Below are 72,089 nucleotides of genomic sequence, written 5' to 3'. Positions count from 1 at the left end.
TTTCGATCAGAAAGGATTTCGTGTCGACTCAAAAGAATAAAGTACAGTCTCTCAACAAGGGTTCTAGAGATGGAATAGTTTTTTTCAAGCTTGCCCTGTAATAGTGGATTATATCTTGCCATTGAAGCAAAAATATTACCAGCACAGGTGGGCTAAACCTGACCTATCTCCCAGCAAATGGACGTCTTGACTATGTGGAGGAGTTCGCGAACAGCACAAAGCTCATCGGAAATAGTCATGAAATCTACACTACTGTACCCTATCAGCACATGAATGATATTCCACGTCCCACCGTATCCTTCTATTCAAGCATGGGTCAAGAATATGGACACTTAAACCTAGAGAAACTTAAAATGGTTCATTTGATTAAAAGAAAAAATTGAACCTGCCCCCCAATTCATTTATTCAAAGAAATCTTTCATGACTTTAGCTCAAAATCTGAAATAGCTATAGCACAGTACTATCAGCCCCACAACTTACAATTTCACAAGTGTCACTAGTTCAGTTCTATCAGGCAAGAAACCTCTTAGCTGATTGCAACTTGGTTGCATTCTTTCCTTATCAGAATCACTTCGTTCCTCAAATTGTGACGGCGTTGCCAACAGAACTCAACAACAAGGATTGAAACAGCAGTATCAAAGTAGGATTGGATCGACATGTCTATCAATTCTAATTATATAATATACTAAAAGGAGTATCCCTCTTACTATTTACTTAGACTCAAAACATTGTGAATTGAAGCAGTGTAATGGCAGCTCAGCCCTTGCCACAAAGAGTTGCAAGGGCAGCAGGGGAGGGGTGGAGTTGTCTTTTCACTAGGATGCATTTGGCATTGAAGGGATGATTGATGAGAAAATGGTCACTTCGAGTTTTGGTTGGGCTGCCCTGGGCGTGAGCCAGGCCCACGCCCCCACGTGGGGACACCTGACGCTTGGGCTGACCTGCCCTTGCGCTATGTCAGGCCCGAGCGCCACATGGCGCTAGGGTTGGCTTGCCTTGCCCTGGGCGTGAGCCAGGCCAGCGCCCCCATACGGGGACACCTGGCGCTTGGGCTGCCTTGCCTAGGGCGCACAGTGGGACCCGCGCGCCACGTGGCGACACCTAGACGCGTATTAATGCTTTGAATTATAATAAAAATAAAAATATTTGTATCTCAAATAATAATATTTTTTATATTAATGCTTTGAACTATAATAAAAATAATAATATTTATAACACAAATAATAATATTTTTAATATTAATACCTTCAATTATAATAAAAATGATAATATTTATGGCATAAATAATAATAATAGTAATAATAATTTTAAATTTTATCCTTCAAGTCAACTATATGGTTTTTCTTCGGTGGTAATAACATGTTGGACCTGGACGCGTCCACACCCAACCTCACGTTGGGTCTGGACATGATAACGTCTAACTCCATGTTGGACCTGGACGCGTCCACACCCAACCCCACTTTGGGCCTAGACGCGACTGCGGCCAACTCCAGGTTGGGTCTGAACATGTCCATGCCTAATGATGCAACTATATTATTCGATAGTTTCACCCTAGTGTTTTACCTATGTTTTAAATATAAAATGCATTGATATTTTTTATTTTATGTTTTGAAGGCACTTTTGGATGAAAGATGCAAAAAAGAGTAAATTGAAGGTAATTAACAAATTTGACCTTCAGTCGATGTTTTGTGCAGAGCGTAAGCTCTAGAGGTCGAAATGAAGTGATTCCAGCGGCATTAAAACGCTAACATTCATACATTTCTGAACATCTAAGGCAAGAAAATAAAATAAGAAAGAGCATGGAAATCACAGCCTTCAAAGTCAAATCTCGCAATCTATCAATGTTGACCTTCAGCCATTCTGACTTGAATATCTGGAGTTTCCAATTGATGCAAACTCAATTTTATTGGATTCCTGACTCAAAGACATATCAACGCTCCAAATTTCAGTAAAAAACGATGTCATATGAGGGAGATATGAGTTTTCAAAGATGACAAATGAATTCTGCCAGCAAACAGGTTTCGTGAAGAAACGAGTCTAAATTACGTTCCGAAGCATCTAAATCGACATCCAAATTTTTATTTCAGCAATTTAGCTCCTCTAAGTCAAAGCTTGAAGATTTCATGTAAGGCTATTTCTCATTTTTTAGAAAAATAGTTATTGAAGTAATTAAATGTAAACTATCTATTTAAAGGAGGATTATTTTGTAAAATAGAGACTAGGATTTCCTAGGATATAAAAAGAATAAGAGAAAAGAAGAGGGAAGCCAGCCAAGAAGAGAAAAACACCCGTTTCCTCTAAGAAACCCGAAATCATGCATTCCTCCTTCTGTTTGATTAATTGCTGAACAAACATGCAAGGCTAAACTCTTTTTCTTGGTTGGAAAGACACAGAAACCTTCAGATTTCAAGAACTGTGAGAATTATTTTACCTTTTCTTTCCAGTTTATATGATGAATATGTTTGTTCTCCTATGCTTATTTTTTCTATGATTGTTTATTTTAATTGCTAGAGCGGACTTTAAATTATTATTGTAGACAATCTATTGCTAAATTTGATATCAAAACTGGAGTTGTGGTATATGAACTTGTGAAGCAACTGAGTTTAATAATTGTGGCGGATCTACGTTATTAATCTTAGGGAGAACATTCAATCAAATCAAACATAGACTGCGTACAGTTATGTTTTCTTGATTAATCAACTTATCTAGTTCTTAAGGCTGCCATTGAATTAAATTACTAGTGCGGACACTGTGGTTGTTTGATGGTTAGGGTTAGTTATACGGCGGATCCGTTAACTAACCAATGTTAAGAAGAGATAAATATTCAGAATATAAATTGATGTTTCGTTTCCATGATCAGTTCTGATTTCTGTAAGTAGACGTTTACTTGTGACCAAGGTTTGTTCTCTTGATAATTTTCTGATTTTATTTAATTTCGCTTGATAGTTTTTTGTTTTCTTTTACTTTAGCTTAGATAATGTCCAAACCCTCCCAAGTTGCATATCATCTAGCATAAAAATATGACTTGAACCTTCCTCGTGGGATCGACCTCTTATTTGCTCTATACTATCTTGTGTGTTTTGTTTTAAGCTAGGATAATTAATTTGTACAATCGCGACATCGCAACACCCAACCACATATTGGCCTGGACAAGTCCCCGCCCAACCCCACGTTGGGTCTGGACGCGATCGCGACCACCTCCATGTTGGACCTGGACGCGATCGCGACCACCTCCATGTTGGACCTGGACACGTCCCCGCCCAACCCCAACCCCACATTGGGAATGGTCGTGACCGCGGCCAACTCCATGTTGGTCCTGGACACGTCCCCGCCCAACCCCACGTTGGGTCTGACCACGACCGCGACCAACTCCAGGTTGGCCCGGGACGCGTCCATGCCCAATCCCATGATGGGCTAGACGCGACGACGCCCAACCCCATGTTGGGTCTGGACGCATCCCCGCCCAACCCCACGTTGGGCCTGGACGCTACCGCGCCCAACTCCACGTTGGGAATGGCCGCGACCGCACCCAACTTCATGTTGGTCCTAGACGCGTCCCCCGCGCCCAACCCCATGTTGGGCCTGAACGCGACCGCGCCCGACCCCACGTTGGGCTAACCCCTTGTTAGGCCTGGACGCGTCCACGCCCAACCCCACGTCGGTTTTCTTAATATATTAATGTGTTATAAATATTATTATTTTTATTATAATTAATAGTATGAATATTAAAAATAGTATCATTTGTGTTATAAATATTATTATTTTTATTATAATTAATAGTATTAATAAAATAATTAATAATTTTTTAAAAAAATATATTTTTTAATATTAAATAAATATTATTTTTTGTATTATAAATCTTTACAGTATTTTTTATGAAAATAAAAAATAAACCCCCCACGTAGCGCGGGCATCCAACTAGTAAAAACTAAAAGACATGCAGATACCATTGGAATTCAATTATCCTCTGTATACATTTCCATTATTTCTGCTAATAGAACCTATGTTCTCAAAATACCTTTTGAGCTGAAGGACACATACTTCCAACAACATATTCCATTTACAGACCAAGTGAGATTCAAGTGGAAAGGCGAAATCTTATTTTCAACAAGAAAATTTTCTAAAAGAAGGTTAGAAAAACAGGTAACAAAGGCACTTAACAAATGAAAGAAAACACACAACACTTTTAATGCATAATTTCATATTAAGAATGTTGAAACACCATGAAGCTATGTGAAAGAGAAATTCATTTGCATTCGATGATTCAACTAAAAGTTTTATACAAAAAAGTGTATAATACTGCAAGGATGGAATACAGATTTTTAGATTACATAACAGCTCATAATCCATAATGCATAGACAAAAACAAAAAACACAAGCAATAGTAGACAACTGACAAAAGCATGTGCATATACACTGAAGATATGATACTGTACAAAGGATTTGATAACTTATGTGATGCCATGGTATAATTTCCAGCACATACCTCCACTATTTAAAAATAGCTGACAATATCTGATGTGTTGCTTTCATCCACTTGAACCCCTCTAAAGAAACTGGTCCATGTACTTCTAACATAAAGTGATTTTCTTTTTCAAATTTAAGTTCAATGAGTACATCCGAAACCACCACAAATTGATAGCCAAGTTAAAAATAGAATCAAACATATAGCCACATCAATAGCTAGAACAATCCTTACTTGGCGCCACCACTTCTTTCGAATGCTTTGAGAGCTTGATCTAATCCTCATTGAACCCAAATCCTTTTGTAGCGATATTGAAGAACCTACTCCACCTTGATTATTGGAATCCAAAGTAGCTGAATCAAGCTTAGCCCCTCTATCAGTAGAATTTCTATGCTCTTCTAACTCAATATCTCTTATTGTAATAACATGATCCTTTGACTTCCTTTTATCTTGCTTATTTGATTTACCTAACAAAGGAGCTTTGGTAGAATTGACAACTTCAATTTGTTCATTTGCATTAAGAGGTGATGGAGAGAGGCCTACATTATCAGATGAGGAACTCTCACCGGCCCCATCATTGCAAACAACATGCTCCAATGAAGTTATCAAGCTACAAATAACAGGCACTAATTGTTCTTGTACATTGATCGAGTTCATACCAGAAAAACCTCCTCTAGAACCTTTTCTAGCAACCTTTTTGAATTCATCTCTTACATGCTCTAGAAATTGAAGTACACTCGGGTGTCCAAGACCCTCATCAACAATTGTAAAATAAACAGAACCATCTTCTATCAAAAACCCAAAGGTTTTTTCAGCAATCGTCTCAAAATACCACTTGTGGTAAGAGGGAGTGCTTTCCAAGCACAATGCTGCCGAATTCTCAATCTCATGGTCTCCCCTACTATACACATACAAGGTGCGATTACCCCTTGCAACACAGCAGTAATGGACAGTACTGTGCATTGAACTCATTTAAATGATACCAAAAACTAATCTACAAAAATCCTTCTCTTGAATAAAACCTTATGAGCTTCCCACCAAAATAAGAAACAAACTATCTATTTCTCTCTCCAACTTGTTTCGACTTAAACAAGTAGTTGGTTTTAGCAGCACACAATGGAGTCCAAAATCAGTTCTCAAACATCTAAAGAAATGCAATTTGGACAAACATAATCTGCGTAAATTTCTCAGTCAAGGAGGCAAGCAATAACAAAATCAGCTAAGTATTTCAAAGTAAATAAAGATGTCCCTCATTCCTATCTTCAAACCATCAAAATCAGCTAACAAAGCTTCCCCCAGTTCGAGGTACCCTGCAATTAAGTCAACTATCATATTATCATCTGATCAAGATTTAGCGAAAACCCAATAACATAAATGAACTCAAATTTCATTTAAGCCAACACCACAAAAGATTGGCAAACCCAGATTACACACACAAACAATTTGACCAAAATCCAACCAAAAATTTCAAGTCCAAAGATCCAGTCCAGAAAAGTTGAATACTTATATCCAACCATAATTCACTAAAATCAAGCTCTTCTTCTATTTTTCCAGTAAATCAAAGGATTAAAAAAATAAAATCAACCCCATGTAAATCATGTCAACTAGAACTACAATTCTGAAAAAAATTATTGTTAGAAACTAAACAGACCATACAATCTAAGACTTTGTGGATAAACATCGTTTACCTATGAAATAAAGCTGAAGGAATGGCAATGGCAACCCTTCGCACAGACGAAAGAGGTTTTAGTTTGGAAAGATGAACTGAAGAAAACAGACAATTTTATAAAGAAAGGATTTGTTTTTTAAAGCAGTGGAGTTGCTTGACAGTTTGACCCAATCACTTTGCAATCTACTCTGCTGCTGTTTTTCTATTGCTTTTATCAAACATTAATTTATTGTATCTTATCTTAGAAATACTTCAAAACTTATTAAAACATAAAAAATACATTGACTCAGTTAAAATTATGATGTTTCAATAATATTATATATTTCAATAATATTAGTCTATATATATATATCAAAAAGATTGTATTTTTTTTAAAAAAAATCTAAGATTTTGATCATTGACTCAAGATAAAAAAAATTAAAAAACAATAAAAATAAAAAGTCGAGTCAAACCTGATAAATCTACTAATTACCCGAGATATAATATCAAGATAACTCTATAAAAAGAAAAGGTAAAAAAACAAAGAATACTAATTTTAAAAAAAAATTAATTAAAAAAAATTCTTTTAGGTATTGCCTCAAATTAAATATTAGGGGATAAAATCAATAAATTTAATTTATAAAAAATAAAATTCCTTTTACAGAAGAGAAATTTAACAAAACTCAAAGCAACTCTTGTTATTTTAAAAAGAAAGATAAATTCTATATAAAAAAAGTAAAAAAAATATTAGAGGATGAAATATGAAAAGAAAATCAAAAGCTTAAAAAAAACAACCAAGCTTGAGTAAACCTTATAAATCCGAGTTAAACTCTCACATACGCAATCCATTAAATTTTTGACCCGGGCTTAACCCAGGAGCTGAACACCTAAAAAAATAAATGTTGGAGGATGAAATCAATCAATTTAATTCAATTTAAAAACAAAATTCCTTTAAAAAAGCTAAATTCAACAAAGACCAAAAAAAAAAAAACCAAGAATGATTAAATTGCTAAAAAATAAAAAATGCCAAAACCATCTAAAATTAAAAAAAATATAATTAAAAGAATAGAAACCAAATCTGATAGATGAAAATATTAATTATGGATGAAATTGAAAACAATTCTAAATTAAAAACAATTAATAAAAATTGCAACAAAGAGAACACAGATGAAATTGAAAAAACCTCTTAATTTCATAAAGTATTCTAAATTTTAAAAATTATAATAAAGAGAATATGGATGAAATCTTAAGTACAACAAACTTTAGGAGTTGATTTGATTTTTCTAATTCCAGCACGAAATAAATAGGAGAGAGGGAAACAAAATAAAAAAGGTCATGCATGCCACATCGGCCACTATAGTGCTACACATGCCGCTGATCCACAGAGGGGACACTGAAATGCTTCGGAAGCCACCCTAGAATCACGGATTCGGCTACCAGACGACCCCATATATGTCGTCAAACGGTGGATGACACTATTTATTATGATGTTGCAGTCACACAAATTAATTATCCTAGTTTAAATAAACAAGATAGTAAAGAGCAAACAAGTGGTTGATCCCATGAGGAAGGTTTAATTAAGATTTTTATGCTAGATGATATGTAATTGGGGGGAGTTTTGAGGTTATCTAGGCTATAGCTGAACAAAACAATCAAGCTAAATTAAATAAATTAGAAAATTATCAAGAGAACAAACCTTTATTTCAAGTAGACGTTCACTTACAGAAATCAGAATCGATTATTGAAACGATACATCAATTTATATTCTGAATATTTATATTTTCTTAATTTTAGTTAGTTAACCGATTCGCTGTATAACTAACCCTAACCATCAAACAACCACAATGTCCGCACTAGTAATTTAATTCAATGACAGCCTTAAGAACTAGATAACTTGATTAATCTAGTCAACATAACTACCTGCAATCTATGTTTGATTTGATCGAATGTTTTTTCTAAGATTATTAACATAGATCCGCCACAATTATTAAACTCAGTTGCTTCACAAGTTTATATACCACAACTCCGGTTTTGATAGTAAACTTAGCAATAAATTGGTTAGAACAATAATTTAAAGTTCGCTCTAGCAATAAAACTAAACAATCATAGAAAATAAGCATAGAAAAATAAACATACTCATCATATAAATTGAAAAGAAAAGGTAAAATAGATCTCACGGTTGTTGAAATCTGAAGGTTTTCGTGTTCTTGCAACCAAGAAAAAGAACTTAGCCTTGCATGTCTATTAAGAGACTAATAAAATGAAAAGATGAATACATGATTTCAGGTGTAGGAGAAAAGGATGAGTTTTTCTTCTCTTTCTGGCTGCCCCCTCTTCCTTTCTCTTTTTCTTTTTATTTGATAGGAAACCCTAATCCCTCTTTCCTACAAAATATTCATTTTCTAAGTAGACAATTTGCATTTAAGTAGTGTAATAACTATTTTCTAAAAAAAAAAGAAATAGCCTTGCATAAAATCTTTAAGTTTTGACTTTGAACTTTGAGGAGTTAAATTGCCGAAATAAAGACTTGGATGTCGGTTTGGATGTTTTGGAAAGTAAATTGGACTTGTTTCTTCGCAAAACCTGTATGCTGGCAAAATTCATGTGTAATCTTAGAAATATCATATCTCTCCCATATGAGCTCGTTTTCTGCTTCAATTTGTTAGGTTGTTATTTCTTCGATTCAGGAATTCAAACAAATTGAGTTTGCATCAAATGAACTTCTCTAACTCAAGATATTCAAGTCAGAACGACTGAAGGTTAACACTGGCAGAATGTGAAATTTGTCTTTGAAGGCTGTGATTTCTATGCTCTTTCTCTTTTTATTTTTCTTGACATAAATCTATAAAAATTTATAGATGTTAGCTTTCTAATGCCACTAGAATTTTTTCATTTTGAGCTCTAGACAAAACATCGATTGGAGGTCAAATCTGCCAATTATCTTCAATTTACTTCTTTTTGAGTCTTATATCCAAAAGTACATTCAAAACATAAGACAAAGAATATCAAGACATTTTATATATAAAACATAGACAAAATACTAGGTAAATATAAGTAAAATTATCAAATAATATGTTGCATCACTATTTAACTGATTGTTTTTCTTCTTTTTTTAATTTCTTTATTTACCAAATTACCCTATTGCCTCCAAGGACACCCAATAATACCAAATGACCAGATTTAAATGACAAAAGTGCCCCTAAATCAGACAATTGTTTTTAATTTTCAAGAGTAATAAAGTAACTTACTTGTTTAAAAATAAAGTCAAATACTTAAAAGCCCCTCGAACCAAGTGATTTTTTTTTAATCTTTCGAGGGCAATTAAGTGATCACACTGTCAAAGAAAACACATAATTATTGTCTAGCCCCTTCTCTTTAAGTAATGATCAATGTGTCCCATGAAAAATACTACCATATCCCTAGATCCAAGGCATCCTACTTTGTCTATCAAAGAGTAAAATCAGCCTTTCACTATTGATTTGCATAATAAAAGACTGATGACTTTTAGTATAGAGTGTATTTATTTATTTATTAAGTATTTATACTTTTATACTTTAGATTTTACAAACCAATCCATGCATCATAGTTTTAATGACATTATTATTATTTTTATTATTATTATTATTATATGAGCTATGAATTAATTCATGCTTCAATCTTCTTCTTCTTCTGCCTTTTTTCTCTCTCTTTAATTTAATGCCCTTTGAACATTACACACACACACATACAAGACACTAAATTAAAATTCAAGATTATTTTTTTATTTAATATCCATAACAAGAGATAATTTGAAAATATTTGTATTGCTTAACCTGTAAGAATAATGTTTAAAATTTAATGTAGAAAAATATGTTTTCTAATGAGGAAAATTAAATGTGCAATAAAAATTAACTTATTGTCCATGTAATTTCAAAATAACCTTGAATATTAAATACAACAACAAAAATTTTGAAATAATTATTGAGATTTTTTGTTATTAATAAATTAGAGATTGAAATAAAAAAAATTAAAATTAGATAAATTCATGATAAATTTTGTTTAAGCATTATCAAATTTCAGAATTTGGTTTTCGATAAAATTAAATCTAGTTTAAGCATTATCAAATTTCAAAATTCTGTTTCCATTGAACAAGAAATAATGGACATTTATAGTTAAGTTATTATTAAGAAATGTATAAACTTTTCTAGAGACAATAAGGTAGTGTTTGATATTGTGTTAGTGATTATTTTTTAAAATACTTTTGGCTTAGAAATATATTAAAATAATATATATATTTTTTAAAAAATTATTTTTAACATTAGTACATCAAAACGATTCAAAAATATAAAAAATATTTTTTAAAAAAAAAATCATATTTTCAGCAAATGTGTAGCTAGCCGTGTTGCCAAACAAGTTTTAAATAGTGAACATATGTAGTTAATTGATTATTAAGAAATTTCCTATCTGAATGTTGCACTATATTTTCTTAGAAAAAATATTTTCGGCAGTAGTTGTTCAAGATAAAAAAATGAACAATTTTAAATTCCAATCAAATGATACCAATTAGATACAAGTTTCTTATTAAAAAAAAATCAAAACGACATCAATTAAAAAAAATTAATCAAGTTTTGATTAGATAATGAGTTAACTCATTAGGTTGATTGGGTCAAACTAGGTTAATTCAAGATTGACTCTTTTTTTTACACCAAGCCTAAAAAGCTAGTTGGTCGATCTGTAGATTAACCGAGTTTTTTTTCCACATTAGCACAACGACAAAACTTATTTTCCAAACTAGTACAGTTGGGAAAATAATTCCCACAATAACACATAAACAATGGTAGCACATAAGTATATGCACCACCTATAGATCACACATATACTACATGCACGACCTATTAAAACCCCATTCTCTTTTAGTCTCAACCATAGTTATTAAACCCGGTCCGGGGGTTGACCCGGCTAAGGGGCCGGGTCCCAGGTTTCATGGGTCAACCCGGATCAACCCGGAAAAATTAAAAAAAAATTAAAGTTTTAATATTTCATATGAAAAAATCTATGTAAATATAGGTTATACATGTTGTAAACAATGAAGTTTAAAAGAATATTTTAAAAAGTTCTTTATCCCATATTAAAAAGATATTATGTTAATCTTTTAAGTTAAAGTATTTAAACCAAAAAAGTTTTTTATCCCACATCGAAAAAACATAACTTCTTTCTTGGGAACATAAAGTATATATACTAATAGGTTTCAAATCTCATATTGAAAAAACATAACTTTTTTCATGGGAACATAAAGTATATATACGAAAAAGCTTCAAATCCCACATTGAGAAGATATTATATTATTCTTTTAAGTTGAAGTATTTAAACCAAAAGGTTTTTTATCCCACATTGAAAAAATATGATTTTTTTCTTGGGAACATAGAGTATATATACTAATGGGTTTCAAATCCCACATTGAAAAAATATAACTTTTTTCATTGGAACATAGAGTATATATATGAAAGGGCTTCAAATCCCACATTGAAAAGATACTTGTTATCCTTTTAAGTTGAAATATTTAAACCAAAAGATTTTTTATCCCATATTGAAAAAACATGATTTTTTCCAAAGGAACATAGAGTATATATACTAATGAGTTTCAAATCCCACATTGAAAAAATATAATTTTTTTCATGGAAACATAGAGTATATATACGAAAGGGCTTCAAATCCCACATTGAAAAGATACTATGTTATCCATTTAAGTTGAAATATTTAAACCAAAAGATTTTTCATCCCACATTGAAAAAACATGATTTTTTTCTTGGGAACATAGAGTATATATACTAAAGGGCTTCAAATCCCACATTGAAAAGATACTATGTTATCCTTTTAAGTTGAAGTATTTAAACCAAAAGGTTTTTTATCCCACATTCAAAAAACATGACTTTTTTCTTGGGAACACAGAGTATATATAGTTATATACTAATGGGTTTCAAATCTCACATTTGAAGGGGAAAAAAAAACCGGGTCTCGTTCGGGTTCGCCTGGGTTGCCCGGGTTTGACCGGGCTGTTGCCCCAGCCGGTATTTTAGTAAACCCAGAGCGGTCCAGCCACCAGGTCGACCAGGTTCCGATTCGACCCGTCGGGCCGGGTTTAATAACACTGGTCTCAGCCATTTTAGGTCACTGCCCAACAACATAGTCACAAAAACAGCAACAATACGTCAAGCAAACATTTTACAGAATCACATTAACAATAACCAACAACTAACAAAACCAACTAATTTCAATAGTAGGTAAATTTATAATTATAAAAATGAATTACAATACCAAAATAATTAATTAATTTCAATTCAATTACAAATTAATTAAATTACATAGTTAAACATCTGACAAATTAACCCATTGATGGACCTCCACCATCAGAACAATGGGCATGTCATCATCATGTATGATAAACACGATCATCATCCTCTATTGCACTATCCAAACATTGAGCCTCCCCTACCTCCTCAAGTAAAGAAAGGCACGATGAGAACCAAGTATTGAAAGCACCACACACAGCATCGTCGGTAGCATTACGAGCTGCAACCACCTAATAGGATTGTGAAAATATTATATTATCATTTTTAACATATAAATAAGAATTTTATTACATGTTAAAAAAATATATTCCATACATACCAATCTATTATATCTTGGTGCATGAGGCTAATAATTATCTGAATTACATAGCAGTTGACGCAGAGTATCACGTGGATATATCGTAACACGCTCTCATGGTAGTGTTATGAATTGCCTTGTTATGTTCATGTAAAACCTGACAAAAATTATCAAGAAGAATTGAGGGATATAGACCGACCAACTTTAGAGAAAAATTTGGAGGAGGAGGACCGACTTATTCCAGAGGAGAATTGGAGTAGTAATTATTGCGATGTCGTGGTCGCACAAATTAATTACCCTATCTTCAAACACAACACACAAGATAGTATAGAGCAAGCAAGGGGTCGATCCCACGAGAAAGATTCAAGTCAGATTTTTATTTTAGATGATATGCAATTTGGGGGTGGGGGGTTTGGACGTTATCTAGGTTAAAGCAAAAAAAAAAATAGAAAACTATCAAACAAAATTTAATAAAATTAGAAAATTATCAAGAAAACAAACCTTGGTTGCAAGCACACATCCACCTACGGAAATCAGAACTGATCATGAAAAAGAAACATCAATTTATATTCTGAATATTTATCTCTTCTTAACATTTGTTAGTTAACAGATCGGCCGTATAACTAACTCTAACCATCAAACAACCATAGTGTCCGCACTAATAATTTAATTCAATGGCAACCTTAAGAACTAGACAAGTTGATTAATCAAGAAAACATAACTGTCCGCATTCTATATTTGATTTGATTGAATGTTCTCCCTAAGATTAATAGTGTAGATCCGTCATAATTATTAAACTCAGTTGCTTCACAAGTTCATATACCACAACTCCAGTTTTGATATCAAACTTAGCAATAGATTGTTTACAATAATAACTTAGAGTCCGCTCTAGCAATTAAAATAAACAATCATAGAAAAAATAAACATAGGAGAACAAACATATTCATCATATAAACTGAAAAGAAAAGGTAAAATAAATCTCACAGTTCTTGAAATTTGAAGGTTTTCGTGTCCTTGCAACCAAGAAAACGAGTTTTAGCCTTGCATGTTTGTTGAACAACTAATAAAAAAAGAAGGAATGCATGATTTTGGGTTTCTTAGAGGAAGGGGGTGTTTTTCTCTTCTTGGTTGGCTGCCCCCCTTCTCTTCTCTCATTCTTTTTATATCCTAGGAAACCCTGGTCTCTATTTTACAAAATAGTCATCCCTTAAGTAAACAGTTTATAATTAAGTACTTCAATAACTATTTTCCTAAAAAATGAGAAATAGCCTTGCATGAAATCTTCAAGCTTTGACTTAGAGGAGCTAAATTTCTGAAATAAAAACTTGGATATCGGTTTAGATGCTTCAGAACGTAATTTGGACTCGTTTCTTCACGAAACCTGTTTGTTGGCAGAATTCAATTGTCATCTTTGAAAAATCATATCTCCCTCATATGACATCGTTTTTTGCTGAAATGTGGATCGTTGATAGGCCTTTGAGTCATGAATCCAAAAAAATTGAGTTTGCATCAATTGGACTTCTGTAGCTCCATATATTCAAGTTGAAATGGACAAAGGTCAACACTGGCAGATTGCGAGATTTGACTTTGAAGGCTGCGATTTCCATGCTCTTTCTTATTTTATTTTCTTGCCTTAGATGTATAGAAAGGTATGGATGCTAGTGACACGACCAAAAGATTGATGTCTTCTCCCAAGTGTAGGAGTGTCGAAGTAATAAATAATCCGGCAAGACCGGGGTCGAACCACAGGGAGGTTAACTATATAAATTATAAATAATAATAATAATAATAATAATAATAATAATAATAAATTGAAGAGAGCTTTGAGATGTGATATTGATATAAGGATTAAACAATGATAAAAACAATTGTCAAGGTTAAAGGATTCACTAATGGTATTTCAAACAAGTATAGTATAAACTCTTATTACTCAACTGGAAACCACACACAAAGGAGGTTCCAATCGGATTATAAATTGTTAACATGATTACATTAGTTATCTTATTCGAGTAATGCTAATACTTGTAAATGTTGTCAGGCATTCATGATTATAACTTATATTAACAACAAGTCAAGTTCCTTTCATAGCACAGGTGTCGGTTATACCATACGGTTTGGGCTATGAAAGTGCCAAGTATTTGTTGTACCAAGGTTATACAACATAAATATAGATTAACTATTTAACAAGCAAAGTATTAAGAGTGAATAAGATAACAAATACAAAACATGTTAGTATCAAACATTAAAGTCCATGTTGAGTTTATACTATACTTATTCTTACACCATTAGTGTAACCTTTTCACCTTGACATAATAAACTTAACTAAACATAATGAAAGAAAAAAACATAAATAAACAAGATAAGAACATAAATAAGATATAAGTTAACCAAGTAAAGGGAAGGAAATGAAAAGCATAAGCAAGAGATTAATATAAGCAAAACTTAAGCATTACAAAATATAAAGAGAGAGCAAGAACATGATCTTGATCTGCAAACCAAGATGCCTAAATACATGGCAAATGCCTTCTTTTATAGGCCAAAATTCAGAACTATTGATTTGTTGATTAATTGTTGAGTGGGTGGCCACATCTTGACTTAGTGACAATCCTTATCTTTTTGTCTGCCAAAAACGTCATTGATAACATCATAATTTGAATAGAATTAAATCATGAACGTTCTAAGAAATTGTTTCATCTTTCCAGGAAAAAAAAGTTAAGGTCATTTGGACTTCTAGAACTCGAGATACAGGTTAAACACTAAACAATGTCTAGGCTGCAGGACAGATTCAGACTTCTCCATTGTTGCTATAATTTGGACTTGAAAACGGCCTTTTTAAATCTTGGACTCCACATGAAAGTTTTAGGAATATGTCTTAGCTTTCCATCCATATAAGGCAGAACTAAATCCAAGATCTACAGCTCCAGATATGACCCAATGACCAAACAGTGTTCCAGTTTGGACTGAACCAGCATCTCTTTTCTAAGTTTGGCCCTCTCTTTGTCCTTTCAATTTTCGTACTTAAACTCATCAATCAATCCTTTCATTTATGTGATAGGCCTGCATTTAAGATGAACATTTACCATAAATTAAAGGTATCTTATGGTATCAGACTTGTTATTATAAAACATGCTTTAGTTAAGGAGTTATTGATACTTCAAGTGCAAAATGATGATATAAAACCTTGATAAAAATGCACTTTTAAGTACTAATCAGCTAGCTTTTTAATGCCACTGGAATCACTTCATTTCGACCTCTAGAGCTCACTCTCTGCACAAAACATCGACTGAAAGTCAAATATATCAATTACCTCCAATTTACTCCTTTTTGCATCTTTCATCCAAAAGTGCCTTCAAAACATAAAACAAAGAATATCAAGGCATTTTATATATAAAACATAGGCAAAACACTAGTTAAATGTGGGTGAAACTATCGAATAATATGGTTGAATCAGTAATTAGCCCCAAAATAACCAAAAAGAGGGATAAGAATAGCCTTAACCAGCACCCAAACACCTCCATCTCATTTAAGAGGGGGTATAAATGCAAGGGAGAGAGAGAAGGTGACCCTTCCTCTCCCCAAAGTCTAGCTGTAACTCTGCTGAAACCGCTCCTCTCTTAAAGAGAAAACTGAAACCGACCAGCTGCATGCCAATCTTCTTGGTTGCTAAGTGAGAAAAGAGTTAGAGGGAAAGAGAAGTGATCAAAAACATGGAGGAAGAAGGAGCCTAATTCTCCTTCTAAAACCAGCAGCAGCTATTGTTGCAGCACACACTCCTTCTCAAGGAGAAAACTGAACCTAACTAGCCTGCATGCCATTCTTCTTGAGTGTTGAGTGAGAAGTGAGTTAGGAGAAGGAGAGAAAACCAAAAACATGAAAGAAAGAAGAGCCTAGAGGGTCGGCTAGACAACAGGAGAGGGAAATCGAACAAAAAAAGAAGAACAAACCACTGAACCTTACACTAGGACTGCCTAAAATCTTGAGGTAAGGCAAGAACATTACCTCCTTATTTATTCCTTGAAACTTTGGGATAGAAAAAGGGAAGAAAACCTCAAGAGAATGGTTAGCGTTCTTACACTTATGACTTATGAGAACTAGAGGGAAAGATTAAGGTGAATGGGGGGCTGAATGAGAGACATAATTCCAGAAATATTAACAAAAAAATGAATGAATTTGAATACATAAACATTGAGGAAAAGCTGACCAATTTGAGGGGTTGGACAATATGAAATTGTGTGATGAAATGTGTCATAACCTAAAAATTGATTTTTTGCTTTTTTATTTATTTTGCTTTTTTATTATTTCTATTTCTATTTTTATTTTTTATAAATAAAAAGAAAATGAATTGAAAGCAATTAAATGAATAAAAAATATTTTTGAAATTTGGGTCAAGACAACACAAATTAAAAGTTTTGAGGGTTTAATCTTGTTGGATTTATGACCTTGAAAGTTAATTTTAGAAGAAATTGAAAGAATTAACAAGTCTGAGGATTCAATTAAACTTTGATTCGGTTTAATTAATGATATCGGGAGTTTAATTGAAGAATTGATAAGTTTGGGGACTTAATTAAGCTTAGTATTAGTTTAATTAATGAAATTAGGAGCATAATTGAAGAAAATATTAAATTTATGAGCTAATTAAGGTCAAAATTACAAGTTATTAAGGTCCAGGGACCATCTTATATAAGGCGCAGCAATTCTGCCCAAGGACCCGATTAAGAATTGTTGAAACTTGGAGGACCAGATTGAAACACGGCCACGGCCGCCCAGTCTAGAAACGACGTCGTTTTTCATTTCTGGCCATCGTCTTCTTCCTCTGAAAACAGAGGAAACTCCCTGCAAAAAAAGTAAAAAAAGAAAAACACCTATCAGACCACCCATGCGTGCAATGATTGATCTCCACGACCGCCATCACCACCTTCCCAGACTGTTCCCACCATTGGTAGGTCATAGAGACGGGGAAGGCACCACCACCCAGACCCCTGCAATGGCAGGACTCCGGGAGTCCGAGTTCTTGTCAAACACCAATGCCCAACAAAGCTTTATCCTCCTCCTAGGAAGGAAGAGGCGGGCTAAAAGACTACCACGCACAGTCTCCTATAAATACCCAACAAAGCAGCCATCGCGGGTAGGGATTAAAAAAAAAAGGGGAAGAAAACAGGGGAACAAATAATACCAGGGGAGAGAAAAAAGAGTAAATTCATTTAACTAAAAAAGAGGCACAAACCAAAAGAACAAAAAAAGGAAAGAGGAGGAAAAGGCAGAAGAAGAATAATGGAAACTCCAGAACCACAAGCCAAGAATCAGCAACACCTCTCGCCAGCACCGAATGTTGATAAGCCTCCGTTTTTCCCCCTTCTGGTAATTTAATTGCATAAACACTGTAGTAAGCGTGAGAACCCACGTACGCTTGCAGACCAGCCAACCTGTTACTGGTCTAAACCCGTAACCGGGCCGGGTTGGTTGGGTGTAGCCTAGCCCAACTTAAACAAAGAAAGAGGTTGGGTCAAGTCTAGGTCTCAAGCCTAGCCTATGTTTGCTAAGGGTGTGTTTGACAAAACACACGTTTATGCCCTGACCATAATTTTTATGTCACTTCTATTTTGATATTTAGCCAAACAAGCCCCTTTCAATAATAGAAAATTCTCAAAATATTTGTGGACCTTCGTAGGGTTATTTGTAGACCCATCACACATTGTTTTATTTTTTTTAATTTTATTTGCATTTTGTTTTTTTCTTTCCTCGCTGTATGCTTTATCTGTGGACCGTACTATTAAGTGCAAATCTGTCGTGCAATACTTCTTTTAGGTTTGTCTAAAAAGAGTAAATATAATAATAATAAAAAGGCATAAAAAATTGTTTCTTCTTCATTAAAAATTCAAAAACTTTGCGAACTTATTCACTGACGTTAGAGTCAGGAATATCATTTTTTTTTTACAATATTTACCAACGCTAGAGTAAAAATATTTGTAGGTATTGTTCACTGATGCTAGAGTTAGGAACATGACAGGAAGAACAAAAAAAAAGAGAACAAATTCTTAGCAATTTTAGACAAAACAAGCAATGCAGTCTGCCTTAGGTAGGATGCTTAAGGGGTGATAGCATCTTCCCTTTCGCGTAACCAGTCTCGTACCATAAAATCTCTGTTGATTTGTTAGGGTTTTCAGTGACCTTATTAGGTGATAACTCCTTGAACTAGACATTTTCCTCCTTAAAAACAAGATGCTAGATATCTGTTCTTTTTTTTAAGATTATTTTTAATCGGGCGGCGCGATGTCTTAGGGTGTGACAAAATGCATAATTATGACCTTGTTTGACTCTTAAGAGCATGCTTAAACAAAAAACAGAATGTATGTTAATGATTAGTGTCTTGATTTTCACTTATGATTAATGAACTTACATGAAATGTGAAATGAAGTGATGAAGTGCATGGATTGCGATATATTTGGATTTCTAGAACATGTGCTGGAATGAAATTCATAATGATGTTAATGCCTTGATTTCGTTATGAGTTTGATGAATTTATACGAATATGAATCAAGTGAATGGAAATATGGTTGTGACATGCTGTTATGATTATTCTTGTGATAAAAATGATAAATTGCATGTGTAAACTTGGGAGAAACTTCGGTAAAGGTACATACGGAGATGTTGTCTTTGTGTTACTTGGTAATGTATGATGAATGGAGTGTGATTGGTGACATTCTATATTCAGCTGGTTTGGGATATGTGTAAGGGGAAAAGCGTAGCGTAAACTTTACGTTTAGCCAAGGGAGAAATTAAAACAAAAAATGACTTGATTGTCGTTGGCGATTTCTGAATCAGCAGCGACAAGGATTGCGTCTATGATGATTTTGGATCGGCAATGACTCAATTTTCATTAACGATTTTTAAGTCAGCAATAGCTTATGTGCGCTGATGACTTCAGCATCAATCGTATAACTTGATCGCGTTGATGATTTTTGGGTCGGTAACGACTCAGTTTTCGTTAACGATTTTTAAGTTAACAACAAACTAAGTACGTTGACGATTCCTTGCATCAGCCATAGGACTGGAATGATTAAACTCAATTGCTTCACAAGTTCATATATTACAACTCCAGTTTTGATAACAAACTTAGCAATAGATTGATTAGAATAATAACTTAGAATCCGCTCTAGCAATCAAACTAAAAAATCATAGGAAATAAGCATAGGAAAATAAACATACTCATACTCATCATATAAACAGAAAAGAAAAGGCAAAATAGATCTCACAGTTCTTGAAATTCGAAGGTTTCTGTGTCCTTTCAACCAAGAAAAAAAAACTTAGCCTTTCATGTCTATTGCAAAACTTATCAAGAGAAAAGATGAATACATGATTTCGGGTATAGGATGAAAGAGTGGAGATTTTTCTTCTCTATGGCCACCCCTCTCTTCCTCTCTCTCTCTCTTTCTTTTTTATTTGATAGCAAACCCCAATCCCTACTTCCCTAAAAATATAGTCCTTTTCTAAGTAGACAATTTACATTTAAGTAATGCAATAACTATTTTCCTAAGAAAAGAAGAAATAGTCTTGCATAAAATCTTCAAGCTTTAACTTTGGACTTATAGGAGTTAAATTGCCCAAATATAGACTTGGATATCGGTTTGGATGCTTGGAAAGTAAATTGGACTTATTTCTTCACAAAACCTGTATGCTGGCAGAATTTATGAGTAGTCTTAGAAAAATCATATTTGTCTTATGTGAGCTCTTTTTCTGCTAAAATTTGATAGGTTGATAGGTCTTCGAGTCCGGAATCCAACAAATTTGAGTTTGCATCAAATGGATCTCTCTAACTCAAGTTAGAATGGTTGAAGGTCAACACTGACAGAATGCGAGATCTGTCTTTGAAGGTTACAATTTCCATGCTCTTTCTCCTTTTATTTTTCTTGCCATATATGTATAAAAAGGTATGGATGATAGCTTTGTAATGCCACTGTAGTCACTTCATTTCAACTTCTAGAGCTCAAGCTCTGCACAAAACATTGATCGGAGGTCAAATTTGCTTTAAAAATATAAAACAAAGAATATCAAGGCATTTTATATATAAAACATATGCAAAATACTAGGCAAATATGGGTAAAGCTATCGAATAATATGGTTGTATCACCTTTCAATATGGTCGGCCCTCATTTAGGGTTCATACACCCAAAATCCTTCATATTCATTCATATTTCTTTTGTAAGGTCTGCACTTAGGCCCTTTCATCCATTATTCTACTTAAATCTTCTCGTTTAATTGTTAAGTCTTGGGTTAAAGGTGTAAGAATCCTAAATCTTCTATTTTGTGTTTTTCACCCTCTCCTTTGTATGAAATTATGAAGTGACAACCAACCAAGGAAGTGATACTACTCTTACCTACATCTTTAAACAATTCTAGGGAATGTTTTAGTGACTTTCCTCTTCTGTTCCTCTTAGTTTCTTCTCCCCTTCCCTACTATTCTAGCCGACCCTTTATGCTTCTTCTTCTTCCATGTTTTCGGTCATGACTCTTTTCTCCAACTCTCCCTTCACTCAAACACTTAAGGAAGACAACATGTAGCTGGGTTTGGGTAGGTTTTTCTTTGGGAGAGAGAAGTTGTTACTAGTTTTGGTGGAATGGAAAAGTCATCTCTTTAACTTCCCTTTGTATTTATACCTCTCCTAAATGAGATGAGGGTGTTTGGGGGCTGATTATCCATATTATTTTTCCCTCTTTGGTTAACTAAAGGTTGGTTCCTTCCCTCACTATTCATGCCTAGAATAGGCTAGTTCCCCCCCCACAATCTCCACCTAGAACAGGTTGGCCTATACTACTTAAATATTTTGGTTTTTACAATAATGGTGTGAAAAATGCCACGTATTCGTTCATCGATGGGTTCTCAAGTTAAATCATATTAGAATGGCAGAAGAAAACAAAGAGAAAAATATTTTTGTCACGCCGTGGGGAACCTTTTGTTATAAAGTGATGTCATTTAGATTAAGGAATGCCGATGCAATGTATCAAAGAGCAATGATCACTTTGTTCCATGATATGATGCACTAAGAAGTGGAAGTCTATGTAGATGATATATTTACCAAAACAAAGAAAGATGAAGATCATGTATAAGTATTGAGGAAATTGTTTGAGAGGCTGTAAAAATACCAATTAAGATTGAATCTTGCAAAATGCTCATTCGAGGTGAGATCTAGAAAGCTATTGGGTTTTGTAGTAAGCAATCGAGGAATAGAAGTTAATTTGGATAAAGCAAAGGCTATCCAGGATATGCTGACACCTAAAATAGAGAAAGAAGTAAGAAGTTTGCTTGGGCATTTGAACTACACAGCTCGGTTCATATCTCAGCTGGCGGTAACGTGTGAGCTAATTTTACATTTACTCGGAAAGAAAAATTTGGGTGTATGAAACAATGATTGCCAAGAAGCCTTTGATAAGATAAAAAGGTATTTGCAGAACTTGCCATTGATGGTGCCTCCTACATTAGGAAGACTCGTGATCCTGTATTTGACAATGACATAAATGGTTATGGGATGTGTGTTGGGTTAACACGATGAGTTGAGGAAGAAAGAACAAGTTATCTACTACTTAAGTAAAAAGTTCAATGACTGTGAATCCCAATATCAACAATCAAAATGCTATGTTATGCTTTGGTGTGGAGTGCAAAAAGGATCAGGTAGTATATGTTATACTACATGATCTGGTTGATCTCAAAATTAGATCAACTTAAGTACATTTGTGCAAAGCCTTACTTGTCAAGTAGGATAGCAAGGTGGAAAGTGTTATTGGTAGAATATGACATTATTTTTATGACAATAAAGGCTATAAAAAATAGTACAATTGCTAACCATCTAGAAGATCACGCTGTGGAAGACTATGAGCGATTGAATTTTGACCTTCCTGATGAGGATGTACTAATAGTTGAGGATAACAATGAGATGATGATTGGCGGACCTTGTACTTTGATGGGGTAGTGAATGTATTAGGAAATGAGGTTGTAGCAGTGATAATTTCCCTAGAAAAGAAGCAATACCATGTTTCAGTAAGGTTGCAATTTGAATGCACTAATAATATGGCCGAGTATAAAGCCTACATCATCGGTCTAGAAGTTGCTTTATAACTTAAAGTTGGGAAGCTTGAGGTCTATGAGGATTCCCTACTAATCATCTGTCAATAAAAAGGGAGTGGCAAACCAAGGATGAGGAGTTGAAGCCATATCAGAATTATCTCTTGAGATTAGCTAACGAATTCAAAGAAATAAAATTCACCCATATGAGCATAGATAAAAATCAATTTATTAATGCCTTGGTAACCCTAGCTTCGATGACATAAATCGTTGTTAGAGGCAGGATCTAACCAATAAACATCGAAGTCAGAAATCTCTAAACTCATTGTTGTACAATTGAAGAATCACCAGATGGGAAACTATAGTACAACGACATCAAGAGGTTTATCTAGCACCGAGAATACCCTTCAAGGGCTTCCAAGATGGATGAAAAGACTTTGAGAAGAATAGCCATGGTTTTTTACTTGGATGGCAAAATCCTATAAAAAAAAAGGTCATTTGACAAGACTCTTCTCAAGTGTCCAAATAAGAAGAGGTTGAACAAACATTAAAAGAAACCCATGGGGGAATTTATACCACTCATGCCAATGGACATATAATGGCAAGGCAAATGCAATGATCTAGATACTTCTAGTTGACCATTGGAAAGGACTGTATATACTATGTTAGAAAATCCCATAAGTGTTAGATATATGGTGATAAGATAAATGCACCTTCGATAATGATGTTCAATATGACCTTGCCTTGACCTTTTGATATGTGGGGGTTGGATGTCATAAGACCAATCAATCTGAAAGCTAGCAATGGGCATAAGCTTATTTTGGTGGCCATCAATTACTTCACTAAATAGGTAGAGGCCAACTCTTATGCATATATGACACAAAAAATAGCCAAGAGGTTCATTGAAAAAGATCTGATTTGTTGTTATGACATACCATTAAGACTGATAACTGATAACGCTTAAAATTTCAATGCGAAGCTGATTGTTGAGCTTTACACTAAATGAAAGATTAAACACCTCAATTCTTCTCTTTATAGACTGAAAATGAATGGAGTTGTTGAGGTAGCTAACAAGAATCTCAAAAAGATCATCACGAAAATGGTGGTCACCTATAAGGATTGGAATGAAATGCTTTTGTATGCACTTCACGCATACCACACCATAGTTAGAGCTTTTACTAGTGCAACCCTTTATTCTTTTCTCTTTCTTTTTTTTTATCAAATGTAAGAAATATTATAGATCAAAAGTAACAAAACTGGAGAACCAGCGAATCAGAATATACAAATATGTACAAAACAGGGAAATAACCCAAAGGGAATAGACTCCCTTGAACAAATTATAGCCTAACCAGCTAGAAAGGCCAAAAATAGAAGGGGGGAACTATATACAAAACCAAGCAGACGCACAGCAGTTGCCCTGCTAGTGAACAACCAACAACAAGCAAAGCAGCACATGGCAAGGCAAAAATCACAAGGAAGCAGCAGCTTAGCAGCTCCAGCTAGTAGGCATTCAGCTAGCAACAGTGGAAAACCGAAGCCGCTACCCATCAAACCACGTATACTTTACTAAAATGTAGGGGTCAAAGCAGCCAACCTACATGCATCCCCAAACCGTATAGAGAGGGAAGCCATCAGAACCCCATCAACTCTAACAGACCAACACTGCAAACAGCAGTAAATAGTTCTAGCAGTCAGCTTGAAAAAGTTTAGCAAACCAAACTGCTCAACAACAATTATATGGAGAAACAAACCCAACCATAACTTCAAGAAACAAAGTGGCTCGCCTTCGTGCACCCACCTGCAATAACAAGAACAACCAACAACAACAAAATACAACTACAACAAAATAACAACAATAAAACAAGGAATCAACATGCACTCCATATACCTAGAGTAGCCAGCAAGACAAGCCAACATGAGCTACAGACAAAAGCAAAATATACTATAGACAAGAGCCAACAACTCTCAGCATCCGCAAACCATAAAACCATGAGGCCAACAGCCGCATGGTACATCAGAGACCAATAAGACCCCCGGACAGACCAGAAAGAACACCATTAGCATTTGCAACCCTTTATTCTTTGATATATGGGATATAAGTGGTTATGCCTTTAAAAGTAGAGATTCGATCATTAAGGGTCTTAAAGGATGCAGAACTGGATAAATTAGAATGGGCAAAACTGAGATTTGAGTAGTTAAATTTGATCAATAAAAAGAGATTGACAACCATTTATCACTACCAGTTATACCAAAGCAAAATGGCTAAGGTATACAACAAGAAGGTTAGGCTGAGAGTGTTTAAAAAAGGAGACTTAGTATTAAAAAAGATCTCACTAGTATTAGAAGAATATTAGAGTAAATAGGCACCAAACTATAAAGAACCATATGTGATAAAGAAGATTTTTTCTAGAGGAGCTTTAATTTTAACCAATATGGACAAGGATGACCGGATGACCTGCCTAGACCTGTACACTCTAATATTGTAAAGAAATATTATGCTTGATGTACGTTTTTTTATCAATCAATAAAAATTGAAGTTGGCAAAAAATGTTTTTGATGTGTCTTCCTGTTCTTCAAAAACTTTGCATGATCTCAAGTTTTCACAAAGGTTTTTGAGAAAATCAAAGTTTTAATACAAAAGCTGAAGTCAAGTTGGTGTCTGTTTTAATAAACGAGTTTTGAGAATTCAAGTGATCTCTTAGAAAGGTGACTAGATACTTAAGAACTTGACAAGCAAATCAAACACCATTAGACAACTTTGAAGCTGAGTTTTAGCTGAATGAATAATGATAATGAGAAACCATTTTGCATGTTCAAATAAAAAACAGAAAAGCTTATTGATCCTAAACATACGTGTTTGAAATGAGGAAATGTCATCTTTAATAATCTTTTCACAACACTTAAAAGTATCTTTTGGGATCCCTATTGAGCCTAGTAAGTTTTTTCTGAGAATTAGCCCTAATTATTATAACACCCCACGTTAGGAGCAAGTGCAAGAATTGTAAAAGTAATCTAAATATACAAAATGATCCTCAATGACTAAAGGTGCCTAAACAAAGTTAAGGACATGAAGAAATTCAAAGAATTCAAAAGGTTTGAGCATACTATACTAAATAGTGAATATGATGATGGTGCTTAAAACAAAATGAAGAAAACAAAGATGAGAAGCCTAAGCCTGACACCGGGGGGCACGACAGACCATCTTGCAAATCAATCTTAAGTTCTAGGAATCCATAGACAAAAAAAAAGTCTAGAAACAAGCACTAGTGATCCTTAGTCTTGAAATCCCTTAAACACGTTTTGATCCAACAAATATCATTTTCCTTCTTAACCAAAAGCCAAAGTCTACATTATGTGTTTAATCAAGCTCTTTCTAATCAAAGTCAGGCAATCTGGATTGGCAGACAACGCTTTCCTATGTGAAATGAGCTTTTCAATAAACTTCGGTTATGTTTTATTATTCATACAAGCAAAATGAAAGTTTTAAAGACTTGTTCTTTCCTTTAAAACCTCAAGTCAAAACTAGAACCCTTCTGACCAACAAAAATGTGAAACAAAAGTCACTTCACATTTTCACCAAAAAAACAAAACAAAAAATTTCAACTCTCGTGAAAATCTATCTATAGGAATCGCTTGAATTCTTTTTAGAACAAGTTTGCTTTAAACTATCTTCAAAATAGTTTTTATGTTTGGAAATGGCTTTGAAATTCCAAAACTTTTTCCATGAAAGCAATCCCTTGTAAATAACCAAACTCTCTTCCGCATTGCATCATCCCTAAAGAAAACTCAAAATAAACAAAATTGGATAAAATACGTATAGGCATAATCATGTTGGGGGCAATCCAAGAAACATAATAAGGCTGGCTCCACGATTACCTTTCTAGGAAAGCAAAGAATGTAAAGCAAAACTGATGGTCTTTGAGGAAATGAGGTATGTAGCTATCATTTGAGGTCATCCCTTCCTAGAGGTCAAGATCACAAGCTATGACTTAGGTAAGCGGAAAAAAAAAGCCATAGAAGCTTGTTACGTTGATCGAAACTTTCAAAAGGGAAGTCTATGAAAAAAAAAGGACCTATATTTCTCAAGTAAGCATACATGCATATTAATCACAATGCATTACACTTTGATCTTTACAGGGAGTCTAAGGAAAGAACCCTTAAGGAATTGTATTTTACCAGTAATGTTTTTTTCTTTTGAGTGCGCCTTTGAGCCCTCATCACTCAAATAGTGTGCTTTTGAGCCCTATCCTATTTTATTTTATTTTGTGTCTTTGAGCCCTGATCACCCAGATAGTGTGCCTTTAAGCCCTATCTATTTTCTTTTGAGTGCGTCCTTAAGCCTTCATCTCCTGGATAGTGAAACTTTGAGCCATATCTTGTTTCTTTTGAGTGCGTCTTTGAGCCCTCATCTCCTAGATAGTGCACTTTCTAGACTTTCTATTTTCCTTTTCTAGTGCGCTTTTAAGCCCTCGTCTTCCAGATAGTGCATTTTTTATCCCTATCTTTTTTCTGAGCGTGCCTTTAATCCCTCATCTCCTAGATAATGCATTTTCAAGCCTTCACTTCTAACACTTTTGGAAGGATTAACCATTCCTCGATCTAGTAAATCCATAATCTCTCATTTCTTTTTCTTCTTTACAAGCTTGCTATCTAAAGTCCCTTATGAGACTTTCTTCCATAAGCATTGTAAAGAGATGGCAACTATAACCCATTTTAGGTTTGCCCCTAAATTTACCTTTTTCCTTTTAAAAAAATAGAAGTAACAAAAGACTGGCAACTTGGTAAAAGTAGGCTGAGAAGGGTTTCAAATGTATAGAGGAATCAAGTTGAAATTTTGGATAAATTTAGAAGCTCAATCGTACCCCATTGTACCCAAGATTGAAAGATAATAGAAATTCAAGGTTAAACCAAATGATTATCAGATGAATTTGCATAAACATTAAGTTTAAGAACTTAATTAGGCTTTTGATAGACCAATTTGATTTAATCATTGGCTCAATTAAGGGTTTAATTAAATTTTAGAATTAATTTGGATCAAATTAAAAGAATTAATTAAGTGCAAGGACTTAATTAGGTTTTTAATGGGTCAAATTAATTTTATTAGGGACTTAAGCTTAATTTGGATTTAATTAAGAAGACTAATATTTTAAATGATGAAATTTAAATTTTCCAAACTCAATTAAGTAAAATCATAGTTGAAATTGCAAGAAAATCAAAGTTTAGGGGTCAATTAAGATCCAAATTAAAGAAAGTCAAAACCCATGACCTTTTTGCAAAAGAACCAAGAAATATTAATTCTTCAAGAATTTCATTTTATATTGGGTTATAGACTTATACTATAAGATACGGACCCGGTGATGTAACCATATTATTCGATAGTTTCACCCATATTTAACTAGTGTTTTGCCTATGTTATTTATATAAAATGCCTTGATATTCTTTGTTTTATGTTTTGAAGGCACTTTTGGATGAAAGATGCAAAAAGGAGTAAATTGGAGGTAATTGGCAGATTTGACGTTCAGTCGATATTCTGTGCAAAGCGTGAGTTCTAGAAGTCAAAATGAAGTGATTCCAGTGGCATTAGAAAGCTAACATCCATATTTTTCTGGAAATCTAAGTCAAGAAAAATAAAATAAGGAAGAGCATGGAAATCACATCCTTCAAAGTCAAATCTCGCATTCTGCCAATATTGACCATTGGTCATTCACAATTCAATATCTGGAACTTCAGAAGTCCAATTGATGCAAACTCAATTGTTTTAGATTCTTGACTCAAAGGCCTATAAACACTCCAAATTTTAGCCTAAAACGATGTCATATGAGGGAGATATGAGTTTTCAAAGATAACAACTGAATTCTGCCAGCAAACAGGTTTCGTAAAGCGAATCAAAATTACATCCCGAAGCATCCAAACCAAAATCCAAGTTTTTATTTCAGAAATTTAGCTCCTCTAATAAATCAATCTAGAAGGTCAAGGAAGGCAACCACCAACCACAAACCAGCTGCCAGCCACCAACCGTCAGCCGCCTTCACACTACCACCATCTATTGATGTTCACACTTGAACTTTGATTTTTCTTACTTACAATTTGTGTATAAATAGGCAGCTAAGTTTATGCTATTAATAGGGAGCCAAGAGAGAGCCAAGAGAGAGGGAAAGAGAGTGCAATAGAATAAAAGAAAGAGGGGTGGCAGCCATAAAAGAAGAAACACAAACTCTCCCCTCTACAACCCATAAATCATGTATTCTTCCATCTTTAGGAGTAGTTGTTCAATAGATATGCAAGGCTAAGCTCATTTTCTTGGTTGCAAGGACGCAAAAACCTTCAGATTTCAAGAACTATGAGATTTATTCTTCCATTTATTTTTAGTTTGTATTATAAATGAGTATGTTTGTTTTCCTATGCATATTTTCTATGATTGTTTATCTTAATTGCTAGAGCGGACTCTAAGTTATTATTGTGAACAATCTATTGCTAAGTTTGATATCAAAATCAGAGTTGTGGTATATAAACTTGTGAAGCAACTAAGCTTGATAATTGTAGCGGAACTACGTTATTAAACTTAGGGAGAACATTCAATCAAAGCAACTCAAGCAGACAACTTGGTTGTTAAGATTAATGAATTTATCTAGATCTTAAGGCTGCCATTGGATTAAATCATTAGTGTGAACACTGTGATTGTGTGTTGGTTAGGGCTAGTTACACGGCGAATCTGTTAATTAACCAACGTTAAGAAAAGATAAAAATTCAGAATATAAACTGGAGTTTCGTTTCAAGGATCAGTTCTAATTTCTGTAGGTGGATGTGTGCTTACGACCAAGGTTTGTTTTCTTGATAAATTTCAATTTTAATTGATTTTGTTTGCTAGTTTAATTTCTCCCATAGGTTAAATCATTACAAATCAAACTCCCCCCCCCCCCCAATTGCATAACGTATAGCATAAAAATCTGAACTAAACCTTCCTCGTGGGATCGACCCCTTACTTGCTCTATACTATCTTGTGTGTTGTGTTTTAAGCTAGGGTAATTAATTTGTGCAACCGCGACATCGCAACACCCGTATGAAAAATAACTAATTTTTCTCTGAAATTTCAATACAAAAAATATGTTTTGTTTTCATGCATATAGCTAAATCCTAAAGTTTTTTTATGCATATTTCCTAAAAAGGACAAAATCACATTTTTATAATGTTTTAAAAATACAAAATGGATATCGTAACCAGTATATGATTATCCATTAGAGTTTGACCAAAATACCAAAAATATCATAACAATTAGTTTGTTATTCGGAGTATTAGGATTTAAATGTAGACTTTAATATTTGGGGGTATAAAATTACATTGTAAAGTATACCCTCATGTATTAAATATATAAAATAGGAAATAAATGTGATGCTAAATCTGGACCTTAAAACGGTTACGATTTAACCTAATAAGATAGAGACTTCCTCACAAAAGTTATTAGAATTAAATCTCCTTTCCAAATCTTGAAGGATGGAATGATAGTGATAGGAAGATGAGTGTATTTGCTTAAAGACAAAGCATTGAAAAAGGAAGTACTACAAGGTGCACATGAGTCGAGACTCGCGACACACCCTCGGAGCACTAAGATGAACTAGGATTTAAAAGAACTTTACTGGTGGCCAAATATGATGAGAGAAGTGGTTGAGTATGTGGCCAAGTATGAAGTGTGTCAACAAGTGAAAGTGGAACACCAGAAACCAGCGAGGCCTTCGCAGCCACTGATGATGGTATGTGGCTGAGTATGAGAGAAATGGTTGAGTATAAGCACCAAACACCAGAAACCAGCGGGGCCTTCGCAGCCACTAGTTGAGTATGAGAGAAGTGGTTGAGTATGTGGCCTGCTGATACCTGAATGGAAGTGAGAAAATATCACCATGGACTTTGTGTCGGGGTTACCTAGAGGAAAAGGAGGCAATGATGATGTTTGGTTCATTGTAGATCGATTGACTAAGTATATGCTTTTCTTATCAATAAAAATGACAGATTCAGTCGATAAATTGGCAAAGTTGTATGTGAATAAAGTGGTAAGGTTACATGGAGTACCAGTGTCAATAGTTTCAAATCGAGACCCTAGGTTTACCTCTCATTTATAGCCAAGTGTTCAACATGCTTTAGGAATAAAGTTGAGTTTGAGCACGGACAATTTGAGAGAATAATTCATATCTTGAAAGATTTATGAAGACCTTGTATATTGGAGTTCGGTGGTAATTGGAAGAATCACCTACCTCCAAAAGAATTCACCTACAACAACAACTACTAGGCTACAATAAGAATGACTCTCTATGAAGGTTTATATGGTAAAAGATGTCGAACACCAAGTTGGGAAGAAGTAGGAGATAAAAAACTAATTGGGCTAAAATTGGTATAGGTTACCTCAGAAAAGATAAAGATAATAAAAGATAGAATAAAAGCGGCCCAAGATAGGCAAAAGAGCTATACAAATAACAAGAGCAGACTTCTTGAGTTCGGTATTGGAGATAAAATATTTTTGAAGTTTGCCCCTTTGAAGCATATGCTAAGATTTAGTATGAAAGGAAAACTAGCGTTGAGGTACATTTGACCTTTTAAGGTCATCAAGAGAGTTGGACATGTAGCATATAAGTTAGCTTTACCTCTATATTTGGCTAAGATTCAAAATGTGTTTCATGTCTCTCTGTTAAGACAGGCTAAAATGGATTCATCTTAGTTTCTGCCACAAGTTCCTCTAGAGATTGAGGAAGATTTAACCTTGGAAGTGAAGCTGGTGAAAGTATTAGATCACAGTGAGAAAAAACTTAAAAAGTAAAAAGATTCTTATGATAAAAGTGTTATGGAGAAGCCCTTAAATTAAAAAAGAGACTTGGAAAAGGGAATCAGAAATGAGGAGCAAGTATCCCGAATTATTGGCGAAATGAGGTACGAAGTTCAAATTTCAAGGGTGAAATTTATTTTAAGGAGGGGAGAAGATAAAGTCCTGGCTAGAACGGCACGTGGGGGCTGTCCATTTTTTTTTAATTTCCTAGTTAATAGAATTAATGCCTTGGATAATGGACAATATGAGAAACTTACTCCCTGGTTAATGTGATTAATGTCTTGGTTAATAGGCAATTGAAAAGACTTATTCCTTAGTTAATTGGATTAGTGCCCTTATTAATGGAAAATTGAAGAACCCAATTGATTTATTAATAGAACATGTGCCTGGTTTTGGGCTAGAAATGATGTTGATATGTTTTCAAAATTGTGCTAATAGCATTGATTTGCAAAGATAAGGATATATTAAGAAATTAATTGTTTGATAAATGATTTTGTTAATATATATATAGAAAATAATATTAAATTATCATTGAGTATAAAACTGATTGCATTCAATATTAAATAAATTTTTAAGTACTTCGCAACATCGTGATGAACAGTAGATTCATGAATTTGTATCTTTTGCTTAATCAAATGATTAATTGGAAGATTGAATATTTCGCTTTGTAATATCATTTTGTATCCAGAAATGTATTTGCATATCTAAGTTAGTGATCAATGATGTATCTAAAATAATTGTTGTTAAAGCATGTCAATTATTTTGTTGCACTCCTCTTTAGACATACCTTTATTTTTAAAAAAATGAATATATTTGTCTTGACTTATGTTGTAACTAATATACTTGTCACATTATCTGTAATATTTATGGCATAATATAATACTTATTTTATTTTATTGGAGTGAATAATGAAGAAAACGACAAGTTGTTCTTATTGTTAGTTTAAGGAAGTCAACAAACATTGGAATTATTGTTTACAGGTTGTGAAAATTTTGAAGTAGATAACTTTAAAAAATATAAGAAAACCTGCTGGATTTTTAATTGAATATAAAAAAAACCTTGTACTTTCAATAATAATACAAGAGGTATACATGGAATGTTGTGTAAATAAAATTAGGGACATTACATCTTTTCAATTTCATCCCTCTTAAATTTTTTTATCTTTCACATTTAATTATCATTCTTTTTATTGCTATTTATTTGTTTGAAATCAATTTTTTATTGATTTTATTTTACGATTTCACCCTCCTTTGTTTTTTTTTTTCCTATCAAATTTAATCCATATTCTTTTAACTGTCAATTTTTTTTTGCCAAGTTTTCATTTGAAATCATTTTTTATATTGATTTTATTTTATGATTTCACCATCCTTTATTTTTCCTGTCAAATTTAGTCTTTATTCTTAAAATTGTTGATTTTGTTTTGCTTTGATAAGTTCTAAAATTTGATATTATTAAATTGGTTCATAATAAAATTCTTGATTGGACTCGGATACAGAGTTTCATGAATTGTGAATTTTTATAATTTAACTAGGTTTAGGATGTTTACCTGGGTTTGCCTTTTTGCCCCTTTGTCTAAGCTAATTTTGTTTCCTATTTCATCCTTCAATGTTTATTCAATTGAACATTTTCTCTAGCTTGCTTTCTGTGGAATTTTTTGTTGGTCTTGAAAATGACCCTGTTATCTTTTCTTTTTTTTGTTTATCGTTCTTTGATAGGTCTTCTTTTGTTGACTCTTTAAATTTGTATTTTTTTTCCCGATCCTTTCCTTCAATATTTGAAATGATTTTTTAAACAATTTATAAGGATATAATTCTTTTTTCTATTTCACCCCCCTTTATTTTATTTTTCTTTTCAATTTAGTTCTCATTATTTTCATTGCTATTTATTTTATTTGAGAGAAAAACTTTGAAATTATTTTTATTTATTCGTGTTTTTCTAGAATTTTTCACTGATTTTAAAAATAACTAGGATTTTCTTGGGTTTTTTTATTGTTGCTTTTTGTTGGATTTACTTTGGCTAAACAATATTAAATTGGTTAGAAATTAAGCTTCTTGATTTAGTTTGGATCTAGAATTTAATAGGTTGCGAGTTTGAGATCTTTGTCTAGGTTCACAAGGTTCACCTAATTTTTTAAGGTTTTTTTCTATTTTTAAAGTTGATGTTTTTTTTTTAAGTTTTATTATTTAACATTTATATTATTAGTGATTAGGCATTTTTTTGTTCATTTGTCTTCTATATGATTTTTTTAACCGTGAATTTTATGTCTTTTTTTTTTTAAAGGTTTGTCCATATATTAGCCTTTCTTTTCTCGATCTTGTTTATGCTACAAGTTGTTTATGCTACAACTTCATCCTTCATGAGGTTTTTTTTTCTATCAAATTTGATGCCATGCTTTTTTATTGCTATCTTTTTTTGCTTTTGCAAGTTTTTAAAATTGATATTTATTTTTCATGATTTTATCTTTCAAAACTAAATTGGTTTTGAATTAAGCTTCTTAATTCAACCTGAGTACAAGATTTCATGATTTGAGAGTTTTTGAGATTCAACCATGTTTAGGTGATTTGCTTTATTTTTTTTTCTTTTTTAAGCTGATGTTTTTTTACTCTTTTTTTTAGAGTTTTGCTTCTTTTTTTTTTTTTAATTTTTACTTCTATAGAGTTAGTCTCATATTCATGTTAGAGACACCGGTTTTAAAGGTTATTACGGACTGACTTTGTTTTTTTTAAAAAAATTATTTATTTTAATTTCATCATTCAACAGTTGTATATTGAAAATTGTTCTTCATGTTTTTTTCTCTTTCTTTTCAAGTGGTCCTTTTTTTCTAGCTTTTCTTTCTATTAGGTTATCCAATCTTATGTCCATTATTACAAAGTTTTTAAGTTAACCCAGTTTAACTAGGTTTCTTCCTTGCTTATTAATATTTTTTTTTAATTTTACCCTTAAACATTGGTTTTTCCAAACTCCAAATGGGCTCATGTCGGTATTGTTTACCTCTTTTTTGCTATCAATTTGTTTGACATTTTATTTGTTTTTGTTATAATTTTTTTATTCATGTTATTTAAATTACCAATTGATTCGGTGACTTTGGTCTTAGATTTTTTTCCTTATTATTTTTTTGTGCCGAAAAAAATTTGACCATCCCGCATTGAAGCGCGGGCCACCAATCTAATTAACTACAACTATTTTTTACATTTAAATATGAGAGAAATAAAGCATGGAGATCAAAATGTAAATGTTAAAAATTACAAGGATCTATTTATATATGAACACTAAATGAATAGGGCAATGTCAATGTGTAAATAATGGAAATGTGAATCTGTGAACAGTAATCACCATAATTACAATGATTTCATATAATCTTTTAGCATTAATAATAACAATAATAACGATAAAAACAACGAGCTAGTATTACAATATCCATATCAAACCTAAATTGAAAATTTTCACTTTAACCCAATTAGACATAAGCCAAACCCAACCCGATCAGGTTTTGGATATCCATTTGGTATTCATCGAGTCTCCAATAGATATTCATACCCAAACCTAAACTTAAAACCAAAACCATAATGTTTTGTGCACTTGATAAATCTTACATAAAAGTAGTTGGATTCATCTTTTCCTAAAATTATCCAAACATAGCAATTCAAGAATCATTGGCATTTGCACTCATCAAATGTGTACAACATATAGATTAACACTAATACCCAATATACATTAGGACAAGATGCATTTCAAATACAAGATAAGAGAAGCATTATATCTATTTTCAAATACACTAATAGCTAGTATACACTAATAACCTTAAATCTTTTGAGATTTTTTCATAATATCATGCATTATATCTATTTTCTTATACTAGAAAATTGAACATTAAATAAAGAATCCACGATGCATTCGTCCACTTGATCTACTATTGACACGGTCTACATAAGAAAAAATACATATAAGTAGTAAAACATTATATTGAACATTAAAAATTGAGATTTCATTTTCTTTATGGCACGAATTATTCTTATAATAAAAACATATATCCTTCATTACAATCAATATCATCAAATATGGTGGCATAATTATCTCAATCTAGTGTCGCTACATCTAAAATCAATCCATAAAAAAAGTTAGGAATGCACTTCAATAAATTATTAAAATGCATATTACCATAATAAAACATATACAAAAGTTAGGAATATGATTCAATAGCTTTGAATGACTTTAAAATATTAATTTACCATTACCATTTACCAATTGCAACTAGTTGATAAACCAATAAATAAAAACAAAACAAGCTAGTTTTGTGGTTTGCTATGTCATAAGCATGATCAGTCCATTCTTATTATTATTTTTTGATAAAGTGATACTAACATACACAAAAGATCCATCAATAAATAAAAACAAAATAAGCTAGTTTTATGATTTGTTATGACATAAGCATGATTAATCAATTCTTCTTCTTTTTTATAAAGTGCTACTAACATATACAAAAGACCAACCTTTTCTATTCTTTTATTCCCGCAAGTCTTTCATTTAATGATTTGATATTGTCCTAACTTGATTCCTTTTCCAGAAGAATTTGATTGCTGAAACAATTTTCCACTAATCAAAAACTGGCAACAAACATACAAAAGAAAAAATATAGATTATATTAGCATAAAACATTATGCAAAAAAACACAAAATAAATCAACCTTCGGTGCGATACTACAGTGTAAATCTAGATTGAAAGATGAGAGAGTTAGTTGGAGTTGTTGGTATTGCTTACTTGTTATTGATGGATCTACACTTAGTTAGATATTAGAGAAGAGAGCAGGAGGGAGAGTGATAAAAAAAAAGGGAAGTGTGATTTGTGTGATGAGGGAGACCCTCAACTCTTAAGTCGGTTGGAGAGGTAAGTGGGATTGAGAAACCCTAGTTTCTCTTTAAATATATAGGTGGGTAAAAATATAATTTTTTAAAACTTTAAGGTTATGTTTATAGTTAGGGTCTAGTTCGAGCAGGTTTAGGGTTGGGCAGTGCAATATCCATACCCTACTCAAACCCGGCTTTTCAACTTCGAGTATTACCCAAACATGAATGGGAAAAAAAACTCATATCCATTCAGGTAAATTCTGGTCAGTATCCATCAAGTTCGAGTGAAATTGTCATCCCTATTAGTATTAGAGCAAATTTATAAATCAGTCCCTCAATTTCTCAAAATGAATTAAATAGTCCTTTTAATTTAAATAATAATAATCAATAACTTGATCGGTGTTGTCAATACTTAATTTAATATTTTTTTCATTAATCTTTCCATATAGTCTATTTTTATTTTTTTCTATTTCTTAAAAAATAAAATAAATTGAAAAACAACATTAAAGGGGTGAAAAGGGATCAATTTATAAATAGATTAAAAACAATATAGAGACTAATTAATTATTTTAAAAACTAGAGGGTGAAAAGGGATCAATGTATAAATAGATCAAATTATAATAATTTACTCTTTTTTATCAATATAGTCTTATCCACAATAATTAGACTCGACTTGGGGTTGACCCGACCATAAACTCAGGTTGTAGGTCAAGTTGTTAACCTAGGTCAATTCAACTTTTGACCCTTTTTTTTTTTGTAAGAAAAGCTCAAAACAACTTCAATTTGGTCAATAAAAAGTCGGTGTTTTTCACTGTCCAACTTAGATCAGACTCTGAATTAACATGTTATTAAATTGACCCACTAAGTAATGTCTCATAATTGTGATCTTATTCTACAAAATCTTAGATTGGTTTGCTATTATTTTTCATTTCCATTTTTGTTTTAAATTTCTTAAAAACATAAAACAAACTTCCTTCTTTCATATTTTTTAAAAGAAAAACAATTCCTATAAAAAAAATTTAAAACCGTTTTGTTTGGATTTGAGAAATATCTTACAACTAGTTGTTAACTTCATATACTTGTTGATTTGGTCTAATCACTTGATTGAAGGATATTGATGACTTTTTTTTAGTCCTTTGGATTTTTATATTAAGTCAATTAACTTCTTTTTTTTCAATTCATCTTTTAACATTGTGTTCAATTGAGATTGAGATGAATAATTTATTTCAATTTGCTTTTTATGGGGCTGTTATGATGTCAAAAAAACATTTTGATATTGAGTTGATGCTTGATTTTACAAAAAAAAAAAATTAGTTGTAATGTTTGCAAAATTAGTTTTTTCCACCCACTAAAAACAAGCCTTTCTACCTAGACAATTATGCCAAATTATCTTTAGTCCTTTTAGTTTGACAAGTTGATATTTTGGTTCCAAACTCTATTTTTATTACATTTCAGTCCCCAAATTTAAGAGAAGAGAAAAAGTCACTGAATAACAGGATAAGAGAGAGAAAATTACTGATTAGCTAGATTTTATTGAAAAAAAAAAAAAGATCTTGGTGTAAACGAGTTCTTTTCAATGAGATGAGTTTCATTAACGTTTTTTTGGCCTTCATCTTTTCTAAACAAAAAAGTAGACAATGCTTAAGTCTTTTAAATTTAGGTTGATTTTTTTATCTTTTGACCAATTTTTGGCTAACTTTAGGCTAAAAATAGATTTATTGAGATTTTTAGAGTGTTTTTTAGGTATTTTCTAGTAAAAACTAGTTGAAATAAGTTTTCAAGAAATTTGAGATCCAACTTTCTAGCCATTTGAGGTGGTTGGCATTAAAGCTAGAGTAGACAATGAATCAACTAGTATTTTAGCATGCCCACGCTCATCTACCCACATTTTTCTGAACCAAAAGCAGGCCCATCATGCCTAGCCATTTGGGCTTTTTCAAAGCTTTTTTTTTATATAAAATTTTGCTTCAATTTATTTAAAATAAAATAGGTAAAATTAATTTTAAATTTTTTTCAAGTGAAATTATGATTGTTATTATGATATTAATAGGCACTCTTTTTGTAATGCCCTAATGAATTTTTTCTTTAAAGCTTAATCAAAATTAATTATAATTAAATAAATATTATTATATTTGAGATACTATATATTATATATCAATCAATTTGATATTTATTTTTAATGAGATTTTTCCTTTTTTACAATGTTAGCAACATCTCGTTAATTATTGTATGTGAACCTGCTATGTATCTTTCACTTTTTGGTCAATGAACTGTGCTTCTTATAAAATAAAAATTAAAGAAGGGAACATTAAATGAATCATAAAAGGGAATTTTAAAAAGAAAAAAAAACATTTTTTCTCCATATTTGATTCGTTGTCTTTATTGTGAGTTTTTGTTATGATCATATAATTAGCTAAAATACATTCCAGAAAGTTTCCCATTACAATGCACAAGCTGTATATCTTTATTTTCTTTAATAATACACTCACATCGAAAATATCAAAATATTTTTTTTCCTATTTTTATCGAAACTTGTATATATAATTTTAACAAGTTGTTTGAAAAATTATTATTATGGTGAAGTCAAATGTAAAAGAAAAAGAAGAAGAAGAAGCAAATGAATTAGATCAAAGGTTTTAATTAAATGAAACTTTTTTTCTTATCCTTCTTTCAAATTACCTAGATTGGTTTTTTTGTTGATTCTTACTTGCAATTTTTATTAAATTAGAAACTAATGAAAATAAATTTATTGTAATAAAGTTAATAGTAAAAGAAGGAATTATACATTAATAGAGTTGAAATAATTACTTTTCTTACAATAAATAATTTTATTGTTGTATAATTAAGTGATTATTTTTAAGAGCTCCCTGCAAAATTGAATAGGAAAGGACAACATTATCCTTTGATAAATAATTATAATTAACTATGGTTGAAGGATAATTAGGACATTTCACACAATTTGATATATATATATATATATATATATATATATGGAAAAATAGTAATAATAAATAAATTAATATGATTAATTAGGTTTTCTTATTGTGCCTTTTTTTATTAATTAATAAAATGAATATGAATATGAATTTGATTGTCTTTTTTATTAATTAATAAAATGATTGACAATGCTTTGAACCTGACTTTTGAAAGCTAAACACTGACACTTATAAACATGTTTATTTAGAACTTAATACTTATTCATAGGAAAAAATACAATTCATTGTTACTATAGTTAGAGCAACTGTAGTACTTTAATTCTAAATTTGACTTTGAATGTATGTGTACAATCCATGTTCATATTCAAAATAATTGGTTTGAATTACTTAAGTTTGTATAAGATTTATAAATATGCTTTTGAACTTTTGAATCTTTGAATAAACTAATATTTTGGTATAATTAATGAATTAATTTTAAGCTATATATGTTAGTGAATTTTAGCATGCCTAGCCCAGCTAGAGAGATGACCGAATGTGTAACACTCACCCTACCCTTATTTTGTTTTTTTCAAGATGGTTTAGAGGAGATTTAGAATGTTAAATAGTTGCTTCAAAAGTTTATAGTTGATTTCTAGACTTTAATATTTCAATTATTAGATAATTGATGTGTGATAAAGGAGATTTGAAGATAAAGTAATAAGCTAAGAAGAAAAAGGTAAAGAGAGAAGAGAAAAAGGTAAAAAAAAAACAAAGAAAAGAAGCTGAAGAAAAGAAGAATGGGGGTTCAAAAAGTATGCCACTTTGCAATTTTTATTCAATTCATTAACAAATGTCTAAAATTTTAAAAAATAGAATATAAAGACTAAAACTTCAAGTAGAACAAGCAATTAAGCGTATTGCCTATTAAATAAAATATCTAACAACAATTAAATCAAACATAACAAATAAATCCTAATTAATAAATCTCAACTAAAAACTCAAATAAATTAAACCAAAACATACGTTAAAGCTCAATCTCTTAACAGTTTGGGCTACCCTCCATCGTCTATGACCACACAAGTGCGTAAACAATGTCTCAGGTTTGGTAACTCTCTCGGGATTAGATAAACTCCCCTCGAGTGTAGTTTGAGGCGGTTCTAATAATACTCTCAAAGATCATGATTAAGCTATTGTGATATCTTTCTAATAATCCAAGTATAGTCTAAATCTAGTTATCTAGCTCATATACTGGAATTCGTTGAAGTTAATCATCTCTGGTAAAAACAACTTGTGCATCCAAAGTAGCATTAATATATTCCTTTTATGTCAAAGATAAGGATAATAAGGCAGAGATTTCAAAAGAATCATTAGGGATAAATTGTTGTGTTTTATATAGAACGAGGTCCTTCATGTCAAAACTATGACTAAATATCAAAGTTTAGTGACAGTTTAATAATATAATTATTTGATTAAATCATTTACAACACCAAGATACAATAGTTTAATGAAATTATAAGGAGTGTTTAGTTGTATGTTGTGTGTTTTTGTCTATGAACTTATATGAGTTGTTGAATGGTCGTTTATGGTTTTTAGAATTGTTGGATGGTTGTTTATGGTTCTTCGAATTGTTGTATGGTTGATACTTATATATGAAATTGCATAGCTTGACTTATTTTACATGGTGACCAAGATATTTATAGACCTTGATCACATCAACTTACATCTAAAGTGTGGAGAATAATGTTGCAATAAAGCTGAAGTGCCTCATAGCGTGTGAAGTATCTTGGTAAGTGAAGAGTGTCGTGCCATTGGTGAATTGATCCTGGCTTAACATTGGTGGAGAAGTTGGTGATTGATTAGGTAGAAAATAAATATTAGCTAAAAAAATGGTGTCTACTCTACATAGAAAAATTTATGTTTACACTTTGAGTGGTGCTTGTTATACTTGCAAAGAGAATGTATGTGCCATTCTTGGGAACTAAAAAGAAAAATCATTCCCAACAAAATGCATGTCCCATGCATTTCTTCTGTAAAATATGCACCTATACTAAAATATATACATTTTACATTAGTCAACAAGATTTTGTATGTAAATCTAACAACCATAAGAAAACAAGCAAGATTTAACGACAAATGAAAAAAGAAAAGAAATGGGTTGGCACAAAAAACAAAGCATGAGAGGAAAAAAAAAAAAAAGGTCCCGAAAGCAAACTAAAGCTTTGATGAGTACACCCCTTTAACCTTCATAAAGATCTTGAAAGGACAAATTTGTAGACACCAAAGAAGGCCATTTGAGGAGTTGGAAGGAGCCACATGCATCGCCCAAATAGGCGTTGACCAACTCATCTAGCACGTGCATTGCAAGCGTTGGTAGAAAGCCTACTGGTTGTTTGGGCATCCTAGTCTGGAACTAAACTCGCCTCAGACTGTCTAATACCTACTGAAACACACACCTCTATACATTTTTTTAAGTTTTTAAAAATCCCACAAACAAATTCTTTATACGGCACAACAAACATTACCTCGAACACCAACACAAAATTTTGTATGTCAATTAAGCATCATTTTTCTAGCCATTATTTATTTTCTACCTACTCAACCACAAACTTCTACACCAATATTAAGCCAAGATTAGCCCACCAATAACACATCACTCTTCACAGACCGAAGTACTCCACACACTACAAATAGATGATGTAACTAAGTTCGATGCCACAAAGTAAGATAAGTCAAGCCAAGCCATGCAATTCATATATTAGCATCAACCACTCAACAATTCCAATAACCATATCAATCATCTAGCAATTCCAAAAACCACCAATAACCATTCAACAATTTCAGAACCATAAACAACCACTCAACAAGTCATACAATTTAATAGACAAAAACATAACATATATATACATACTCCCTACAATTTCATTTTATTTTCCTTTATTGTACATTATTTTTCCTTATATGTTTTCTAACTTAAACACTGGAGTGTGTTATATTCCCCCAAGAAATTTATTTGATAAGAAAGCTTATAGATAAGTGGTCAAGCTCGTTCACTTCAGTAACCCAAAGATACAACCGTGGAAAGCACCAGTCTAAAGTTTTTCACGACTTCATTAGTGTCAATCATATACTCAAATTAATGGAACTTTTACTCATGTTATTCAAAATTATAGGATGCATAATTGTCCAACCAACTTAAGATCTAACCCAATAAAAGATCTGAATCACTAGGTCATCAAATCAAATCAATTGACATTCTTTAATTTTTTTAATGAAGGATCACCATGACGTGATTTTGATTTTTCTTTTCCTTTTTTATATCTCATGGTTAACTCGGTCGTATTTGAATTAGGTTAAGTTATATTGGTTAGATCGATCAAGTCAACCAAAATTTGATCAGGTTAACCAGGTTTGACCGGGTGGGTTGGTTTAATTTCAAGCCTAGTTCGGGTTTGGCCTTAGGTCACCAAGTTCCTAGATCAACCCACCGAGTCAAGTTTGATAATTATGGTAGGGTACAATCTGATTTCACTTAGTCCTAACTCAATCCTTGATCACACCGATCTTGATTCAAAATGTCTTGGACTAGTATTAGTTAACTCCATGTGTCTTGGTCTTAATCTTAGACTCCTTAGATCCAAGATCATTTTGATTCTTGATAGCCCAAAATTCAATCCCAAACTTGTCCTGAGCCTAACCCTTGATGTTTGGACCTAATCCTAGCCCAACCCCTGCCATCTTGGACTAGTCTTGGCCTAACCCCTAAGAACTTGAGGCCCAATTCTCAAATCCAATCCCAATCCAGTCCTAGCCCCGCCCCTAACATTAAGACCTGATATCAACCCAACCCCTCGCCCTAACTTTTGGGCCAGTCTCTTCAGATCTCTAGGCACCTTTGATCTAGTCTTAGACTGTCCCGAACTTAGTTTCATCCTAATCATGACCTAATTTCTACATTAGATTAATAGTGTAAAAACAAGTTCTAAAAACATTTAAGAAAATTTTTATTTTAAAAAGTTTTGAAACTTATTGTCAATTTTTATTCATCAAAACAAAAAAACAAAAAAAAAACATATTTTCATATCTTGTTTACAATTTTTTGAAAACAAAAACAGAACAGAAATCAAGGGGTGACTTGGGTCAGGTTCCGAGAGTAAAAACTATAAAACCCATTGATGCTTTCTAAAGCCTTCCTTTAGTCAGATATATTACTGCAATGGCCTATATTAATGTGCTCATTAAATTGAAGCTGCCAAAAAAAAATCCAAGTGAACTGGTATTGGCTCCTCACCAGCACTTTCCCAGAAAGCAAATCTGGCACAATTTTCCAAGAGCAAGGTACAAACCAAAAGCAAGCATAAAGCTGTATCCCGGGACTCAATGCAGCATTGCTATCCCCTGACCTGGAGTTCAATATGCGACAGGAACTTTCCATGTTCACTAGGTATTTAGAAGCGGAACCAAATAGATGACAGAACAATAAATAAACAAATGGGAACTCGATCAAGACTATTGGTAATGGGGTAAAAGAAGCATTTATTACCAGAAGCAAAACTGAAAGCAATAACTAAGCATGTCATTAAAATTCCCAGTGAATACAAAGGTAGAAATGCAACCAAGCCAACAAAAGGCGACGGGCTCCCTTTATATGGTTCTACCACTCGCACTACTCCATTCTTCACAACACTAGAGAAAGGTGCAAGGTCAGATTCTGGCCAACCCAAAACCAAGATTAAATTGACATTTTGATGAATGCAATCAAAGAGTGCACCCAAAGAGATGAAGAGAAACAGAAACATTAGTAGGATTTTCCTCTGGCAAAATTAAACCAAGAACGTTTCCATTTTCATAGATGCAAAGGGACGTACACATTTTGGAAGCAAATTGACCATGACAAGCTCATAAAGCATGACATTATGTACACACTAAGTTTCTGTGATTTTATGTACATACAGTATTATTATGTTAATCAGCATTTCTTGTTGTCAGTGCAATGAACAGTAAATAGGTGGGTTATAAAACATTCATCAAACATCCCTTACCTTAAGCTTGATTTCTGCGAGTGAATTTGATGGTTTCTTTGGGCTTGATGGAACAGTGCTGAACTTGTGAACCAAGACCTTGAAACATGGCAAAAATATTATGTAGAGTGCGGCCAAAATAAAGGGTGCTGCTACTAGCCATCCCAACAGCTGCAAAATCATTGTGATGACATTAATTATCACATAAAATAAAATGCCTCCGAAAGGGAATAAAATAAATATTAAAAATGTCTATAGCCACATGGATTTCTCGTGAGCTCCAAATCTCAACCCATATAGAAGTGCAGAATCATCCCAGTGGTTCAAGGAGGAAACTGAAAAGAACAAGTCAAAGCATTGCAGATCCACTACAGTAATTGGACGTTCCATCTAATCTAAAATTTTACAACAATCAGCACTGGGAGTCAAATTAGGTGAGCAGGCATATCAACTGATCGCCGGAGTTAGTGCAGTATAAATTGACAGTATAAGCTGCAAACTATATAGTGATTAGAAGTTCAAGGTTGTTGGTTGCAGCAGTTCAGCTTGCTACATCTTGTGACATGGAATGGAAGATAGGAAACTTTGTTGTTGAAAGAATTTTGGACAAGCCAAAGCAAGTGCCAAGGTATCTTTTATTTGTTGTCCACATTTAGAGTAGTTATGAGCAGAAACATGAAGAAGACAAGGAAGAACTTTATTTCCTGTTTTGTCAGAAGCTGATTAGCTGCAAAAGATGGTCGCCTTTTAAAAGTGATTTCCTACTTAATTTGTAACACATCTAATCCTCCTTGTTCTAATTTGAACTAATGGTACGTTGGACTTTGTCTGCACAGTTTGAGGGAACAGGGGTTTCTACTTCTTCATTATTTGTTAATGCACATGCCCTAATTAAAAAAAAAATACTATCCACATTCTCTAGACAGTGAATAATTAATGTGACAGCATCTTCATAAACTTAATGGATTTTGTACTTCTGGGTGCTGGTTGCACGCACATAATTCAAATAAGATCCATCATCTTGTATGTGGCTCGAATTCTTTAATCTTCTTAACAAAATTTAGTTATGTACATCGAGAACACTAGCTCTGTATCCCACCTCCGACACCAAAATCTGTGCTAGATTACTAACCTAAAGAAACCAAAATCCTCCAACCATCACATTGTAGCACTTGAGAAATTCATTCACAAATACAGACCCACTCTATTAAAACCTTACACTATGAACAAAACATTGAAGTCGCTAATTAGATGGTCCTATGGAGGCATCCTCAACATTCATCCAGCACGTTGGATGAGCATTATTAGAAAATGCTGCTATCACTTGTACCAATTTGGCGCTGTGGTCTTGGATCTTGGTTTAAAAATACATTTCCCAGAATTGTTTACACTTCTCATCAACCGAGCCTCTTTTATTAATAATGCCAGTCTGCAGATAAGGCATTAGGGAGAAAGGGTACAGCAATCTGGGACCACAAGCCAAGTGGAGTACAAAATAAACATTTAAAGTTGTTCAAGCTCAAGTTTGTCAAAATGGGATCATATTTGAAAACAAACTCTAGCTTAAGCTGAGGAAGATAAACTATGACCCCCTCAATCCTCTCAGAGATTGAGCACACAGCTACCGATGTTGAGTATTTTACTCCATGTGGATATTTGATTGTCATATTACCCAACTGATTATCTAGAGGCTGTCATCTAGAAATTATTCCTTTCCAGGATTACTATGTTTTGAAGGGTTTGAATCTATTTGAACCAAGAGATGTTTTGGTGCTTCTATTATTTATATAAGAGTTTCAATGAGGATAACAATAACCTTCTCATATCTAAATGATCCCTTGGAACACCATATCTCCTGACTTCTAAATTCAATGCTCTACTTTAGTATGCTGACTCCTTTCTTCATCCCAAGATGTTTACCCTAAATACTTAAGGAGTTTTATGTCCAGTGAAGGTAAACACTGGAGTACAATCGCGTTCATTCATGTGAGATAGAGAGTAAGAGTGTTGGTTAGAACCAATATGGCTACTTACAGCATGGGCAATACTTAATATAACTTCACGCGAAGCTTGTCCTGTCAAAACCTTTTTCAATGCATCGGATGTCAAAGGAAAAGGAGGTCCACCAGACATAACTTCGCCAAAGCGCAAGAAGGGCACCACCAAACTTGAAAAGGAAAAACATAAAATCAGAATTCAGAAAAGAAAAACGAATCTAGTACATACTTAAGGCGCTGCAATGCATGCGACAAGAAATTGAAAATGTTATTATCAAGTCCGAATGCACATCAAAGCTCCTTTGAGCATTCAGAGACCAAATCACCAAATATTTCCTTAAATCTTTGACTAACTGCCGCAGTATAAATAGATAATTAATCAGAAAATGTGGTAGAAAATGGATCAATGCCAGGTATAATTTTTTTCTTTAAAAAAAAATCACGCAATGTCAACGATGAAGATGGATACGATACCATGATCCATTCCAGGAAGAAAGCAGAAATACCTTAGCTCTATGGGAGTAGCGATGAAGTTAGCTAACAGCACGGTGGGAGCATGGCAAAGAGATCCAAGCAACGCAATAGCCAGTCCACAAAGCAGAACGGTAACACCTGCCAATCATTTCCAAGAAATTTCATTAAATAGCTTCAAGAATCTCATCGAGTTTATCCACAGAACAAAATACATACATACCGCATATAGGAAATATTCCGAGAGCAATACCAAGTGCCGTTGAGAAAGCCAATTGCTTCGGCTCTAAACCCCTGCCAATAAATAAATAAAATAACACCACCACAGAACCTCATCTATAAAAAATTAGATTCAAGAGAAGCTACCTGCGAAGGATTTGATAGAGAGGATCCACGATCTTCTTGTCAAGCCAAGCCAGAAATCCCATCGCCGGCATCGCCATTTTTTCACTTCTTTTTCTATATTATTGATTAAAATTACACGATAAAACACTTTCTTTTTTTCTTTTCTTCGATGAGAATCAAACACTGTATTTAATTCTCATTTCCCTCTTAAGATATTAACAGATTCTCTTCCTTTTTTCTTTTTCTTTTTTTGTATTTTGTATGACTTAAAACAAAAGAAAGGTAGTTGAAACTTAAAACACTTTTGTGTTCAGTCTGTATGCCTGTGACAACATCAGGGATGCCAATTGTCTGTGCCCTTCTGCGATGACGGTACGTTATGTCCTTTTCTTCTTTTGAAAGCACCCGTATTGTCACTATTGTGTGGGTGAGAGGCACAGATTATTATTTCTCACTGTGCTTGTTGTTTTTCCGGTAAAATTGTAAAAAATATATTTTTAACACGGTATGAAAAAATAAATTTGAATTGTAAAATCATAAAATTATAAGAAATTTTTTTTCATACATACTTCAAGCACCTTAAAATACATATTTTAAATAAAAATTTATACGTAGTTCGAGCATCTTAATCAATCCAAACATAATATAATTCTAATTAATTTTTTATTAAAAAAGAACATGTGTTATACATAATAATTCATATAATTCATATAATCCATGCATGAAATATTGAAATATTGAATCACCGATCAAGTTTTATTTATTTATTCAATTTGCAAGAAGATTTAATAAACTTGAAATAATATTATGATAAATAGTTCTTGATCAAATATCTTCAGACGATTTTTAAATTACAGATCATTAGAAAAGGCAACCTCTGGAAACACTTCAAGCAATTTTTTTCAATAAATAAACCAGCAACATCATAATAAGGTGCATTTTGACAACCTTAGGTGGCTCCTCCTAATTCTCTCAGCAGTTCTATTTTTTCTTTCTCTGTTTTTCTCCTCATTTCTCATTGAAAATGTCAAGAAAATGGCAAAATTAACTGACTAACCGAATAGATCTTTCTCTGTTTTCCTCCCCATTTCTTCGATTCAAATAACAGTTTACAGTTCATCAGTGCTAATCAAGAGAATTAATGGAGTAATTATTTCTCTGATTCAATAATAATTGACATCTCAATTATTTTTTATTCTCTCCAGTCTCCACCATTAACAAAATATTATGAACAATTGAACATATTTTCTTTACTGAATTTGCCATCAATAAAACAAACGAGACTCTGAGAGCATAAAATAGGCAGAGAGCATAAATTTTTGAATAAAAATTCATTACCAAATTTGCAAATCACTTCAAATTTTCTACTGCATATTCATTACCCAATCACTTTAAAATCATCATACTAAATTACTAATCATTCCATCAAGCAAAACATTATAAAAGGGAATAATTTTTTTTCAAATCATGGGCAATCAGGACCGGGAAAATACAGGGGATTGGGGAATATTATATTATAAATAGAACTTCTTACGGTGAAGACTGAAGAGGAAACCGGCAAGCCGAAGACTGAACTTTGAAGTCTTAAGAGAAAACTGTTGATGTTGGGGAAAAAAAGGAGATCGATGCCGCTGTTGATGAAGAATGAAGACTGAAGAGGATGTCGTTGATGATGGAAATAAAAAGAGAGAGGCAGAGTATCTTTGCCCTTGTACTTTTTTTTTTTGTAGATTTTGTCTCTATACAAATATTCTTATGGATTATTAAAAAAAAAAAAACTTAAAAGAGCTCAATGCAAACACTTTGGACATGCACTTCGGATTGACTCAACGGGTTGATCTGGAATCCAGTAGCTGGATTGATCCAGGTAAAACAAAAAACTGTCTAGGGTAAAAACTCAGTAAAACCCGGTCGACCCGAGACTTGGCCAAACCCGGACGAGACACGATGTTTTTTTTTCAAATGTGATTTTTCTCCTATATCCCTCTTTTTTTATATTTTTTTTTGTTGGTTATTAACACTTTTTAAAATTCACTATATAAATACTAGAAATATATTTTATTTTTTCAATGTAGGATTTGCAACTCTTTAATATATACACTCTATATTTCCAAGAAAAAAGTTGTTTTTATAATATGGGATTTGAAGCTTTTTCGTATATATATTCTATGTTCACAAGAAAAAAGTTAAGTTTTTTCAATGTGAAATAAAATTTTTTTGTTTATATACTTCAACTTAAAAAGATAACATAATATATTTTCAATATGAAATTTGAAGCCCTTTAATATATATACTCTATGTTTATAAAAAAAAAATTATATTTTTTCAATGTGGGATAAAAAAATTTTAATTTAAATACTTCAATTTTGACATAGTATCTTTTTAATGTGAAATACAAAAGTTTTTAAAATATTCTTTTAAACTTTATTATTTACAATATATATAATATATATTTATATGAATTATTTCTTAATTTTAAAGTTTTTAAAATATTCTTTTAAACTTTATTATTTACAATATATATAATATATATTTATATGAATTATTTCTTAATTTTTTTATATAAAAAATTAAAATTTTAAATAATTTTTTTAATTTTTTAGATTAACTATAAAATTCAAGATCCGATCACTTCACCGGAGTCAACCTCCGGCTCAAGTTTTATAACGAGTGTATTTGGTATTGCGGTAGCTGTTGTGGTTGTGGTTTGAAAAAAATTATTTTATAAAAAGTACTTTTGGTTGAGGTTGGTTTGGTATTTATATATGTTTGGTTAAAAATGTGGTTGAAATTAAGGTTGAAGAAAAAGTAGTTTAATGTGTTTGGTTAAGAATGCTTTTGAAATTGAGATTATAAAATAATTTAAAAATATATATATTACTATTGATGGTTTTAAATTTAAATATTGTAGAATTAATTACTCCTATTACATCATGAAATAAATAATACTTTATATAAAATATTTTTTTATTATTCCATTAAAATATTTATAATTCCATTACGTATAAAATTCATCCGATAAGAACTACAGTTTTCATAATTTTTTGAGCGTGTAATAAAATTAGATAAAATATTATCAGGTATAAAATTGATATTATAGTGCGAGTGAATTTAATTCACTCTATACTAGTTTTTCAGGAAAAAAAATATTATTCACATCGCAGTGCGAATGAATTTAATTCACTCTAAACTAGTTTTTTTTTTAAATATTAATAAAATTAACATTAAAAAAAAACACTTGTGTTAATGGTCGAAGTGAATTGCACTGTTTATTAATTTTTAAGTGAACAGTGTAATTTTTTTACACTATTTACTTAAATAGTATATCAATATATATTATTCATGCTAATTGCATTGTTTAGTGAACAATATAATTATCATGCATGCATAGGCGTGAAAAGCTAAATTTCTTTACTTCTCATTTATAGCATTTCGAAAGCAAAAATTATATAAAATCCATGTATAATAAATTACTTTTCTTCGTTATCAAACAACTATAAACTGCGTTTTAATTAAAAGGCAGCCGCAACGCAGCCGTATAAGCAAACCGCCTCATGCCTAGACTGCTTTAAATGTGGATTTTAATAGTTCAGTAACGATTATACCCTTCATTCTGATTGAAGGTTTAGTTGTGTTGAAAGGGTAGTGTGGGGTTTTCGCATTGCCTTATTGCCTTTTCCTTCTGATCTTTTGAGACGTGGCAAGCTTTTATCCATGTTTTTTTTCCCTTTTGTTCTGGTCTTTAGCTTATCGTTTCTTTATCATTTTCATTTCCTCTGAAGAAGAGCGGGGATGAAACACAGGTTGGAGAAAAATGGAGAAGGATGCCGCATCGGAGATAAGAGAATACTGCCGAGAGAGGGTAGGTGGTGCTGTTGGCAGTGGTGGTTCTTCTCCTTTTTCTAACACAAACTGATAGACGAAAGCCGAAAGAGGAGGCACCATACAAGAAAAAAAGGGGGGCAAGGAAGCCATTACGAAAAAGAGAAATCTACAGAGCGATGGCCTTGCTCTCTCGTCACTGATGATGAGGATGGTTTTTAAGGTTTTAGGCATAGTACACCTTTCTAAGTTTTCTTTTATCGATTTGTGTTTTATTTTGGTATTTGACTCATTAATATGATTTTTATTTTTAAATATTCAGACATGCACTTTACTGCTTTGGGTTTTTACCAAGGTCTGCTTAATTTGTGGTGCAAATTATAATATGCTATACAGAAATTGAAATATAATTTATGAATTATGAATTTCCTGGCAGGTTGGGGAACATCAGGAGGATTTTGTTGTGGGAGATAAGAACTGAAAGATGAGGTTCGAATTTATACATGGATGATGTTGCTCTTCGCGGGTAATTGATATGGTGAGTTGATAAGGTTTTGAATTGCTTTATTTCTAAATATTGAATGGAAATTTTGGTTTCCTGTTAGAATGGAATTGTGGATGCTCTGAATTGGTTTCTTTGTATCTTGCCTGTAATGTGTTTGACATTCTGAGAAAGTTGACCTTTCTTTTTCTTTTTTCTTTTTTTTTTTTAAATGTTTAATGGAATATAATGTTTTCTACATGTTGGGTGTTCGAATTCGCTTAGAGATTTATTATGCTGATAAAAGAGTCCATGTTGATCCCTGTTGTTTTGGGATATGATTGGAGGAAACAGTTTTTTGGTCCTCTCTTAGTGTCCAGGTTTTAATTCTGGTTTTAATATAATTTTAATTGCTTTCCATCAAGTGTAAAAGGAAACATCTTGATGATCAATCAAATCAAACATTCATTTGAGTCACAGCATGGGTCTCTACTGTTAATTCATTGAATTGTTTTATTTATATTTTTATTTTTATCAGGTACAAAGGAAACATGTATATGATATTAAGCAATTGATTTTAACCAGAGATGGTGGAAGTTGTTCTCAACATGTATTCAGTGAGTGCCCTTTTGACTTTCAACGTATTTTGTGACTTGAATTGCTGTTTACATTTTCCATGCATGATAGCTCTGCTGTTGTTTTTGCAATGCTATAATAGCTTTCACCTTATACTCTTGTGCTTCACACAGTCCGAGTGAAGATAGTTCAGTATGTTAAAACTTGTTGCTATGGTTGTTGTTAATTGGAATTCTAATTCAATCTGCACTCCGGAATTGATGACATTCAGGTTTGATCCTCCATGATGACCATACAAGAATAATTCTCTCATATCCCTCCTCAGGATAGTAGATATTGCTGGGTGGTTTGGTTGATTGTATTGCATCGTAAAAAAAGATTGAATCTGAAATGTTGACAAAAATGTAAAGTGAATAATATCTTTTCATGTTGCAATCCTCTAGATTTGTGAGGGTCAAATTTGAGAGGGGAAGACCTGATGCCAACCTCAACACTGAGTAGTAGTTGTTTTAGTTGGTTTTTGCCTTATGATTATTTTTTGTTACTCTATGTATCTGTGAGCCCACATGCACCTAAATTTTTATGAATTGTTAGCTCACACGAACACTCATTTTGTGAATTCCACTTGGGATTATCTTTTTCCATTAACAGAAAGTTGTTCGTTAGGTACATGCAATGGTAGTTGCAATCTCCATGTACATGTTGTATACCTAAATCACAATTTTCATTTATTAATTGCTCCTTATTTATGGATTCAAATTTGAGAGGGGAAGACCTGATGTCAACCTCAACACCGAGTAGTAGTTGTTTTAGTTGGTTTTTGCCTTATGATTATTTTTTGTTACTCTGTATCTGTGAGCTCACATGCACCTAAATTTTTATGAATTGTTAGCTCACACGAACACTCATTTTGTGAATTCCACTTGGGATTATCTTTTTCCATTAACAGAAAGTTGTTCGTTAGGTACATGCAATGGTAGTTGCAATCTCCATGTACATGTTGTATACCTAAATCACAATTTTCATTTATTAATTGCTCCTTATTTATGGATTCAAATTTCTTCCCAGCCTCAAATGCCCTACATTAATATGGGAGAAGACAGTGATACAGAACCCCATCCTGGATTTCTATACTATAATTTCCTTTAGGCAATGATATGGGGCTGGGCAGAAGTTTGGTGGTCTGTTAATTAGTTTCAGGTCTAGGGACAGTCTTGCTTCGGCTTATTCTATTGAAGGCCTCTTGACCAGTTATTCCAATTCTTTTGAGTGATGGTTTGGATTTTTATCAACAGCGATGTGCCTTCCATTCACATTTAAACTACTTGATTTGCGTGCTTTGTCAATTAAATGGTTGGTTAGTCTGCCTATTGTTAGGTATTTCCTCTATCTAGGTGTACTGTTAAATCAAATGCTTTAAGTTTTTGTTGAACTGGTTTTCTCTATAAATATAGCTTCATTTCCTATCTCCTTGAAAGCTGCAACAATTGTTATTTGTTCTTTGAAAATATGGCGATGCCAATGATCAATGAATATAGTGATTCTCCAGCTTTTCTCTAAAAGCCAAGCTAAAATCTTCTCTTTGTTGCTCCCCCACCAGTGACATGACTCATCAGCATGAGATGTTTGATCAAGATCATGACCAAGATTGGAATAACAGTAGGAAGCTGCAGCCACAGGCACCAAGATCACCTTATGCCTGGCTCAAATCAACAACCGATGATTTGGATATTAAGGATAAGTATCTTGGGTTGATTGGAAAGAGAGGAAAGAACATGAAACATCTTTGTCCAGAGGATTTTGGGTATGATCCTCGAAACTATTCTCATAACTTTGAGGATGATTTTCGCAGAGAAGATGAATTGTGCTCAATCATAATTGTAGGGGAAAATTTCCTACCACACGAGAGATTGGTGGTGCTGCTGCAGGTAAGGAGGACAGAGATTAAATTGTGGAGCATATATTTTAGGATTAAGGATATTTGTGGGTTTTATTTGTTGCAATCTAGGTGTTGTGGTTTGTTTCTTGCACAGGCCATTGAACTTAATTTTCAAAAGCAAAAAAATTGAGGAAGAAAAATAGAGTAAGATGTTTAATTAGCGTTTAGATTTGTTTAATTTTTTTTGTTAATGTTTGCAGATTTTGAATTTGGATGGAGAGTTTTAATGGGTGAAGCACTTCGATTGCATTGGCATTAACTATTTAAGAACTTAGGAGTGGAAGAAATGCTATTGAAAAATTAGACATGACCTTTTGAAGGAGCTTGGCCTTCTCGAGAAAAAAAAAAGAAAAAAAAATCCAATTCTAGAAATTAATCAAAAGATTTATGGAATGCTATCCAATTATTTAGTCATTCTATGGTAAAATTAGTTCTGCAACGTTTTATCTTATTGCATTGGCAAGTTAGTGCAAAGTTGGCATTTTTTAACATTTTCTACTTGGGTTTGTAACAAATTATGCTGAAAGATTTGACATTTGGTTAATTTGATGTGTCAAGGAACGTTAATAATAAGAAAAATCTTAGAAAAAAAAACTCAAATCTCAAAGTTAAAAAAAAAACATAAGAAGAGTGTTTTGGAAAATTTCCAAAATTTTTTATTGTTTGAAAATACATTATATCGTGATCCATGTTGGAGCTATTGTTTTTTGAAAACACTACTTTTATGTGTTAAAAGATAATTCGCAGCACGTAAGGTTTGGGAGTGTGATTGAAGTTGTTTTTTAAAATGTTTTTTATAGTGATAGGAGTTGTTTTTTAAAATGTTTTTTTATTTGAAATGTACTAAAATGATGTTCTTTTTATTTTTTTAAAAAATTATTTTTAATATTAGCATATCAAAATTATTTTTTATATATAAAATTATGTTATTTTTAATACTACGGCAAGTGATGATTTTTTATTTATTGAAAAGATGAAGACAATGTTAGAATCAATGGTAAAAAAGAATGCTTAGAATAGAAGCTTGATGACAGAGAAAGGGTTAAAAGTAAAAAAGCCCTAGATTGGGGGGTATCCAAGAAAATTTTGAGGAAGGTTGTGAGAAAGCTAGAAGCAGACCGTATTTAAAGGCAAGTCAAGGTTAAAAGTAAAAAATATCTATCAAATCTAGGAAGGGCAAAAGAGTTTTTTAAATTGAGGAAAGACACAACAAATGCCAATAGTCGATGTCGAGAACAAGTTGAAAAAAAAGAAAAAGATATTTAACTATACATGTCTTTTGGTATCTATGATAAAGCCTATGGTGTTTTCAAATGATTGGTTATTGATTAGTACTTAAAAGTGCATTTTTATCAAGATTTTATATAATCATTTTGTACTTGAAGTATTAAAAACTCCTTAACGCATGTTTTATAGTAACAAGTCTGATAATATAAGATACCTTTAATTTATGGTAAATGTTCATTTTAAATGCAAGCCTATCACATAAATCAAAGGATTGATTGATGAGTTTAACTACTGAAATTGAGAAGACAAAGAGAGGGCTAAGCTTAGAAAAAAAATGCTGGTTGAATTCAAATTGGAACACCATTCGGTTATTGGATCATAATTGGAGCTGTAGAACTTGGATTTAGGTCTAGTTTATATGGATAGAAAGCTAAGACATAGGCCTAAAATTTTCATGAAGAGTCCAAGATTCAAAAGGACCGTTTTCAATTTCAAATTGTAGCAACAATAGAGAAGTCGGAATTTGTCCTGCAGCCTAGACACTGTTCAGTGTTCAGCCCATACCTCGAGTTCTAGAAGTCCAAATGACCGCATTCTTGTTTTGTTGGAAAGCTGAGACAATTTCCCAGAACTTTCATGAAGACTATTTGTTCAAATTCTGATGTTAGCAATGACGTTTTCTGCAGATAAGAAGATAAGGATTGTTACCAAGTCAAGAGGTGACCACCTACTCAACAATTAGTCATCAAATCAATAGTTCCGAATTTTGGCCTATAAAAGGAGGCATTTGCCATGCATTTAGGCATCTTGGTTTTCAGATCAAGATCATATTCTTGTTTCTTTCTTTGTATTTTTATAATGTTTAAGTTTTGCTTTAATTAATCTCTTGTTTATGCTTTTCATCATAACTATGTTCTTATCTAGTTTATTTATGTTTCTCTTATTCACAATGTTTAGCTGAGTTTATTATGTCAAGGTGAAAATGTTTCACTAATGGTGTCAGAATAGGTATAATATAAACTCGACATGGACTTCAATGTTTATATTCAAGAAAGTTTGTTATTAACTTGTCTTATCTTTTTATCTTACTAATTCTTAATACATTGCTTGTTAAATAAATGATTATTCTAAATTTGTGTTGTACAACCCTTGGTACAATAAATACATGGCACTTTCATAGCCTACTGTATGATATAACCGACACCTGTGCTATGAAAGAAACTTGATTTGTTGTTAACATAAGTTAACATCATGAATTCCTAACAATATTTAAAAGTATGGTGTTACTAAAATAAGATAATTAATATGATCATGTTAAAAATTTATAATGAACTATTAAGGATAAATCATCCGATTGGAACATCCTTTGTGTGTGGTTTCTAGTTGATTAATAAAAAAAGTTTATACTATACTTATTTCTAATACTATTAGTGGATCCTCTAACCTTGACAATTGTTTTATATTTGTTTAAGTCCTTACATCAATATCACATCTTAAAGCTCTCTTCAACTTCTTTTCTGTTATTATCTATTTTTTTATTTATAGTTTATACAGTTAACCTCCCTGTGGTTCGGCCCCGGTCTTGCCGGGTTATTGATTACTTTGACACTCCTGCACTTGGGATAAGACATCAATCTTTTGATCGTGTCAGTTATCCATCAAAGAAAAAGTTGAATTTGCTTTATAGCCTCTATTAGGAGAATATTGATGTTTTAGGTGAACATATAATATGTGGCACGATTATATGTCATTCTTTTACAAAGTTAATGAAATAGAAATAAAGAAATGACAAGGCTAATGATTAACAAAGAACCTTGACCTTTCCTTCGAATTGAAATTTGAGGTAAAGGAATATTAGGAGATAAATGATAGGCAATGAGTTTTAGTATTCTCTTTAAATTTGAGATTAACAATAAAAGGAGTGACATAGTTATATGCCAATGTTTGACCTTGATTGATAACATTGAAAGTTTTTGACTAATCAAAAATCCTGATAAGAGTGAGACATGGTTATATGTCATTATGAAGGAGTTTCCTGTCCAGTTTTAGGAAACAAGATTTATTGGTAAAATATATGGCATCTCACTTTCTTCTACAAAGACATCAAGAGAAAGAGAGTTAATGAATAGTTGATGGTGATTCTAGGTTTTTAAAACCCTTAAACACTTTTCAGCCTATGAATTTCCTTTTTTTTTTGTTGCCATTAACCATAGCCTGCATTATATGTTTTTAAAACCCTTTTTAACCAAGTAAACAATTTGAACTGATAAATGACGCTCTTAAAACTTGAAGAGCTTTTCTATAAGGGTCATGACTTCACGAACTATGCATGCTGAGAAAGTCCTGAAAATGAGATAAATTTTCAATAGAACCTTGAGTCTTTGCTCAAACCTCCTGCTGTTGAAATCCATGAAAGGTCATCTCATCATATACCATCAAATGATATACTCAAAATCAGAGATTAAAATTGACACAAGAAACCATAGAAAAAACTATTTTAATCTTATAATTGATCAATTTCTATTTTTAAAATACAAAACAATCAAAGGACTGCATGTATTGAATAACATGTGTTGGGTCTTTGACTAAAGAAGCATAATTTTCAAAATACTTTTAAAAAACTAACATCTCTCTAATTTCATTTCAATAATTAGACTTGAGCAGACATGATTTTTAAAATGTGCGAGTTGATTCTAGAACAAGAAATATTTTCAAACAAAAAACAATATTGGTCGAGTTTGCAAAGTCCTCAACAAAAATGACATTAACACTTCTTGATCATCCTTGAAAAGTTAAGTAGACGAAGGCAATACAGTGACCCTAGAAAGGAAAACAAGCACATTATCGAGAGTAATGTTGCTGAAAGACAACCAATGATTGAATGAACACCAGTAGCAGTTAAGAGTAATGCTACACTCAAAGGGCATCTTCATGTCTGAAATCTTGGTTTGCCCTCTAAAGTATGGTTATGACACCTGAAAGAAGTGATCGTATAGGTGCATTTGGATAAATACACGCCATCAAGACTGACTGTGGGACAATCTGCTTTGAAACTCATTAATTCAAGTTGCATCTCACCACATGAATGTGGGTGATAAAAGGAAATATCATTGATGATGACAATACGTTTCTTTTCATGATCTAGTTAGATGGGCTGAGAGGAATTCATTGAGAAAGACATTGAGCGTACAACAATGAGTCTTTGTTGCCTGTCTGAATGACTTAACAGTTCCATGAAGGTTGATGATAACATATGCTTAAAGAGTATGGTTCAACTAAAGGCAACTTCATGTCTAATTGATAATCCTAAATGAGATCGACATTAGATGATTGTTGGCAGACTACACACAAATGATCAGAGGGTAGTTTTGGGAGAATTTTAAAAGTTAATGATTTGTTAAACTCCTTTATCAATCAAGTAACACCACACTTGGGGGCATGATCAGATTTGATAAACAATGAGAGAAGTAATAGTCGCAAACAACCTAGGATGGGCACTTCATTTACATTTGAGTGGAGGACTAGCATAAGGTAGACTCGAATGAGTTGATGCATCAGAAAAACTAAAAAGGTTTTAGATAGCAAATAAAGGCACCCTATGGTGACGGAGCATCAAAGAGAGAGGGGGATATATTTCAAACTAGATAAGGATGTATGCATGTCATTTAACCCTAAAGCATTGCATAAATGTTTTTGAATTTTATAGGGAAAATCCTCAATGAAATCCAATAAGATTTTGATGAATCTGAGTGAAAAAAGAAAGAATTATTGAGCTAATGATAACAAAGAATTATAGTTTTGACCCTAGAATGAGAGGAAGGTGAGATAAACTCTACCATTAGAAAATTCTCAAGAAAATAAAAAGATCAATCTTGTCATCATGAAGAGTCTTCAAGTCAACCCTGCAATCAGGAAGCACAAAGTTTTCAAGCCTCGCGATTGGAAAGTATCAAGTCAACCCTGCAATCAGGAAGCACAAAGTTTCCAAACTTGGCTATTAGGAAATATCAAGTCAACTATACAATTAAGAAGCACCAAGTTTTCAACCCTGTCATCAGGAAATCCAGTTAAATCCAATAATCAGGAAGGACATATGTCAATCCTGCAATTAAAAATCACTAGGAAAGTTCAAGAAGAACTTGATCAAACCCTATCATCAAGAAGAAAGAAAAGGAAGAACCCTACCATCAGGAATCTTAGATTTTAAACCCTGCAATCAAGAAGAAAAGTGAGAAGAACCTTACTATTAGGAAATTCTCAAGAAAAGAAAAAAGTTCAAACCTTGTCATTAGGAAAAACAAGAAAAAGCCTACTATCAAGATTTTGAGTTTTAGGAACCCTGCTATCAGGAATCTTAATTTTTAACTCTACAATCAAAATGTTTTGGATTCAATCAAAATGATTAAATACACCCTTGGAAAGTTCTAGTTGAAAGGGATCGCTGAGATTTAGGATTTTAGGTCAACTGAGCTGAAAATGAAGACAATTATGTAGGAGAATAGTTATGAGAATACGGTTATCCTAGGAGCTAAAGACAAAGGCCAAGGTTCTAGTTAAAAGGGGTCTTTAGATTGAGATTTCAAGTTAACCTAACCAAAAGGACATTGTGGTTCTAGTTAAAGGGGATCGCGAGATGAGATTTCAGGTTAACCAAGTTGAACACAAAGACTAAGGTTCTGGTTAAAAGGGATCTCTAGATTGAGATTTCAAGTTAACCCAACCGAAGGCAAGATTTTGGTTCTGGTTAAAGGGGATCACTAGATTGGGATCTCAGGTTAGCCAAACTATTTTTCAGATTTGGGTTCTAGTTAAAGGGAATTGCCAGATTGAGATTTCAGGTTAACTATGTTATAGTCAAAGATTTTGATTATGATTAAAGGGATCACCAAATTAGGATTTCAGGTTAACCAAGCTAAAGACAAGGATTTTGGTTCTGATTAAAGGGGATCGCAAGATTAAGGTCTTAGGTTGACTAAACTGAAGACAAATATTTTTTATTCTAGTTAAAGGAAATTGCTAGAATGGAATTTCAAGTTAGTCGAGCCATTATTCAAATTTAAGTTCTGGTTAAAGTGGATCACCAGATTAGGATCCCAAATTATCCGAACCGTTTTTCATATTTGTGTTCTAGTTAAAATAAATTGTCAGATTGAGATTTCAAGCTAGCTGAGTCGTTGTTCATATTTGTGTTTTGGTTAAAGAAAATTACCAAATTGAGATTTCAGGTTAGCCGAGTCGTTGTTTAGTTTATGTTCGGTTAAAGGGGATTGCCAGATTGGGATCTCAGGTTTGCCAAACTGTTTTTCAAATTTTTAGGTTTGGTTAAAAGGAATTACCAGATTGGAATTTCAAGATAACCGAGATGTACACATTTTCATCATAGTTATGATTGAAAGGGATTGCTATGAAAATAGAGTTTTAGGTTATCGAACTAGAAGCTTTGAGGAGATTAGTTTTGGAAGAACAGTTCGTTTGTCTTTACAATACTTACGGAGAAAAGACTTGTTTTAAATGAGCAAGTTGCCCATGAAAATAGACTAGTTTTTTAATTTTAAATGAGCAAGTCGCTTATGAAAATAGAATAGTTTTTGAAAGTGTAGGTCGCCCATGAAAATAGACAAATTTCAGGGAAGCATGGACGTTTGCTGAAGTTCTTTTTTAAATTAGAAAAGAGAGGGCGCCCATGAAATTAGACTAGTTTTTGAATTTTAAAATGGAAAAATCGCCCGTGAAAATAGACAAATTTAAGGATAGCATGGATGTTTGCTGAAGTTCTTTTTGGAATTTGAAAAAATGGCAGGTCACCTGTGAAAATAAGTCAATCTTTAAATTTCAAAAAGGGCAGGTCGCCCGTGAAAATAAACTGGTTTATTGAATTTCAAAAGTGGGGCATGTCACCCATGATAATGAGACCATTTTCTTCTTTGGATAGGTGGATCGCCCAACAAGTCAAGCAGACATTGTTTCTTTACAAGCTTATTATGCAAAATCTTAATGAGATTTTGCTTCGTAAGCGTTGTAAAGAGAGGGCATTTGTTGCTACCTAGTTTTTTACTATATTTTTGAAAATAAAAGAAAAGAAAACGAAAGGATAAAAGGCTTACCTTAGCTAGTTCCAAATGAGAAATGGGTGGTTGGGTTGCTACATGTGATGCTAGTGGTAGATGATGAATTTTCTCTATCTTGGGCATATCACTCTATACATGGGTTTTCTTTGTTTCTCTTCGAGTTAGGTTTTTTTTTTCTTTTTTTTTCCTCTTACTTTTTCTTTTTATATCCTTATTCTTCCCCTATACAGTTTTCTAGTTCAAACTAAACCCATTTTTTGCCTAAAAACTCTTTTTTCCTTCTCTCCCCTTTTTGTTTTTTCTTGTTTATCTCTTCTCTTTCTTTTTCTTCCTCTCTTCTCTTTCTTTATCTCTTACTGCTCTTTGTTAGTATTGTTGCTACCCAAAATTTGACCTAATTTTTAAAAAAGGTTTTTTTAAAAAACCTAAAAATAGCAAAAGACAACAAAAACCCAAAAAAATATATTTTTGACGTCTTTACATCACTAGCTGCGTCTTTTACTATGCGTTTAGTTCTTAATGCACTTTTTAAGTTGACATTAAAGTTTCTCTTTTTCAAAAAAATCAAAATACAAAAAATAAAAAAAATCAAAATATACAAAGGGACCAAATATGAAAAGAAAGAAGTTAAGGGATCAAATTGTTTTTGGGTTGTTTGATCTCCAAACAAACTTGGTGACCAAACAATTCAAGATAGCAAACTCTTTTACCTATAAATATGTGGTTATACCACACACAAAAGAGGGGTGGAGAAATTTAGGAGAGAAATGTTTTGGGAGAGAATTTGAAAGGGAGACAAATTAGTTACAACATTTTACCACAAAAAAAGACCTTCATCACACATTCCACACTCTCTCATCTCATAAAGACTTTCCCAATAAAAAAGGCACAATAAAAAAAAAACCCTAAACCTAAAAAACCTTAGACCAGCCATCCTCACCATTCTTGAGAACCAACCACACCAGTCAATCAAACACTCCATCATCTTCCCTAACTCTCAGCCACCAAGAAACCAAAAAAAATACCCAGACCACTGCCTCCTCCACTATACGTCAGCTCACCACTCATCATCCACCATGTCCCTTGCCAACATCTATCTCTTTCCTAGAACCAACAAACCCAGCAAATCACCATCACAAGAAGACCCAGTCACTACTGGAACCAACCTCTCTAACCTTTCCTGAAAACCACCTAAAATCATAGCTTCCCTCAGCAGAAGCCTTTCCTCAGAAGCTACTAGCACTAGAACCACCAGCCCCAACATCAGTTTCCTCTCTTGGTTACCACCAACCTAGCTTAAACAAGAGCAACAGTAACAAACCTGATTGCCATACAAGAGCATCAGTTTCCTCTCTTAGCCTCTCCTTTGGTTCCTCCAAAACTAACACCTATTTTCTTTCATCCTCCTCCCATGATGTTTCCCTCTCTCTTCCTTTTCAACAACCACCGAGAACCATATATAACAGCTCATCCACATCTCAACCAATGTTGTCTCAGCTCCTCTAGTTGGCCATAACCAAGTAACATCAACAACACTAGCTGACATAGCAGTCGTAATTGAACATCAGGTTGTCCTCCTTCATCCACAACAACAGCAACGACGATATCTCCTCTTGCAACCCATAACAACCACTATAATGCTAGATAACCTCATCAACAGACCCATAGCAGTCTATAATAGCAAAGAATAATAGATGAAAAAACTAGTAACAAAGGAGAAAGAAACAAATCTGAAAGAAAAGGAAAAAGCCAAGAGAATCGAAACTTTGCTTGTGGATTTTTTTGTCTTTGCAGGTGATAGTGAACTTCACCGCTACTATAGTAAGGAAGAGGAGGTAATGCTACTTCAAATCCATCGGTTCTTAGCCTTCCATGAGCCGCGGGGCGTGAACCCGCACACCTCTAGTAGTGGTGGCATGTGGAACCTACGCGCCGCCATTGTTTCTCCGTTTCCAGTACCGTGTAGCAGCCTTTCCAAACTATCCTTGGCCTTCAAAAGGTCCATTTTTGGATTTCGATGATTTTTATGTCTTTTTTGTTATGATTTGTGTTTAATTACAATGTTCTGTAAATATTTGTAATTGTATGGTGTGTGGGTTAATTAGTAAAAAAGATAGGTGTGTGTGTTTGTAATTTCTTATATGTTTTTGCATTTTTAAATCCAAAAAGACAAAGAATTAAATGTTTTAATTGTATACGACCAAGTCTCTCAAAAATATAAAAAATGGTACAAATATTTTACATTAAAATATAAAGTTTTAATTAAATTTCTTTCTCTATTAAAGTCTTCACTTATAGATATCCCTCATAAGATTATGTTAATTTTTGGTAATACCTTGTAATGTACACATATTTTTTCCTATTTTTTATCTAAGTTAGGAGCCCTTATTCATAAACTATTGGAGATGGTACTTGTTTTTGAGCCTTTATATCTCTTTTTTTAGTGCATAGTACTCCTTAATATCATGACCCTTATCCTTTTAGAACAAACAATACTTTTTTCTTTCTTTCTAATTATGACTTTAGAGGTCTCATTTCGTGAGAGGAGGGTGATATATAAACTCTTTTTTCTTGGATGGTTGCATATAACTTTGTTTAGGTTATGTTTAGAGGTGTGATTAAGAGTTTAAAAAAAACAAATAGTTATACACTAACCTTTTCAATTGCCTCTTAGTTGTTTGGTTTATTTAGGGACCGATCATGCCTAGATGGTTCATCTATTTACTTGTGAAAGTAGAGGTGAGATTGTTTTGCCACATACACCTCTTTCATTCATATGTGTTTCTTTATAACTTCCTTTTCTTTTAGGAGATTTCTATCAAGGAAATCATATATATCTCTACATAAAGTTTGGTCATAAACCTTATTGATTAAGGTATTTAAGGTTATTGCTCCAATAAGTCTTCTACATTTAACATTTTCTTATCCAAACTCTTTAAGTATGTTTTGTTGCTCTCATTCTCCTATTGGGTGATGGCAAATAACTTTATAGAGCTTTTCCTTTACTAGGATGCTTGTGTTGAAGTGGGCTATGAGATTTGCACAAAGATATTTAAAGTTAAGGATAAAGTTGGGATCTAGATTATGATAACAAAATCAAGATGACCTATAAAAAAGTTATAGAAAAATCTTGCACATGCATCTAAGTCTTGTATTATCAAGTCTAAGATCCTACACATATTTTTCATGTTCTTTTTAGGATTAGTTGGGATATTTTACATGTCTAGATTCATTTTAATAAAGATGAAATCTTGAGAGATCAGTATCCAACATATGATTTTCTAGCAATCAGGGATATACACTTACCCGATAAGGGATATACACTTCAGCCATTGTGACTTGTATCACCATGGATTTAGCTTCCATTTAAGCCCTATTCCTATGTAGTTGCTTAATGACGTATCTAAAAAAGAGTGGTCATGATGGAGATGGCTCATCTTATAATTATGGTTACATGCTATTTTTCTTAATGTTTTTCCTTTATTGTTTCTTATCCATCTACTTAGAGGATACTTCTAATGAAAAATATAGCAACTTTTATAGGAACCATGAAGCAATGATGCTATTTTTTCTCTTTTACACATCATTTTATCTTGCTTTCTTCTTAAAATGGAATTGTTTACACTTGCTAGAATGTACAAAAGGTGGAGCTAATAGAGGAGCCATATGTGGTAAAGGAGGAAAGGCTTTTAACTACTCTTATGTGACCATAAGGGTCTCTATGAGTAGTTTCACTTGTTGAGCCAATATTGGAGATCTGGTAATACCTAGGATGGGAAGGTTTATGACTCTTCCAAGTCCTAAAGTTTTTTTTCATTTTCATTCATGTAAAGAGCATAAAATATATGAAAGAAGATGATGAGACTAGTTTTTGTTCAAAAGTTTCCCTAGAGACATCACCACTAATAAGGTTAGGAATGATGGACTTGGATAGTAAAACACCTGGAAAACAAGTCCCTTCAATAAACATAATGATGTTGAAGACCCTTACATTGGGGTTTAAGGCAGTCTATAAATTTTTGAACCCATATTGGTGTGTTCATCATGTAAGGGATAGAGTGGTAAATGTGCTTACCACCTACAAATTTGGACTATTTAGATATGTATACCTAGAATGACAACGAACCTCCATAAAAGTTTTTCTGATTTCTGAGTTTAATTAGTTATATGCTATTGATGACAATCATAGGATCAATATATAAAAGATAGTAAGAATGCCAATTTTTTTTATTAAAAATAGTCTTCCCTCAAAAAGTATCTACAAAAAAGTATTTATACTAGAACGAATCATATATTTAATAGGAAATCCCTAATGAATATGGATAAAACTAATAAATAATAATAATCCAATGAATCCAAATTTAAATAAAGGCCATAATATCTCTAAAAAGCCTAATAATAACTAAAAAATAAATAAAACAATAGTTTAACTAATTTTTATAAGACTAAAGTTGTTTTTGTAATCTACTAGCAGAATCAAAACACAATTTTATATGTGTGGTTCTCTCTTGTCTTAATGAATTAGAAGGCATGGTATATATCAACTAAAATCTATATATGTCTACTTTTCAATTCAACAAGAATCACATTAAAATTCCTTATGTAACTCCAATTATGACCAAAACAATAGTTGAAGGTAAAAATTGGCAGATTTGAATCTTCTTATACCAATCTTTTTATGATGTCTGAATGCCCACCTACAATCCCTTCTTGAACATGAATTACATTAATCAAGGCTTGTACTTCATTATTATTAATCTTCTTGAAGTCAACCTTAGTTCATCTATCTTGAAGAAGTCCACTGAAAACTTCTTTAAACCTCTTAGCCCTATGTCTTGTCAATAGGACCAACTAGAACCTCTAACGGATCTTTTGGTGTTGCTTGGATCGCATCAATAAGCCTCATACTTGAAGGTGTTGCTTTGTAAGGCTTTATGGATACCCCGAGAACAATTAGAAGATTGGTGTTACAGGCTTATTGGGTTTACAAAACTTCTAAGGAGATAAGTTGACACAAACCAAGTCAGGTCTGAATTTGCCCTTAAAATATTGGCTGACAAGTTTTGCGAGATTGAACATCAAAATGAGCTAACATTTTACAAGGATCTACTAGACACATAGAAATATATTATGGTAAATTTTCATGTCAAATGAAGTTCGAAAACATATTATTTTAGAGGGTCGAAGTTACTAGACAAATCTTGTCAAATATGTCATACTTGACCTTTATGTACTAGTTAGGGCATATTTGGAGATGCAGGTGGACGTTTGCTATGATTCAAGTTGGGATGGAAACTAGACATCTCATGCTTTCCAACCATAAATGATAGGCCTATTAACTCATTCAAATAAGAGAGAACGACATGTTTAAAGTTAGAATTGAAAGTCTACCAGAAATATGAAAAAATTAGAGATTTGGGCTACATGGAGTAATTTTGGCATAGAGAATTTGTTTTTATTATCCTATTTTATTTATTTTTAAATAATTATTTTTAATTTGGGTTTGTTCTGGTCCATTAGAAATTGTTTAGGGGTTTATTTTATTATTGGACATTGTTTAGGGGTATCTAGAGCTTAGTAGTTTGCATTTAGGGTCCTTAAAAAAATGTTATTTTAGTTTATTGTTGTCTCTAAATATATCAGTAGCATAAATAGTAAAAAAAAGTCACTTTTGTCGAATCTGCCCTAAAACTTATTATAACAGGTTAGATTTGTATTAGAAAGGGATTTTAGGTCAAATAAGTTCAAAAAATTCTGAAATTTTATATACTTGGTCTTAAGGTTCTAATCGCACCTCATATAAGATTTTAGATCATTAAGAGTTTGTTTTCTATAGGAACTAAATTCAGGATTGGAACTTGTCGTAATAGGTCTAATTTGTGTCAGCAATTCAAACTTGTTTTTTTACTGTTATTTTTCAATTCTGATAGTATAATAACATCATAATTGATATAATTAGGTGTCATTTAAGTTTTTTTTATATAACCTTTGCATCTTTTTTCTTTTGCATCTTCAAAAACATCAATTTTTCGTACAAATTTGCTTGTTACTCGCGAAATTATAATCGTAGTTTCGTCTTTGATTGTTTTCATATTTTTATTGTTTCTTCATTTATATACACATATTTGGATACGCTGCTAAAGTTTTTATATTTGGTGTTGATTTTGGTTCCACAAGAGTTGAAGAAAGGTGAGACAAGAGGAAAAAAGGTATAACAAGCATATTTGAGTGAAAAGCTCATATTTGAGTGAAACACAAAAGGAGTGTAAACATGTGAGAAAGTGGATGAGGAATATATATTTCTTGTCAACTAACCAATTTTCATATTCAAATATTTCAGAGGCAAGCAACAACATGGCACCACTGAGAAGAGATAATGAAATTGTAACTCAGATACGCATTATGAATAAGTGGATAGATCGAATGGGCCAATGAATTTAGAGATAGGTTGGAGAGGTAACGTGTTAATGATTATATTAGGGTTCAAATTAGGCTTGAGCGAAGATAATTTAATGTTAGGAGGGTTGTTAAGCGAATTAATACTAATATGGACAAGTTTGTGGCTGATAATATGGACAAGAGTGGTGTTGATTTTAAAGATGTGTCCGTGGTACATGGAGAATGTTTTGGACAGTAGCAGAATTTTCAGTTTATAGGGGAAAGCTATGGTGGTAATTTTGTTCAGATGGTAATTATAGGTACCAGGATCATAATGTTGAGTTAGGTGGAAATTTGGGTACAATTAAGCTGAAAATACTGGTTTTTCAGGGAAAGAATAATCCAAAAGTTTATTTAGAATGAGAGAAGAAGGTGAAGTGGATTTTTTAGTGTCACAATTATCCAAAGCCCAAGAAAGTCAAGTTTGTTGTGATTGCTTTTACTAACTATGTCATGTGTGATGGGGTTAGTTAGTGATAAATCGCAAGAGAAATTATGAGAGGCAAGTTGATACATAGGATGAGATGAAATCCCTTAAAAGGAGATTTATACCTAGCCACTATTATAGAGAATTGTGTCAAAAGTTGCAAAGTTTGATTTAAGATACAAAGAATGTTGATGAGTATTTCAAGAAGATGGAACTTGTTATGATTTGAGCTAATGTTGAAGAGGATAAGGAGGCTACTATGGCTAGATTCATGAATGCCCTTAATCATGATATAACTCATATTGTGGAGTTGCATCATTGTGTGGAGTTGAAGGAGATGATGCATATGGTAGTGAAGGTGGAGAAACACCTTAAAAGAAGGGTATCATTTGACAAGGCCAACCATTAGGACCTTCAAAACACTGGAAACCCGATTGGAAGGCCAACACTCCATCACGGAAAAATGAGGAGGGCAATGTCGAATACCTTTGAAAGAAAAAAAAAACACCTCGACCATTGTTAAAGATAGGTTAAGTCTTAAATTGATTTTTCTTATGAATAAGTCCTTAATTGAAAGTTTTCTAGTTATTAGATTTTATGAATAATGTTTTCAATTAAGTCCCCACATGTTTGATCATAAACATGGTCAAAATTAGCCAATTAATTTAAATGGGGTGATGTAAAAGGATAAAGATAAAAATAAAAGAATATTTTTTAGACACACACACACGAGAGAGAAAATAAAATCAAAATCAAAACAAAAACACTTGAATAATAATAATAATAATAATAATAATAATAATAATAATAATAATAAGATATCATGATAGCCTTTTCCCTTTCATTTTTTAAATTGGGTTTAAATTATGAAAATAAATTAAAAATATAAAAAAATTGACCATAGATATATGATTTATAGGGAAAAAACTTATTTTTTATATGAGTATATCTATTTAAATCCACTTAACTCTTATTTTGTCCATCAATTCATTTAATTGACTAATTTTGATTAAGTTTATAATTTGACATATAAGGATTTAATTGAAAAACTTTATTCAATGACTAAATTATTTGCTGAAAATCTTTATGACAAAAAAAATTAAATTTAAAACTTATTTTTAAAAACAATAAATACTAGGTTTATGGTAAAATTAAAATGTACATCAATAAAAATTTTCATGATGTAAACACATGATACATATTAATTTTTAATGGTGTTAATAACACTAATTTATATAAGAATGTGATGATAAATATATAAAGTGCATTATTGATAATGAGAAAACAAATTACATAAAAGGCATAACCTGTGAAATCTATGCGTGTGATTTCCTACTTTCTCTGTTTTGGTGCTAAAAGGTTTTTGTTTTCAATTTTAAAAATTAAAGGATAATAATTGTTAAAGTAAATAGCCTCATCGCTAATATTTGCTGCCGACACCCAAGAAGCATAGTTATCGAACCCGGCCTGGGGGTTGACTCAGTCAAGGGGCCGGATTTCAAGTTTTATGGATCAACCCGGATCAACCCGGAAAATTTAATATATATATATATATATATATATATATATATATATATATATATAAAGTTTTAATATTTCATATGAAAAAATTAAAAACAAATCCATATGAATATAGGCTATACATGTCGTAAATAATGAAGTTTAAAATAATATTTTAAAAAGTTTTTTATCCCACATTGAAAAGATATTATGTTATCCTTTTAAATTGAAGTATTTAAACCAAAAATGTTTTTTATCCCACATTGAAAACTTTTTTCTTGTGAACATAGAGTATATATAAAGGGCTTCAAATCCCACATTGAAAAAATATTATGTTATCCTTTTAAGTTGAAGTATTTAAACTAAAAAGATTTTTTTATCCCATGTTGAAAAAACATAACTTTTTTTTCTTGTGAATATAGAGTATATATACGAAATGACTTCAAATCCCACATTGAAAAAATAACTTTTTATTGGGAACATAGGAGTATATATACTAATGGGTTTCAAATCCTACATTGAAAAAACATAATTTTTTTCTTGTGAACATAGAGTATATATATTAAAGGGCTTCAAATCCCACATTGAAAAGATATTATGTTATCCTTTTAAGTTGAAGTATTTAAACCAAAATTTTTTTATCCCATATTGAAAAAACATAACTTTTTTCTTGTGAATATAGAGTATATATACGAAAAGGCTTCAAATCTCACATTGAAAAAATAATTTTTTTCTTGGAAACATAGAGTATTAACATTAAACATAAACTGCTTAGTGTTTCATTGTGCAAGTCCACAGTGAAACGCTGAGCAGTCTTTTTTTTTTTCTGTTTTTATTTTTTTTTATTTTTTTCGTTTTCTATACCTTTATGGGTTTTTTTTTGCTTTTTTCTTTGTGTATTTTTCTTTTAATGAATTTTTTTTTGTTTAATTTAGTTTGTTAATGTTAATTTTTTTTATTTAGTTATCAGATTTTCATAACACGGATCCCGGGTTTGACGGGTTAACCTGAATTTTTTTTCTTTTTAATTAATTGAAAAATATGCTAAAACTGCTCAGTGTTTCACTGTGCAAGTCCACAATGAAACGCTGAGCTGTCTTCTCTCTCTGTTTTTTTTTCTTTTCTTTTTACTTTGTTTTTTTAAGCAGTTTTTTTTTCTTTTTTCTTTGTTTTTTTTAATCTGTTTCTTTTCTTTGTTTTTTTTTAATGAATGTTTTTTTGTTTAATTTTTTTTGTTAATGTTTAATTTTTTGTATTTAGTTATCAAATTTTCATGATACAGGTTCTGGTTTGACGGGTTCACCCATATTTTTTTTTTCTGGTTTTTCTTTTTAATTAATTTTTTTGAGTGCAGTCCACAGTGAAACGTTTAACTGTCTTTTTTTTTTTTGCTTTGTTTTTTTAAGCTGTTTTTTTTTCTTTTTGCTTTTTTCTTTATTTTTTTAAGCTGTTTTGTTTACTTTGTTTTTTTTTAACGAATATTTTTTTTTAATTTTTTTTAATGTTAAATTGTTTTCTATTTAGTTATCAAACTTTCATTACATGGGTTCCGGGTTTGACGGGTTAACCCGGATTTGTTTTTCTGGTTTTTCTTTTTAATTAATTTTTTCGTTTAATATAATTTGTTAATGTTAATTTTTTTCTATTTAGTTATCAAACTTTCATGACATGGATTCCGGGTTTGACGGGTTAACCCAACTAATTCTGCATTAACCCATAAATGTTTTTTTTTCTTATTCAATTATCAAACTTTCATGACACGAGTCTCAGATTTGACGGGTTAACCTGGTTTGAAGGGTTAACCTAGTTAATTCAGATTTTTTTTCTTTTTCTTCATTAGTTTTTTTCTTCATGTAGGCTTTTCTTTGTTTGTTTTTTTTTTTAAATTAATATTTTTTTTGTTTAGTATTTTTTTCTTTTTCTTCATTAGTTTTTTTTCTTCATGTAGGCTTTTCTTTCTTTGTTTTTTTTTTTAAATTAATATTTTTTTTGTTTAGTATTTTTTTTCCTTTTTCCTTTTTTTTCCTTTTTAATTTTTTTTTTTAAATTTAGTTTGTTAATATTAAGTTTTTTCTATTTAGTTATCAAACTTTCATGACACGAATCACAGGTTTGACGGATTAACCTGGTTTGATGAGTTAACCCAGTTAATTCAGATTTTTTTTCTTTTTCTTCATTAGTTTTTTTCTTCATGTAGGTTTTTTTTTCCTTTGTTTTTTTGTTTTTAATTAATATTTTTTTTTGTTCATTTTAGTTTATTAATGTTAATTTTTTTCTATTTAGTTATCACACTCTCATGACACGAATCTCAGGTTTGACTGGTTAACCTGATTTGGTGAGCTAACCCAGTTGATTCAGATTTTTTTTTCTCTTTCTTTATTAGTTTTTTTCTTCCAATTTCATCTTTAAATA

The 72,089-nt window shown here is 32.2% G+C and overlaps 2 protein-coding genes, 1 long non-coding RNA gene and 1 pseudogene across 8 annotated transcripts; 2 read left to right on the top strand and 2 right to left on the bottom strand.

Moving 5' to 3' along the window:
* Positions 1-4,230: 4,230 nt before the first annotated feature.
* On the bottom strand, positions 4,231-6,336 carry LOC7483547 (phytolongin Phyl1.1). The gene is made up of 2 exons (XM_024596754.2): positions 6,154-6,336; positions 4,231-5,775 (listed from the first exon to the last, which is right to left on the bottom strand). Exon 2 carries the CDS (start codon positions 5,435-5,437, stop codon positions 4,607-4,609), a length of 831 nt encoding a protein of 276 aa, XP_024452522.1. The 5' UTR covers positions 5,438-5,775; positions 6,154-6,336; the 3' UTR covers positions 4,231-4,606.
* A 28,898-nt stretch (positions 6,337-35,234) lies between these two features.
* On the bottom strand, positions 35,235-47,555 carry LOC7483548 (uncharacterized). 6 transcript variants are annotated; one of them, XM_024596586.2, is made up of 7 exons: positions 47,221-47,546; positions 47,078-47,148; positions 46,890-46,995; positions 46,421-46,553; positions 44,408-44,557; positions 36,100-36,186; positions 35,235-35,532 (listed from the first exon to the last, which is right to left on the bottom strand). In XM_024596586.2, exons 1-6 carry the CDS (start codon positions 47,295-47,297, stop codon positions 36,130-36,132), a joined length of 594 nt encoding a protein of 197 aa, XP_024452354.1. In that variant the 5' UTR covers positions 47,298-47,546; the 3' UTR covers positions 35,235-35,532; positions 36,100-36,129. The 6 variants fall into 6 exon arrangements, with proteins under 6 accessions (XP_024452354.1, XP_024452353.2, XP_052307763.1 ...); XM_024596585.2 differs by lacking the exon at positions 36,100-36,186 and having other exon boundaries at positions 47,221-47,547; XM_052451803.1 differs by lacking the exons at positions 35,235-35,532; positions 36,100-36,186 and adding an exon at positions 43,383-43,833 and having other exon boundaries at positions 47,221-47,555.
* Positions 47,556-50,905: 3,350 nt separating this feature from the next.
* Positions 50,906-51,561, top strand: LOC7483549 (uncharacterized). The gene is made up of 2 exons (XR_002980752.2): positions 50,906-51,244; positions 51,458-51,561. It is a non-coding gene; the product is annotated as an uncharacterized LOC7483549 (long non-coding RNA).
* A 1,867-nt stretch (positions 51,562-53,428) lies between these two features.
* LOC127905094 (uncharacterized) lies at positions 53,429-54,184 on the top strand (annotated as a pseudogene).
* The last annotated feature ends 17,905 nt before the right edge of the window (positions 54,185-72,089 follow it).

The sequence above is a fragment of the Populus trichocarpa genome, chromosome 3 (assembly GCF_000002775.5).
Source record: "Populus trichocarpa isolate Nisqually-1 chromosome 3, P.trichocarpa_v4.1, whole genome shotgun sequence".
Lineage (NCBI taxonomy): Eukaryota > Viridiplantae > Streptophyta > Magnoliopsida > Malpighiales > Salicaceae > Populus > Populus trichocarpa.
The sequence above is the reverse complement of the archived record's forward strand: the minus strand, read 5'-3'. Positions and strand labels throughout refer to the sequence as shown.

Excerpts from the sequence above, each read along its gene's own strand:
- LOC7483547 (XM_024596754.2), bottom strand. The coding sequence starts at position 5,437 with ATGAGTTCAATGCACAGTACTGTCCATTACTGCTGTGTTGCAAGGGGT.
- LOC7483548 (XM_052451803.1), bottom strand. The coding sequence starts at position 47,297 with ATGGCGATGCCGGCGATGGGATTTCTGGCTTGGCTTGACAAGAAGATC. Across the intron at positions 47,149-47,220 it reads CTCTATCAAATCCTTCGCAG|GGGTTTAGAGCCGAAGCAAT; the intron begins GTAGCTTCTCTT and ends ATTTATTGGCAG. Across the intron at positions 43,834-44,407 it reads TCGCAGAAATCAAGCTTAAG|CTATTTGGTTCCGCTTCTAA; the intron begins GTAAGGGATGTT and ends TTGTTCTGTCAT.